This window comes from Aegilops tauschii, chromosome 5 (genome assembly GCF_002575655.3).
Source record: "Aegilops tauschii subsp. strangulata cultivar AL8/78 chromosome 5, Aet v6.0, whole genome shotgun sequence".
NCBI lineage: Eukaryota > Viridiplantae > Streptophyta > Magnoliopsida > Poales > Poaceae > Aegilops > Aegilops tauschii.
The window spans coordinates 503373002-503445090 of NC_053039.3; the positions used below are offsets into that span (position 1 = coordinate 503373002).

Below are 72089 nucleotides of genomic sequence, written 5' to 3' on the forward strand. Positions count from 1 at the left end.
TAGCCAATATAGATAAATTCACAATGTGTAAGACTTTAATACCTAACCCACCCTCATGCATAGCTTTACAAAATTTCTTCTAAGCTCTAAGGCATAGGGGCATTGAGAGATTATCTCTTTGAATCCCAGTCCACCAAAATTTGCGTATAATGGAAGTAAGCTTAGATATGGTTCTTTTGCTTAAAATGATAGAGGACATGTAATAAATAGGAATGGAAGCAAAGACATATTTAATTAAAGTTAACCTCCCAGCATGAGGAAGCCTATTAGCTTTGTGACTAGTAAGCTTGGCTTTAAATTTATCAATAATGAAGTTATAGGTTGCAGATCTATTGTTCCCAGTGAGGATGATAGGTCAAAACACTCATAGAACAACACATACAAGGGAGAGGAAGTATCAAAGATTATGCACTAGAGAGGATTGGTAAGAGAAACTCAAATATACTAGATGATACCCCGCACGTTGTTGCAGAAATACATGTGTAAATCTATAAAAAATTGTAGAAGTAAAAGTAAGAAATATATTGAGCAATAGAGTATAAGAGTTAAAAAGATAATCTCTCGCTAAGTACCTAGTGCTTTGCAGCAATGAATCCCATTTACAAATTTGACAGTCTGAAGTACAAATGTAACTAGTAGAATGCCCGTGCGTTGCCACGGGCTTTTGAAATGTCTTGCTGGCATTATATAAACATAGTGCATGTAAATTTTGCATGTAGAGAAAAGATAACACAGGCACAATCTGGTAATAACTGAAGTCCACTTCGCTTGCAATGTAAATTGGTAACAAAATGACAATTTTACGATGTATACATATAGATCAATTATCCAACTAAAAATATTTTACAAATTAAGATATAATTGATGCATTTAAGAAGTTCTCGCACAATATCAGGAATGTTGTCTTTAGGTTTCATTCGCGCGATATTTGAGCAAGTATAATAAAAACTTCTTCCTCAATTCATACACATCCTGCACAAGCAATATATGTAGTTAGCAAGAGTACTTCATGTCAGAGGTCTTAAAATATGGAACGGAGAATACTCATCATGCAAACCGGATGAACCAATTATTCACCATTCCACCAGAGCATAAAATAAAAAAACATATATCCAGATACATCCCTGCAATTTTCTAGATTAATATTATATTGAATATATTGATAGAAAAATAAATGCTTGTATTTTGAATGGTATGATAATGAAATATATAAATTTACGTCTATGCTCGTTTAAATACCAAGCAGAAATAAACATCGCCATCTAGATATATCTGAATTCTAGCCGGGAGAAATGAAAATAAAAAATCATTAGGGGCACAACATTATGCTCCTCATATATGCACTTTTAGCATAGGTCATTACAAACAACCGTACATAACGTACTATCAGAAGCTCTGCATATAGGATTCTTGCCACATCAAAAATAAGGTCCAAAAAACATCAGAATAGGGATATGAATTCTCCAACTACAAACTGACATAATACATGCTCGTTCAGACCAACAAGCATATCACCATCAAGTGCTCATCATTTTCTTACCATCCCTCATTTATCCTCTGTGTATCATCATCATATTCACAACAAGTAAAGCATCCATCTAAGTGCCATTGGTGACTCTCGAAATTATCGCCACAAAAGCAGTTCGGGATAAATATTGGCGAATCAGTGGAGACTTCGCAGACAACAGTAAAGCTCTTGTAGATGAGCAGGCCCTAAAAAGCAACTCCTGCACTACCATGTTGGTGCTATCATAGGCCCCAACATTTAGTTCCTCACCTAGGTACCAGCAAGGATGTGAGCCCCGGACATAGTTTAGATGCTCGCAATAATAACATTTACATAGAATTGATGCATGCAATAACTAAAACAATGGTAGACCTAAGATCTTTTAGTGCGGACATAAACTCAGAAAACCCGGAAGAAAGATAATTATCATATCAGGAATAGTCTCAATTCGGGATGCAGATGTAGACATGCCGATAACTTCATATGGTCATAACCAAAGCCGTAAGCTAGCTTCTTGATATACATTAGCCGGTAATAAGATTTTTAAGAACACAAGTGAGTTGAACACTACTGATACACCACAAGATGTTAACATTACTCCAAAATGGAAATGCACTGGTGGTATGACTCTGAAGTGTAAATCATAACAAACATAATGCAATTTTTAGTGCAATAGACAATCAAAGCAAAAAGGACAACCTCCACAATCAAGATAAAATTAATTACTATCTTCAAAACATTAGAGCTGTGCCATTTTTTTACCGCAATCCAAAGGCCCGTATCATAGTAGGTAGATTAGAGGATCTTTGTCCCACGTTAGCCCAAGTTGCTAGCTTAGCACTCTTTTTTATGAACAAAAGTAATTCAGAAATGGTATAGATGTCATCCATACCATTACAGTTGGTAGATTAGAGGATTTTTGACACACATTAGCTATCCTAAGTTGCTGTGTTATGAAGGAAATATGCCCTAGAGGCAATAATAAAGTGGTTATTTATATTTCCTTATATCATGATAAATGTTTATTATTCATGCTAGAATTGTATTAACCGGAAACTTAGTACATGTGTGAATATATAGACAAAAAGAGTGTCACTAGTATGCCTCTACTTGACTAGCTCATTGAATCAAAGATGGTTAAGTTTCCTAGCCATAGACATGAGTTGTCATTTGATTAACGGGATCACATCATTAGAGAATGATGTGATTAACTTGACCCATTCCGTTAGCTTAGCACTTGATCGTTTAGTATATTGCTATTGCTTTCTTCATGACTTATACATGTTCCTATGACTATGAGATTATGCAACTCCCGAATACGGGAGGAACACTTTGTGTGCTACCAAACATCACAACGTAACTGGGTGATTATAAAGGTGCTCTACAGGTGTCTCCGATGGTACTTGCTGAGTTGGCATAGATCGAGATTAGGATTTGTCACTCCGATTGTCGGAGAGGTATCTCTGGGCCCTCTCGGTAATGCACATCACTATAAGCCTTGCAAGCAATGTGACTAATAAGTTAGTTGCGGGATGATGCATTACAGTACGAGTAAAGAGACTTGCCGGTAACGAGATTGAACTAGGTATTGAGATACCGACGATCGAATCTCGGGCAAGTAACATACCGATGACAAAGGGAAGAACGTATGTTGTTACGCGGTTTGACCGATAAACATCTTCGTAGAATATGTGGGAGCCAATATGAACATCTAGGTTCCGCTATTGGTTATTGACCGAAGACGTGTCTTGGTCATGTCTACATAGTTCTCAAACCCGTAGGGTCCGCACGCTTAACGTTCGGTGACGATCGGTATTATGAGTTTATGTGTTTTGATGTACCGAAGATAGTTCGGAGTCCCGGATGTGATCACGGACATGACGAGGAGTCTCGAAATGGTCGAGACATAAAGATTGATATATTGGACGACTATATTCGGACACCGGATGAGTTCCGGGGGTCATAGGATATTTATCGGAGTGCCGGGGGGGTTATCGGAAACCCCGGGGGAACTAATGGGCCAACATGGGCCTTGTGAGAGAGAGAGGAGGGAGCCATGGGCTGGCCGCCCCCCCCCCTTGGGAGTCCGATTTGGACAAGGAGGGGGTGGCGCCGCCTCTTTCCTCCCTCTCTCCCTCTCCTCCCTTTCCCCTTCCTAGTTGGACTAGGAAAAGGGGAGTCCTACTCCTACTAGGAGGAGGACTCCCCCTCTCCTTGGCGCGCCCCAAGGCCGGCCGGCCTCCCCCTTGCTCCTTTATATACGGGGGCAGGGGGCACCCTAGAAGACACAAATTAATTGTTTCCAGCCGTGTCGGTGCCCCCTCCACCATAATCCACCTCGGTCATATCGTCGTAGTGCTTAGGCGAAGCCCTGCGCTGGTAGGTTCATCATCACCGTCATCACGCCGTCATGCTGACGAAGCTCTCCCTCGACACTCTGCTTGATCGTGAGTTCGTGGGACGTCACCGAGCTGAACGTGTGCAGATCGCGGAGGTGTCGTACGTTCGGTACTAGGATTGGTCGATCGTGAAGACGTACGACTACATCAACCACGTTGTCATAACGCTTCCGCTTACGGTCTACGAGGGTACATGGAAAACACTCTCCCCTCTTATTGCTTTGCATCACCATGATCTTGCGTGTGCGTAGGAAAATCATTGAAATTGCTACGTTCCACAACAATGGCATCCGAGCCAGGTTTATGCGTAGATGTTATATGCACGAGTAGAACACAAGTGAGTTGTGGGCGATAATAGTCATACTGCTTACCAGCATGTCATACTTTGATTCGGCGGTGTTGTTGGATGAAGCGGTCCGGACCGACATTATGCATACGCTTACGCGAGACCGGTTCTACCGACGTGCTTCGCACACAGGTGGCTGGCGGGTGTCAGTTTCTCCAACTTTAGTTGAATCGAGTGTGGCTACGCTGGGCCCTTGTTGAAGGTTAAAACAGCACATACTTGACGAAAAATCGTTGTGGTTTTGATGCGTAGGTAAGAAGGGTTCTTGCTCAGCCCATAGCAACCACGTAAAACATGCAACAACAAAGTAGAGGACGTCTAACTTGTTTTTACAGGGCATGTTGTGATGTGATATGGTCAAGACATGATGCTAAATTTTATTGTATGAGATGATCATGTTTTGTAACGAAGTTATCGGCAACTGGCAGGAGCCATATGGTTGTCGCTTTATTGTATGAAATGCAATCGCCATGTAATTGCTTTACTTATCACTAAGTGGTAGCGATAGTCGTAGAAGCAATAATTGGCGAGACGACAACGATGCTACGATGGAGATCAAGGTGTCGCGCCGGTGATGATGGTGATCATGACGGTGCTTTGGAGATGGAGATCAAAGGCACAAGATGATGATGGCCATATCATATCACTTATATTGATTGCATGTGATCTTTATCCTTTATGCATCTTATTTTGCTTAGTTCGACGGTAGCATTATAAGATGATCTCTCACTAAATTTCAAGGTACAAGTGTTCTCCCTGAGTATGCACCGTTGCGAAAGTTCGTCATGCCGAGACACCACGTGATGATCGGGTGTGATAAGCTCTACGTTCACATACAACGGGTGCAAGCCAGTTTTGCACACGCAGAATACTCGGGTTAAACTTGACGAGCCTAGCATATGAAGATATGGCCTTGAAACACTGAGACCGAAAGGACGAGCGTGAATCATATAGTAGATATGATCAACATAGTGATGTTCACCATTGAAAACTACTCCATCTCACGTGATGATCGGACATGATTTAGTTGATATGGATCACGTGATCACTTACATGATTAGAGGGATGTCTATCTAAGTGGGAGTTCTTAAGTAATATGATTAATTGAACTTTAATTTATCATGAACTTAGTCCTGATAGTATTAGCATATCTATGTTGCAGATCAATAGCTCGCGATGAAGCTCCCCGTTTATTTTTGATATGTTCCTAGAGAAAAACTATGTTGAAAGATGATGGTAGCAATGATGCGGACTAGGTCCGTGATCTGAGGATTATCCTCATTGCTGCACAGAAGAATTATGTCCATGATGCACCGCTAGGTGACGGACCTATTGCAGGAGCAGATGCACACGTTATGAACGTTTGACAAAGCTCGGTATGATGACTACTTAATAGTTTAGTGCACTATGCTTTACAGCTTAGAACCGGGACTTCAAAATCGTTTTGAACGCCATGGAGCATATAAGATGTTCTAAGAGTTGAAATTGGTATTTCATACTCATGCCCGTGTCGGGAGGTATGAGACCTCTCACAGTACTTTGCCTACAAGATGAAGGAGAATAGCTCAACCAGTGAGCATGTACTCAGATTGTCTGGGTACTACAATTGCTTGAATCAAGTGGGAGTTAATCTTCCAGATAAGATAGTAATTGACAAAGTTCTCTAGTCACTATCACTAAGTTACTAGAACTTAGTGATGAACTATAATATGCAAGGGATGATGAAAGAAATTCCCAATCACTTTGCGATGCTAAAATCGGCGAAGGTAGAAATCAAGAAATAGCATCAAGTGTTGATGGTTAACAAGACCACTAGTTTGAAGAAAAGGGCAAAGGGAAAGAAAGAGGAACTTCAAAGAAGAATAGCAAGCAAGTTGCTGCTCCCATGAAGAAGCCCAAAGCTAGACCCAAGCCTGGAACTGAGTGCTTCTACTGCAAAGGAAATGGTCACTGGAAGTGGAACTGCCCTAGATACTTGGCGTATAAGAAGGATGGCAAAGTGAACAAAAGTATATTTGATATACATGTTATTGATGTGTACTTTACTAGTGTTTATAGCAACCCCTCAGTATTTGATACTGGTTTATTTGCTAAGAGTAGTAACTCGAAACGGGAGTTGCAAAATAAACAGAGACTAGTTAAGGGCGAGGTGATGATGTGAGTTGGAAGTGATTCCAAGGTTGATAAGATCACCATCGCACACTCCCTTTACCTTCGGGATTAGTGTTGAACCTAAAATAAATGTTATTTGGTGTTTGCGTTGAGCATGAATATGATTGGATCATATTTATTGCAATACGATTATTCATTTAAGTCAAAGAATAATTGTTGTTCTATTTACATGAATAAAACCATCTATGGTCATACACTCAATATAAATGGTTTATTGAATCTCAATTGTAGTGATACACATATTCATATATTGAAGCCAAAAGATGCAAAGTTAATAATAATAGTGCAACTTATATGTGGCACTACCGTTTAGGTCATATTGGTGTAAAGCGCATGAAGAAATTCCATGCTGATGGGATTTTGGAATCACTTGATTATGGATCATTTGATGTTTGCGAACCATGCCTCATGGGCAAGATGACTAAGACTCCGTTCTCCGAAACAATGCAGCGAGCAACTAACTTATTGGAAATAATACATACGGATGTGTGCGGTCCAATGAGTGTTGAGACTCGCGGCGGGTATCGTTATTTTCTGACCTTCACAGATGATTTGAGAAGAATATGAGTATATTGATGACCCACAAGTATAGGGGATCTATCATAGTCCTTTCGATAAGTAAGAGTGTCGAACCCAATGAGGAGCAGAAGGAAATGATAAGCAGTTTTCAGTAAAGTATTCTCTATAAGCACTGAAATTATCGATAACAGATAGTTTTATGATAAGGTAATTCGTAACGGGTAACAAGTAACAAAAGTAAACAAGGTGCAGCAAGATGGCCCAATCCTTTTTGTTGCAAAGGACAAGCCTGGACAAATTCTTATATGATGGAAAACGCTCCCGAGGTCACATGGGAATTATCGTCAAACTAGTTTTCATCACGCTCATATGATTCGCGTTCGTTACTTTGATAATTTGGTATGTGGGTGGACCGGTGCTTGGGTGCTGTCCTTTCTTGGACAAGCATCCCACTTATGATTAACCCCTATTGCAAGCATCCGCAACTACGAAAGAAGTATTAAGGTAAACCTAACCATAGCATGAAACATATGGATCCAAATCAGCCCCTTACGAAGCAACTCATAAACTAGGGTTTAAGCTTCTGTCACTCTAGCAACCCATCATCTACTTATTACTTCCCAATGCCTTCCTCTAGGCCCAAACAATGGTGACGTGTCATGTAGTCGACGTTCACATAACACCACTAGAGGAAAGACAACATACATCTCATCAAAATATCGAACGAATACCAAATTCACATGACTACTTATAGCAAGACTTCTCCCATGTCCTCAGGAACAAACGTAACTACTCACAAATCATATTCATGTCATAATCAGAGGGGTATTAATGTGCATATAGGATCTGAACATATGATCTTCCACCAAATAAACCAACTAGCATCAACTACAAGGAGTAATCAACACTACTAGCAACCCACAGGTACCAATCTGAGGCTTTGGAACAAAGATTGGATACAAGAGATGAACTAGGGTTTTAGAGGAGATGGTGCTGGTGAAGATGTTGATGGAGATTGACCCCCTCCCGATGAGAGGATCGATGGTGATGACGATGGCGATGATTTCCCCCTCCCGGAGGGATGTTTCCCCGGCTGAACAGCTCCGCCGGAGCCCTAGATTGGTTCTGCCAAGGTTCCGCCTCGTGGCAGCGGAGTTTCTTCCCGAAAGCTTGCTTATGATTTTTTTCCAGGGTGAAAGACACCATATAGCCAAAGATGGGTACCGGAGGCCTGACAGGGGGCCCACGAGGCAGGGGGCACGCCCAAGGGGGTAGGGCGCACCCCCCACCCTCGTGGATGGTGGGTGGCCCCCCTCTGGTACTTTCTTCGCTCAGTATTATTTATAAATTCCAAAAATAACTTCCGTGAAGTTTCATGACTTTTGGAGCTGTGCAGAATAGGTCTCTAATATTTGCTCCTTTTCCAGCCCAGAATTCCAGCTGCCGGCATTCTCCCTCTTCATGTAAACCTTGTAAAATAAGAGAGAATAGGCATAAGTATTGTGACATAACGTGTAATAACAGCCCATAATGCAATAAATATCGATATAAAAGCATGATGCAAAATGGACGTATCAACTCCCCCAAGCTTAGACCTCGCTTGTCCTCAAGCGGAAGCCAATAACGATAAATATGTCCACATGTTTAGAGATAGAGGTGTCGATAAAATAAATACGGACATGGGGGCATCATGATCATTCTTATAACAGCAATATATATATATATATATATATATATATATATATATATATATATATATATTGTCATATGATTTCTTATGCTTAAGTAATAATCTATTCACAATGTCAAGTATGAATCAGAAACTTCATTGAGAACCAACAAACTATAATCTCGGTCATTGAAGCAATTGCAATTTATCATAACATCAGAAAGAGTCAATATAAGAGCTTTTCAGCAAGTCCACATACTCAACTATCATTTAGTCTTTCACAATTGCTAACACTCACGCAATACTTATGGTTATGGAGTTTTAATCGGACACAGAGAAAGATAGGGGCTTATAGTGTTGCCTCCCAACCTTTTACCTCAAGGGTAATGTCAACAATAATAGTTCATGCTAACTCACATCCAATTGGATATATATATCAGGATCTTTCCAACACAATGTGCTTGCCAAAGGATAAAATGTAAAAAGGAAAGGTGAAGATCACCATGACTCTTGTATAAGGTATAAGGCAAGAATAAAAGATAGGCCCTTCGCAGAGGGAAGCAGAGGTTGTGATGTGCTTTAAGGTTGGATGCACAAAATCTTAATGCGAAAGAACGTCACCTTATATTGCCACTTGTGATACAGACCTTTATTATGCAGTCCGTCACTTTTATTGCTTCCATATCACAAGATCGTATAAAGCTTATTTTCTCCACACTAATAAATCATACATATTTAAAGAGCAACTTTTATTGCTTGCACAATGATAACTTACTTGAAGGATCTTACTCAATCCATAGGTAGGTATGGTGGACTCTCATGGCAAAACTGGGTTTGAGGATATTTGGAAGCACAAGTAGTATCTCTACTTGGTGCAAAGAATTTGGCTAGCATGAGAGGGAAAGGCAAGCTCAACATGTTGGATGATCCATGACAATATACTTTATTTCGGATATAAGAAAACATAACCCATTACGTTATCTTCCTTGTCCAACATCAACTCTTTAGCATGTCATATTTTAATGAGTGCTCACAATCATAAAAGATGTCCAAGATAGTGTATTTATATGTGAAAACCTCTCTTTCTTTATTATTTCCTATTAATTGCAACGATGACCAAAACTATGTTTGTCAACTCTCAACAACTTTTATTCATCATACTCTTTATATGTGAAGTCATCACTCTCCATAAGGTCAATATGATCTCTCTACTTCTTTTTATTCTTTCTTTTAATTCTCAAGATCATGGTAAAATGGCAAAGCCCTTGACTCAACACTAATCTTTATTTTATATAGCTCACGGACTCAATTACATAGAAGGATCATAAAGCAAAACTCAAAACTAGATCATACTAAAACTTTATTCTACTAGATCAAGATATTACCAAAAGGATCGAACTAAGAAAAACGATAAAGATAGAGATGTGATGGTGATACGATACTGGGGCACCTCCCCCAAGCTTGGCAGTTGCCAAGGGGAGTGCCCATACCCGATACTCAGTTCTCCTTTGCTGGTGAAGAAGATGGTGGTGATGATGGATAGTCGCACATCGAGCGTAGGAGCTCCTCCAGTTTGCGGATAATGCCCTTGAGTGCGGTGATATGCTCCTTCAACAAAATAATTTCACGTGTGAGATACTTATTTTGTATGCGAGCTAACTCAATCATCTTGAAAGCTTCAATCTCCGTTGGGGGTAAGAAGATTGTGATGAGGTTGGAGGATGTCTTCATCTTCTGCCACCGGAACTTGGTTCACCATGGCCTTCTTGATCCCATCATCCTCGTTGATCTCCCCGTGCTCTTCTCTCTTCAGCTCTATCTTCATTAGCCAAGCATCGTTGTCACCATTGTTGGAGGAGGGGGACGACATGATGCCTGGCCTTGATAACTCTGGCAGAAAATAGCTCGAAATGAAAACATAGGATATTTGCGTGATACGGTGGTCAAAACCTTCAGGAGATTATATAATGAATTTTTACCGACCAAAAGAAGTATCGTGCAAGAAAATGGAGTCCGGAGAGCACACGAGGTGCCCACGAGGCAGGGGGCGCGCCATCCACCCTCGTGGATGCCTCGTGTCCTTCCCGGACTACTTCTTATTTTCCTATTGTCATGAATATTCCAAAACGGAGAAAAATTGCTGTTAGAACTGTTTTGGAGTCGGTTCACTTACCGTACCACGTACCTATTCCTTTTCGGAGTCTGAAACGTTCTGGAAAGTGTCCCTTATGTACTCATCCGGGGTTACGGTTTCAATAACATTAGTTTCAACATTTATGGGATTGCCTGAGATATAATGTTTGATTCTTTGACCGTTCACCACCTTCGGATTTGTGCCTTCGAAATTGTTGATTTTTATGGCACTGGAACGATAGACCTCCTCGATAATGTAAGGACCTTCCCATTTAGAAAGAAGTTTCCTGCAAAAAATCTTAAACGAGAGTTGAATAGCAACACATAATCTCCTACATTAAACTCCCTCTTTTGTATCCTTTTGTCATGCCATCTTTTAACTTTTTCTTTAAATAGTTTGGCATTCTCATAGGCTTGGGTTCTCCATTCATCAAGTGAGCTAATGTCAAATAGCCTCTTTTCACCAGCAAGTTTGAAATCATAATTGAGCTCTTTAATGGCCCAATATGCCTTATGTTCTAGTTCGAGAGGTAAGTGACATGCTTTTCCATAAACCATTTTATACGGAGACATACCCATAGGATTCTTATATGCAGTTCTATAGGCCCATAAAGCATCATCAAGTTTCTTGGACCAATTCTTTCTAGATCTGTTGACAGTCTTTTGCAAAATTAATTTGAGCTCTCTATTACTCAATTCTACTTGACCACTAGACTGTGGGTGATATGGAGACGCAATTCTATGATTAACATCATACTTAGCAAGCATTTTAGGAAAAGCACCATGAATAAAATGTGAACCACCATCAGTCATTAAATATCTAGGGACTCCAAACCTTGGAAAAATAACTTCTTTAAGCATCTTAATAGAGGTGTTATGATCAGCACTACTAGTTGGAATAGCTACCCACTTAGTAACGTAATCAACAGCAACTAAAATATGTGTATACCCGTTAGAGGAAGGAAACGGTCCCATATAATCAAAGCCCCAAACATCAAATGGTTCAATAACAAGTGAATAATTCATAGGCATTTCTTGGCGTCTGCTAATATTACCAATTCTTTGACATTCATCACAAGATAAGACAAACTTACGGGCATCTTTGAAGAGAGTAGGCCAATAAAAACCGGATTGCAATACCTTATGTGCAGTTCTATCTCCAGCGTGGTGTCCTCCATAAGCCTCGGAGTGACACTTGCGTAGGATCTGTTCCTGTTCATGCTCAGGTATACAACGTCTAATAACACCATCTACTCCTTCTTTATAAAGGTGTGGGTCATCCCAGAAGTAATGTCTTAAATCATAGAAAAACTTTTTCTTCTGCTGGTATGTGAAACTAGGTGGTATAAATTTAGTAACAGTGTAATTAGCATAATCAGCATACCATGGAGCAGTACGAGAAGCATTTATGGCAGCTAATTGTTCATCAGGAAAGCTATCATCAATAGGTAGTGGGTCATCAAGAATATTCTCTAACCTAGACAAGTTGTCTGCAACGGGGTTCTCAGCTCCCTTTCTATCAATAATATGCAAATCAAATTCTTGTAGCAAGAGAACCCATCTAATAAGTCTAGGTTTAGCATCTTTATTTTCCATAATGTATTTAATAGCAGCATGATCAGTGTGAACAGTTACTTTAGAATCAACAATATAAGGTATGAACTTATCACAAGCAAATACAACTGCTAAAAATTCTTTTTCAGTGGTAGCATAATTTCTCTGGGCACTGTCTAGAGTTTTACTAGCATATTGGATAACATTTAATTTCTTATCAACTCTTTGTCCTAGAACAGCACCTACAGCATAATCACTAGCATCACACATAATTTCAAAGGGTAAATTCCAATCAGGTGGCTGAACAATAGGTGCAAAAATCAAAGCTTTCTTAAGTATTTCAAATGCTTCTACACAATCATCATCAAAGATAAAAGGAATATCTTTTTGTAAGAGATTAGTTGGAGGCCTAGAAATTTTTGAGAAGTCTTTAATGAACCTCCTATAAAAACCGGCATGACCAAGGAAACTTCTTATACCTTTAATGTCCTTAGGACACGTCATCTTTTCAATAGCATCAACTTTAGCTTTATCAACTTCAATACCTCTTTCAGAAATTTTATGCCCCAAGACAATACCTTCATTAACCATAAAGTGGCACTTCTCCCAGTTCAAGACAAGATTAGTTTCTTCACATCTCTACAAAACTCGATCAAGGTTGCTTAAGCAATCATCAAAAGAAGATCCATAGACGGAGAAATCATCCATGAAAACCTGAACAATCTTTTCGCAGAAGTCAGAGAATATAGCCATCATGCATCTTTGAAAGGTAGCAGGTGCATTACATAAACCAAAAGGCATACGTCTATAAGCAAAATTACCAAAAGGGCAAGTAAAAGTGGTCTTTTCTTGATCCTCTTTTGACACAGGTATTTGAGAGAAACCGGAGTAACCATCTAGAAAGCAAAAATGTGTATGTTTGGATAGTCTTTCTAGCATTTGATCAATAAAAGGTAAAGGGTAATGATCCTTTTTAGTAGCTTTATTTAACTTACGGAAATCAATTACCATCCTATAACCTGTAACAATTCCTTGTGGGATCAATTCATCTTTATCATTAGGAACAACAGTAATACCTCCCTTCTTAGGGACACAATGGACAGGACTTACCCACTGACTATCAACAACAGGATAAATTATACCTGCCTCCAGAAGCTTTAGTATTTCTTTTCTTACCACTTCTTTCATCTTAGGATTTAACTGTCGTTGGTGATCAACAACCGGTTTAGCGTCTTTCTCCAATTTTATTTTGTGATTGCATAGAGTGGGACTAATGCCCTTAAGATCATCAAGAGTATATCCAATAGCAGCACAACGCTTCTTCAGAGTTTTCAATAATTTCTTTTCTTCATGCTTGAAAGGTTAGCACTAATAATAACAGGATATATCTTTTTCTCATCAAGATAAGCATATTTAAGAGTATCAGGTAATGGTTTAAGCTCAAACACGGGATCACCCTTGGGTGGAGGAGGATCCCCTAGGATTTCAACAGGCAAGTTGTGTTTCAAAATAGGCCCCTGATTAAAGAATACTTCATCTATTTCCCTTCTTTCATTCATAAACATATCATTCTCATGGTCTAGCAAATATTGTTCTAAAGGATCATTAGGAGGCACGGTAGTAGAAGCAAGACCAATAATTTCATCCTTACTAGGCATTTCTTTATCATGGGGTTGTCTACGAAATTTAGCAAAATTAAACTCATGAGACATATCCCCTAAACCGATAGTAACAACATCCTTTTTGCAATCTATCCTAGCATTAACAATATTCAAGAAGGGTCTACCAAATATAATAGGACAAAAGTCATCTTGTGGGGAGCCAAGAACAAGAAAATCAGCAGGATATTTAACTTTCCCACACAAGACTTCAACATCTCTAACAATCCCAATTGGTGAAATAGTATCTCTATTGGCAAGTTTAATAGTAACATCAATTTCCTCTATCTCAGCAGGTGCAATATCATGCATAATTTCTTTGTATAAGGAATGAGGTATTGCACTTGCACTAGAACTCATATCACATAAGCCATGATAACAATGATCTCCTATTTTAATAGAAATAACAGGCATGCCAACAACAGGTCTATGTTTACCCTTAGTATCGGGTCTAGCAATTCTAGCAGCTTCATCACAGAAGTAAATAACATGCCCATCAATATTATCAGCCAAGAGATCCTTAACCATAGCAATACTAGGTTCAACTTTAATTCGCTCAGGGGGTTTGGGTGTCTTAATATTACTTTTGTTAACCACAGTGGAAGCTTTAGCATGATCCTTTATTCTAACAGGGAAAGGTGGTTTCTCGATATAAGTAGTCGGAACAATAGGATCATTATAAGTGATAGTTTCTTCTACAACCTTGATAGGTTCAACTACTTTTACTTCGAAGGGAGGATGATATTTAAACCACTTCTCCTTAGGGAGATCAACATGAGTAGCAAATGATTCACAGAAAGCAGCTACTATCTCAGAGTCAAGTCCATATTTAGTGCTAAACCCATGGAAAACATCGGTATCCATAAAAGATTTAACACAATCAAACTTAGGTGTCATACCTGACTCCTTACCTTCATCGAGATCCCAATCTTCAGAGTTGCGTTTAATTCTTTCCAATAAATCCCATCTGAATTCAATAGTCTTCATCATAAAAGAACCAGTACAAGAAGTATCGAGCATGGAGCGATTGTTGTCAGAAAGCCGAGCATAAAATTTTTGAATAATTATTTCTCTTGAGAGCTCATGATTGGGGCATGAATATAAGATTGAATTAAGCCTCCCCCAAGCTTGAGCGATGCTTTCTCCTTTGTGAGGCCAAAAATTATATATATAATTACGATCACGATGAACAAGATGCATAGGATAAAACTTCTGATGAAATTCCAATTTCAATCGTTTGTAGTTCCATGATCCCATATCATCACATAGCCTATACCATGTCAATGCCTCACCCTTCAAAGATAAAGGGAAGACCTTCTTCTTCATAACATCCTCGAGCATACCTGCAAGCTTAAATAATCCACAAACTTCATCCACATAGATTAGGTGCAAATCGGGATGCAATGTTCCATCTCCTATAAAGGGATTAGCTAGCGGTTTCTCTATCATACCCGAAGGAATTTCAAAGTAAACATTTTCAGTAGGTTCAGTAGGTTGAGGAGCAACTCTTTTCTCTACTGGTCAGGGTGAAGATACCCCGAACAAGCCCCTCAAAGGATTACTTTCCATAGTAACAAGTGACCGTAAATTTCAGCACACTATATAAATCTTTCCTTACCAATTTCCACCTACCAAAGGCGCTTCACTCCCCGGCAACGGCGCCAGAAAAGAGTCTTGATGACCCACAAGTATAGGGGATCTATCGTAGTCCTTTCGATAAGTAAGAGTGTCGAACCCAACGAGGAGCAGAAGGAAATGATAAGCAGTTTTCAGTAAAGTATTCTCTGCAAGCACTGAAATTATTTGTAACAGATAGTTTTATGGTAAGGTAATTCGTAACGGGTAACAAGTAACAAAAGTAAACAAGGTGCAGCAAGATGCCCCAATCCTTTTGTAGCAAAGGACAAGCCTGGACAAATTCTTATATGAAGGAAAACGCTCCCGAGGACACATGGGAATTATCGTCAAGCTAGTTTTCATCACGCTCATATGATTCGCGTTCGTTACTTTGATAATTTGGTATGTGGGTGGACCGGTGCTTGGGTGCTATCCTTTTTTGGACAAGCATCCCACTTATGATTAAACCCTATTGCAAGCATCCGCAACTACAAAAGAAGTATTAAGGTAAACCTAACCATAGCATGAAACATATGGATCCAAATCAGTCCCTTACGAAGCAACTCATAAACTAGGGTTTAAGCTTCTGTCACTCTAGCAACCCATCATCTACTTATTACTTCCCAATGCCTTCCTCTAGGCCCAAACAATGGTGAAGTGTCATGTAGTCGACGTTCACATAACACCACCAGAGGAAAGACAACATACATCTCATCAAAATATCGAACGAATACCAAATTCACATGACTACTTATAGCAAGACTTCTCCCATGTCCTCAGGAACAAACGTAACTACTCACAAATCATATTCATGTTCATAATCAGAGGGGTATTAATGTGCATATAGGATCTGAACATATGATCTTCCACCAAATAAACCAACTAGCATCAACTACATGGAGTAATCAACACTACTAGCAACCCACAGGTACCAATCTGAGGCTTTGGAACAAAGATTGGATACAAGAGATGAACTAGGGTTTTAGAGGAGATGGTGCTGGTGAAGATGTTGATGGAGATTGACCCCCTCCCGATGAGAGGATCGATGGTGATGACGATGGCGATGATTTCCCCCTCCCGGAGGGATGTTTCCCCGGCAGAAAAGCTCCGCCGGAGCCCTAGATTGGTTCCGCCAAGGTTCCGCCTCGTGGCGGCGGAGTTTCTTCCCGAAAGCTTGCTTATGATTTTTTCCAGGGTGAAAGACACCATATAGCCAAAGATGGGTACCGGAGGCCTGACAGGGGGGCCACGAGGCAGGGGGCGCGCCCCCCACCCTCGTGGATGGTGGGTGGCCCCCCTCTGGTACTTTCTTCGCTCAGTATTTTTTATAAATTCCAAAAATAACTTTCGTGAAGTTTCAGGACTTTTGGAGCTGTGCAGAATAGGTCTCTAATATTTGCTCCTTTTCCAACCCAGAATTCCAGCTGTCGGCATTCTCCCTCTTCATGTAAACCTTGTAAAATAAGAGAGAATAGGCATAAGTATTGTGACATAACGTGTAATAACAGCCCATAATGCAATAAATATCGATATAAAAGCATGATGCAAAATGGCCGTATCATATATCTACTTGATGAAGCATAAGTCTGAAACATTTGAGAAGTTCAAAGAATTTTAGAGTGAAGTGGAAAATCATCGTAACAAGAAAATAAAGTTTCTACGATCTAATCGTGGAGGAGAATATTTGAGTTACGAGTTTGGTCTTCATTTGAAACAATGCGGAATAGTTTCGCAACTCACGCCACCCGGAATACCACAACGTAATGGTGTGTCCGAACTCGTAATCGTATTTTACTAGATATGGTGCGATCTATGACGTCTCTTACTGATTTATCGCTATCGTTTTGGGGTTATGCTTTAGAGACAGCTGCATTCACGTTAAATAGGGCACCATCAAAATCCGTTGAGACGACTCCTTATGAACTATGGTTTGGCAAGAAACCAAAGTTGTCGTTTCTTAAAGTTTGGGGCTGCGATGCTTATGTGAAAAAACTTCAACTTGATAAGCTCGAACCCAAATCGGAGAAATGTGTCTTCATAGGATACCCAAAGGAGACTGTTGGGTACACCTTCTATCACATATCCTAAGGCAAGACATTCGTTGCTAAGAATGGATCCTTTCTAGAGAAGGAGTTTCTCTCGAAAGAAGTGAGTGGGAGGAAAGTAGAACTTGATGAGGTAATTGTACCTTCTCCCTTATTGGAAAGTAGTTCATCATACAAATCTATTCCTGTGACTCCTACACCAATTAGTGAGGGGCTAATGATGATGATCATGTAACTTCAGATCAAGTTACTACCGAACCTCGTAGGTCAACCAGAGTAAGATCCGCACCAGAGTGGTACGGTAATCCTGTTCTGGAGGTCATGTTACTTAACCATGACGAACCTACAAACTATGAGGAAGCGATGATGAGCCCAGATTCTGCGAAATGGCTTGAGGCCATGAAATCTGAGATAGGATCCATGTATGAGAACAAAGTATGGACTTTGGTTGACTTGCCCGATGATCGGCAAGCCATCGAGAATAAATGGATCTTCAAGAAGAAGACTGACGCTGACGGTAATGTTACTGTCTACAAAGCTCGACTTGTTGCAAAAGGTTTTCGACAAGTTCAAGGAGTTGACTATGATGAGACCTTCTCACCCGTAGCGATGCTTAAGTCCGTCCGAATCATGTTAGCAATTGCCACATTTTTATGAAATCTGGCAAATGTATGTCAAAACTGCATTCCTTAATGGATTTCTTAAAGAAGAGTTGTATATGATGCAACCAGAAGGTTTTATCAATCCTAAAGGTGCTAACAAAGTGTGCAAGCTCCAGCGATCCATCTATGGACTGGTGCAAGCATCTCGGAGTTGGAATATACGCTCTGATTAGTTGATCAAAGCATAAAGATTTATACAGACTTGCAGTGAAGCCTGTATTTACAAGAAAGTGAGTGGGAGCACTACAGTTTTCTGATAAATATATGTGAAAGACATATTGTTGATCGGAAATGATGTAGAATTTTTCTGGAAAGCATAAAGGAGTGTTTGAAAGGAGTTTTTCAAAGAAAGACCTCGGTAAAGCTGCTTACATATTGAGCTTCAAGATCTATAGAGATAGATCAAAACGCTTGATAAGTTTTTTCAATGAGTACATACCTTGACAAGATTTTGAAGTAGTTCAAAATGGAACAGCCAAAGAAGGAGTTCTTGCCTGTGTTGCAAGGTATGAAGTTGAGTAAGACTCAAAACCCGACCACGGCAGAAAATAGAAAGAGAATGAAAGTCCTTCCCTATCCCTCAGTCATAGGTTCTATGAAGTATGCCATGCTGAATACCAAAACTACTGTGTACCTCACCATGAGTTTGGCAAAGGAGTACAATAGTGATCCAGGAGTAGATCACTGGACAGCGGTCAAAATTATCCTTAGAAGACTAAGGAAATAATTCTTGGTTATGGAGGTAACAAAGGGTTCATCGTAAAGAGTTACGTCGATGCAAGCTTTTACACCGATCCAGATGACTCCACATCTCAATTTGGATACATATTGAAAGTGGGAGCAATTAGCTAGAGTAGCTCCGTGCAGAGCATTGTAGACATAGAAATTTGCAAAATACTTACGGATCTGAATATGGCAGACCCGTAGACTAAAAACTTCTCTCACAAGCAAAACATGATCACACCTGAGTACTCTTTGGGTGTTAATCACATAGTGATGTGAACTAGATTATTGACTCTAGTAAACCCTTTTGGGTGTTGGTCACATGGTGATGTGAACTATGGGTGTTAATCACATGGTGATGTGAAATAGGTGTTAAATCACATGGCGATGTGAACTAGATTATTGACTCTAAGGAAATATGCCCTAGAGGCAATAATAAAGTTGTTATTTATATTTCCTTATATCATGATAAATGTTTATTATTCATGCTAGAATTGTATTAACCGGAAACTTAGTACATGTGTGAATATATAGACAAAAAGAGTGTCACTAGTATGCCTCTACTTGACTAGCTCGTTGAATCAAAGATGGTTAAGTTTCCTAGCCATAGACATGAGTTGTCATTTGATTAACAGGATCACATCATTAGAGAATGATGTGATTGACTTGACCCATTCCGTTAGCTTAGCACTTGATTGTTTAGTATATTGCTATTGCTTTCTTCATGACTTATACATGTTCCTATGACTATGAGATTATGCAACTCCCGAATACCGGAGGAACACTTTGTGTGCTACCAAACGTCACAACATAACTGGGTGATTATAAAGGTGCTCTACAGGTGTCTCCGATGGTACTTGTTGAGTTGGCATAGATCGAGATTAGGATTTGTCACTCCGATTGTCGGAGAGGTATCTCTGGGCCCTCTCGGTAATGCACATCACTATAAGCCTTGCAAACAATGTGACTAATAAGTTAGTTGCGGGATGATGCATTACGGTACGAGTAAAGAGACTTGCCGGTAACGAGATTGAACTAGGTATTGAGATACCGACGATCGAATCTCGGGCAAGCAACATACCGATGACAAAGGGAACAACGTATGTTGTTATGCGGTTTGACCGATAAAGATCTTCGTAGAATATGTGGGAGCCAATATGAACATCCAAGTTCCGCTATTGGTTATTGACCGGAGATGTGTCTCGGTCATGTCTACATAGTTCTTGAACCCGTAGGGTCCGCACGCTTAACGTTCGGTGACGATCAGTATTATGAGTTTATGTGTTTTGATGTACCGAAGATAGTTCGGAGTCCCGGATGTGATCACGGACATGACGAGGAGTCTCTAACTAAATGGTCGAGACATAAAGATTGATATATTTGACGACTATATTCGGACACCGGATGAGTTTCGGGGGTCACCAGATATTTATCGGAGTGCCGGGGGGGGTTATCGGAAACCCCGGGGGAACTAATGGGCCAACATGGGCCTTGTGAGAGAGAGAGGAGGGAGCCATGGGCTGCCCCCCCCTTGGGAGTCCGATTTGGACATGGAGGGGGGGCGGCGCCCCCTCTTTCCTCCCTCTCTCCCTCTCCTTCCTTTCCCCTTTCCCCTTCCTAGTTGGACTAGGAAAAGGGGAGTCCTACTCCTACTAGGAGGAGGACTCCCCCTCTCCTTGGCGCGCCCCAAGGCCGGCCGGCCTCCCCCCCTTGCTCCTTTATATACGGGGGTAGGGGTGCACCCTAGAAGACACAAGTTAATTGTTTCCAGCCGTGTGCGGTGCCCCCCTCCACCATAATTCACCTCGGTCATATCATCGTAGTGCTTAGGCGAAGCCCTGCGCCGGTAGCTTCATCATCACCGTCATCACGCCGTCGTGCTGACGAAGCTCTCCCTCGACACTCTGCTGGATCATGAGTTCGTGGGACTTCACTGAGCTGAACGTGTGCAGATCACGGAGGTGCCATACGTTCGGTACTAGGATCGGTTGATCGTGAAGACGTACGACTACATCAACAGCGTTGTCATAACGCTTCCGCTTACGGTCTATAAGGGTACGTGGACAACACTCTCCCCTCTCGTTGCTATGCATCACCATGATCTTGCGTGTGCATAGGAAAATCATTGAAATTGCTACGTTCAACAACATGTTAACACTCTCTTTCTGAACAAACATAATTCAGAATGGTATGGATGTCATCCATGTGGATGTTCTTGTAATCTGTAAGAAAACTCAAAGTTATGTTGAGTTTTGTAACTGATACGTACTAAGCAATAATTAACTTAGAATTGTACTGGTCAAAATGCAAAAGGGACGTTAATTTAGAATAAAATTAACCCTTGTTATAAATTTAATCGGTGCAGAATAAAAGCTAATGTCTGCTTCTTTTATTTTGTTCGTTCGCACAGGGTTACCTTCTGTTCTTGATAGGAATATTGAGAAATAAAATGAATCACTCTAAATCACATAAGGTGGCAAATTGCCTCCAATTAAGCATAATATACATGTTCATTATTCCGTGCCACTCAATCGCTAAATGATATTGGAACAATAGGAACACATAAATAGGATGTAGAAAAGTACGCAATTGCGTGTGCATGAACTGCTACTTACGGAAATAATCTGACACGTTGTAGCCATTAGCATAGTGACCATGGGAAGATGCAAACTGAAACATGGCACTTCCAGCCATCAGATAAGCAAGATTCAATCGGATATCTAGCATGCATGATTTACTGCTGCAAGATTAAAAAAAGATGAAAAAACAGAACGCATTAGATGGCAAAAGGCTAAACATAACCAAACCAGCTGGAAGACAAATACTAGATCCAGAATGAAATAAGATTAGTGAATGAGCAGGAAGAGGAATCCCGTGGTACTACGATGGATTGAAGCCCTTCTCGTTGCCAGTCTGTACCAGCCTAGAAGCAATAGGACTCACGGAATGAGGAAATTGCTTGTTCATTGTTCACTCAGCAAATAATTGGGAATAAAAAACAGGAGGAAGCAGGGCGATTTAGCGACATGGAGATTGTCGTACAGAATAAATAGGCGCCCTGTTGCTCCCTTGCCTTCCCGGAGATGGTGGCGTTCGATAGCAGAATAAATAGGCTGCCATCATACCTCATCACCGGTAGATTCGTAGTGATGGCAGGAGATGAAGGGGCAAAGTGGCATGCTGGAGGCCAAGTAAATGCTGGGCCGCGGGAAAGGAGTGGGAACTGCAGCTACCGTTACTGTAGCTAATCAAAGATAAAGATTGGTAGTATGTTGCTAAAAGATAAAAAAGAAAATGCTGACGTGACATACTGCATGGGCTGGAAAATAGACTTAGTGGGGATCATCATAGGTGATGAGGTGCATGTCAAGAGAAATCAAGTAGTGAGAATGAACTTCTTAGGTATATAGGATTAGTCTCCTATAATGTTGTCATTTAGACACCACCCAGACATACACAACATGATCTGAATAGAATGTATGCTCCTACAGGTTGAAGAAGTGTCCTATGAAGCTGGACAATGTTTCACAGACATCAAGTCTGGGCCTACACAAGAAAAGCATATCCTACTTACTAGTCTGGTGGGTTGTCTAAGACAATTTCTTCTGATGCCCTCCAATCTCAAAAAATCATCACCATTTCTTATACAAAAGCTCATACGTAATTGCCCACTACACTTATAACTCACTGTTTCACTCTATTCAGCATTGTGCAATCAACAAGGCTTTTGACTACTCCAGAGTTATATAGCTTGGGTTGGCTGAGTTAGTACTACCTCCGTCTTGGTGAATAAGTCATTCGCGTAGTTCTAGGTCGACGATTTAACTATCTAAATATATATTATATGTGACAAAAAATATATATTTAGAAACTACATCCGTGTAGAAATCTAGTGATATACTTTTCATGACATATAAAACATATTTAATTCTTCAAATAGATGACCTAGAACTACGCGAATGGCTTATTCATCTAGACCGAGGTAGTACTATGGGTTTAGACTAGCCACAATGGGTAGTAACATAGAGTAGTAACATGCCCATGTTACTACTCTATGTTACTACCTCAATAGTGGGTAGTAACATAAGTGTGGTAACATGCAAAGCTTCATTTATTACGTTATAGACTCATATTGCATTGAGACATGTGATGTTACAGTAACTAGCTAAGTTACTAGTACTACATCTCTCCTCATTAACTCATTGCCACATAAGCAAAATTGCTGAGTTGGACTCGATGTTACTACCGAAGTTACTCCCACTGTGGCTAGTCTTAGGAGGTGGGTGGGTCACGTGGGTGTGATTGAGCTTCCCAACAATACCATACTCTGAGATAGAGAGCAGGCGCAAGAAAAGTAATATAATACTGTGAAAAGAAGATACATGTACTACAAAGTATTTTCATGACAATAAAATTGGAAAAAATAGCAAAAGAATTTAAAACTTTGTGGGATTGATTATGACCAATTGTTTTAGGAGTTCGCAACATTTGGTGGTCAAAGGACATCCGTTGAGGTCCATTTTAAACCAATAATGAGGTGGCCAACTCGCATGGAGAAGGCTCTCCCGATTTCAGCCTTCGTTGGCCGTTGGATGCTGGTCAACAGGGTCGTCTGCGTGCTGCTTCCCGTTGGATCATCGCGTCTTGCATCACGTCTCGTTTTGACCGGCCGATGAAAACGATGAGGCGAATGACCTGTGGGCTCATGGCGAAGGGCGATAGGCTGGGTCAAACATGTCTGGGTGTTCGCGCGGCCTCTCCTCATGCGCCGCGTGCGTGCGTCGTGCGCTCCCGCTTTTGCCGTTCACTCCTTTGGCTGGTTGGCAGCCGCATATGCACCCGTTTCTGCACCCGCGGCTGTGCTGTACCGATGACGGGTGGGCCTGTGCTGCCCTTGGTCCCGCTGCTGCATGTCACACGGTGTGGTTTAGTTTCCGCGGGTTAACCACTTTTGGTGGGTCATTCCCCACGCCCTGCGCACGTCGTGCGTTGTGGCGATAGAGCCGAGGGGTCGGCCGGTGCGTGTACACCCGGCTTCTGCGCCTGCGGATTCTTTCCACCGTATGACTTGTGGGTCAGGTTCATCTATGGTCCTACACGTTGGCGAGTGGTGTTCAGTCGCTTCGTCCGGGTTGGAAGGAGTTGTTGCGCTGCACTGTGGGCTGCTTGGTGCCTAGCTGACTCCTGCGCTAGGTCCTGTCTCATCCTGTGGTGTACCATTGGCCATTGCCATTCTCTCTGGTCTTTCGTCACCTTTTTTTGCCGCACGCCGCTGCTCAAGGGCCCGTGTAGACGGACGGTCCCATTTGTCTGTTGGATGGGTGTATGCTGCGTGCGTCTGCCCCTCCCTCGCTGCCGGCGTACTGTGGCTGATGCACGAGTCGACCACACCGACGTGCGAGCGCCGCGGCATGGTCGCGCGCGATAGGGCCCAGGCGTGCGCGTCCACGATCCTGGTGACGGCTGGAGGGAAGCCCCGGGAGCAGCCGTTCGCGCTGCTGGCGGAGCGGTGGATGGTGTTGGCATTGGTGGGGGCCACCGCGGGATGGGGATGAACGCGGTGGGGGCGCCGCCGGGGGGGCGGATCGAGGCGGCGAGCGAGCGGGAGAACACACTGCTCTCCTTTGGCCGCTTGAATTTCCCATAATTAGTTCAGACACTATTAGTACAGACACCAATGAAGCTAGCCTCCGCTTGAATTTCCCATAATTAGTTCGCTTGATACGCTGCTAGCTTGTTTAAGCTTGGACTCTCGTCGGCTCGTCTCGCCTCCTTCGACTGTACTCTGCTGCGATCTATTGTGATGACCCTTGTTTGCTCGATGGGCGACGCTGGTTCAGGTTCGTCCTGCTCGTCTTCTTGTGTTTTTCACCTCACCTCTCTCTTTGCTTCGCCTACTAATCTCGCATGCTTGGGCTCGTTTCGTCCATGCGCAGTTTGTTTCGACTTGCCGTTGTCGCCTGCGTCGACGCGTGTGTCTTTCTGTCCTTCGCGTTCAGGTTTGTGCACGCCACTTCTGCTCGCCTATAACCTGTTCGATGAAATGCGTTTGTGCTAACATTTGTTCTTCGGTTTAGTCTGTTTTCTTCGTTTTCTTCCTTCCTAGCTCTGGTAAATAGGTTGTTCTTTTCCTTTTCTGAACCGCGAGTGTTTCTTGCTTGCATCTGCATCTTTGCATGACGTGGTTGTTTTCTGACCGGTTCTTTTCTATATTTCGTAGGTTGTACGATCTCGCCCGTTGCTGCGTCCACGTTCTGCTCGTTGCTTCATCTCTGTTTTACTCATCAAGGTTTGCTGATCTCCCCTCTGTCTACCTTCCTATTCTGCTTTCTTTATGTACTATCATGTTGGCTATCCTACTGGTTGTTTTTGTATGTACTATCATGTTACACTTCTGCTGCGGTAGACCCCTTAAACACATCGATGGCTCAAATTACTCCATACCTCTTCATAATAAAGGACGTGCCTCGCGGGCGCACGGGCGCCCGATCGCAGCCCCGAGCGCTCTCCCAGAAAAGGAAGGAGCCACCCGCGCGCGCGATCAGACAGTCAGAAACGGAAAATCAGCCACTCGCGCGCGAAAACAATCACACTCTGCTGTCCCCCGCGTGATTAGGAAGATGCTCTGCCACGTCAGTTCGCATGCATTAATTTGAGTTTCAAAAAATTTAAAAAGCCATAACTTTTGATTCGAGTATCGAAATTCAGATCCGTTTTCACCATTGGGTTTCTTGCGACGAGTTCTTCAAAACTAGATCCCATATGGATAGGTTTCGATGAACTTTTTTTTGAGCAACTCTGTGTGGTATATAGGCAACTTTAGTGTTATCAGTAAGCAACTCTTCTTGTTTGTCTAATATGTCTTCTTATCATCTTGGTTTGTGTAAAAACCAAGCAACTGACCTAACAAACCAAGCATCTGTCCTAGTAAACCAAGCAACTGTCATAACAAAAACAATCGATTGTCCTGATAAATCAAGCAACTGTCCTAACAAAACTAAGCAACTATCCTAACAAAACCAAGCAACTGTCCTGGCAAATCCATGCAACTACATTATCAAAACACACAATGCATAATGTCTAAGCAAACCAAGCAACTGACCTAACAAAACCAAGCAATCATCTTAACAAAAAACAAACAATTTCAATAACAAAACCAAGCAACTGTCCTGGCAAATCCATGCAACTATCCTATCAAAAAATATGTTGTCATCACCAAAGTTGGCTGCCGAAGATGCTTAGTTGCCCATATACGGTCAAAAATATTATTTGCCGTGATTTTCTAAGTGGTATATGACATACTTGCTTGATAAATTCATTAGTACATATAATTTAATAAAAGTTGCTTATGTTTAAAACTAAAGTTGCCTCGTTTAGGATCAAAGTTGCTTCTTTTTTTAAAATTATCAAAACGTGCTCATATGGGATCTAGTTTTGAAGATCTCGTCGCGAGAAACCTAACGGTGAAAACGGATCTTTGTTTCGACGCTCGGTTGAAAAGTTAGTACTTTTTTTTTAATGAAACGGAATAAAGAGTGTGTCAGCACATGCATGCGCGTTAGTATCTTTTCCGTAATTATGGGACGCGGTCCCCTTAGCTGTCGCTATCACCGCATCTGACGGCTGGAGCGTGTGCGCTCGCGCGAGCGAACGAGCGCAGTTGCACGAGTCAGACTTTAAGCATAATAAAGGGCAGGATGGTCTTTTCTTCAAAATACGTCGAGGGGCTCGTAGAGGCGAGAAGTAGTCGTTTTGTGCATGGGCGGCTCACCTGGGCTGGCCCATTTGCGTGCGCACCGCGTTCGCTGGGAGAAAAATCGCCAGAAAAAATGACGACGATGGGAATCGAACCAGCATCTTCAGGTCCACGTGCGTTCTGTACTAGCCACTTTGACTACTAATCTGTTGTGTTAGATTTCCAGCGCTAATCTTAAATAAAAAGAAATTAAATGTCGCGGCACTGGGAGAAAAAAAAGGATGGCAATGAGGGTCCAACCTGCAATTTGCAGTTTACGTGCGTGCTGTGCTAGCCACTGTGACTACCAATCAACAATGTTATATTTCCAGCGCGAACCATTAAGAAACTAAAGGTCGCAGCAAATTTTAAAACATGAGTTTGCAAAATTAAGATGTACCAAAGTGTCCAATAGATATCGAATCGAACCAGGGACATAGCACCAGCCAACCACGTCACGAGCCACTATACTAACTAAGATTTAGTGTCCAAAAAGATAGTCCAATCTATATGAACCATAAGCCGCGACATATTTTCTTTAATTTCGGACCTCATTTTCTTATTGCAAAAGGTAAATATTTTTAGAAACACAGTCATTTAGAAATGTGTGATATTTTTAAAAGAACTACAACAATTTGTGAAAATGTGAACTTTTTTGGGAATCATAAAAGAAAAAAATTGCAACTGATAACATTTTTTAAAATTGCTTACAATTTTTTGGAAAAGGCGAACATTTACAATTTTGAGGTTATAAAAACTAAAACATTTTGTGAAAATGCGATTTTTGGGAATCTCAACCATTTGTTTTACAAAGGAAAAGCATTGAAAAGGAGAACATTTTCTAAAAAACAGGAAATAAACTGAAAACACGAACATTTTTCAAAATTACAAATAATTGTTTCAAGGTGTGAACTCTTTTTTTGAAATTCCCCAAACATTTATTGAATTTGCGAACAACTATTAAAATCAAGAATATTTTCTGAATTTGCGAACAAATTTAGTAACCTCATCGTCCTGATTACACTGCTTGCCATCCGACTACGCTGACGTGATATTTAAAAGCAAGAAATGTATAAGGGTCAACTACTGTATCGATGGAAGAAAACCTGTGTTCGTTTACAATGCCTACAGTATACACACGCACACACGCCTGTTATCAAGAAACATATTTTCTCAAACATGATAAAAATAAACATATTTTATTTATCTTTTTCAACGAGAACTTTTACTGAATTTGTGAAAAACAAATTGTGAAAAAATGAAAAAAATGTGAAAAAGAAAAGAGTAAAAAGGAACAAGAAAAGAAAAAAAGAAAAAAGAAAAATAAGAACAATGAAAAACATAAATAAAACACGAGAAGAAAAAATAGTAAGAAAACCGATTCAGGATCCTTTTGAAACATTCCAAAAAACGGCTAGGAACCTTCCAGAAGGTTCTCAAAACCAAAGCATGTGCACGTTAGCTATTCGTAAAATGGTTCAGAGGCTTGCCCTTCCAGCCTACCCGAACGTATCAAGTTGTACACGGTGCAGTGGCGAAGCCAGCTTAGAGGCAGTGTAGTCAGTTGACTACACAGGTCTTTGGTAATACAAGCAAGAGTTACGCAAAACAAATTTAGAAAATATTACAAATACGTGTATTTGAGTACACAATTTTGTATTGACTACAAAGAGTTTAAATCATGGCTCTGCCACTGACACAGTGTGTTTGGTTGCAAGCATGAAACCCGTCATGCATGCTGGCCATGGTGATGCCAAGGTGTGGAAAAATTTTGGGTGCTTTCCAGAGGAGGTGAAAATAAAAGTGGTTCGAGACTTGCCCTTCCCGAACGTACCAGGTTGTACACGGTGTGTTTGGCTGCAAGCATGAAATGAGACCAATTTTTGCCAGTGGTCGGGCATGCCCAGGGTTGTACCCCACGTAAAATTTGAATAAATTCGGACACCGAACGCACGATGTGTCACGTACGACCTGTGTTTTAGGGTTTTTTCAATGGGAAAACATAGAAAATGCATAAAATATCAAAAACTAACGAAACTTGGCCTGCATGATGGCCATGTTGATGCCAAGGGGTGGGAAAAAATTGGAAGCGTTCGGAGGAGGTGAAAAAAAAAATTGTTCGAGACTTGCCCTTCCGGCCTACCCAAACGTAGCCAGTCGTACACGGTGTATTTGGTTGCAAGCACGAAATCACTGAAAAAAGTTCCATGTGCTGATGAACTTAAAAAATTACAAATTTGAAATAAAATCGCAAACACAAAAAAGTTCATGAAATTGAAATAAAACCACATACTAAAAAAATCATGAATTTGAAAAAAGGTCATGAATTTGGAAAGAGTTCATTTAAAAAATAAATCATAAATTTGAAATAGTTAACGAATTTTAGAAGTTCTACGAATTAAGAAAGAAAACAAAAAATAGAAACATATAAGGAAAAATGAAAAAAAAATCCAAAGAAAAAGGTCAAACTGGAAAAAAGGAAACGCATGTTTTTTTATTAGCGTTATATTTAGATAAGAAGGAGGATATTATGACATAGCAATTAAACTATCCCCGTGGTTAGCTGCTTCACTAGTACAGGACGATCGTGTGGGTTCGAATCCCACAACCCACAGCTACTTTTTGTAGTTTAATAAAAGAAAGAAATAAACGTAATTGGGCCAGGTCCGCCCAAGGTGCAAATAACACTGTATTGAGCCTAATACGAACGTACGCCCCTGTGTACGATATGTTAAATGTCCATATTACCCTTTATACGTTTTGTGAGGGGGTCTACCGAAGCGGGGCCCATCATGTTATCTTAGCCTACTAATCGTTTGAATATATTTAGCTATCTTTCTAACAATCCCATCAAGCTAGCAATATTTCATAAGCAACACTTATTATACTAGAGATTGACGAGTATGATATAAATAGTTTAATTAAATAGCTGTCGTGATATGGAAAATTCATGTATTTTCTGTTGCTGTTCAAGAGTATGCCTGTTAAGAGATTCAGTTGCCCTTTATACGTTTTGTGAGGGGGTCTACCGAAGCGGGGCCCATCATGTTATCTTAGCCTACTAATCGTTTGAATATATTTAGCTATCTTTCTAACAATCCCATCAAGCTAGCAATATTTCATAAGCAACACTTATTATACTAGAGATTGACGAGTATGATATAAATAGTTTAATTAAATAGCTGTCGTGATATGGAAAATTCATGTATTTTCTGTTGCTGTTCAAGAGTATGCTTGTTAAGAGATTCAGTTGCCATGGTTCCCTGGGCAAGATTCAGTTTTACATGGATTATTCTAGATAAATTCAAGTTATTTGCGTTGGGACACCTAAGCTAACCTTTATACCTTTCTATTTAGGAGATGGCAGCAGTATATACAAAATATGTCACTAATTATTTGTAGAGTTCATTCTTGATAGGAACAGAACTGTTATAGCTGATGTCAACACGTCAAGGTGAGTTTCACCCAATCCTTCTTCACTCCTCTCTCCCTCTCTCTCTAACTCTGCAACTCTGCAAGCTTATGTAGTGTGCTCTGCTCCAATGATTTTTAATTGTTGTAAATAAATTATCTCCTTTTCATTTCCTATGCTGAAAGGAATGGTAATGCATGCTTATGTTTTACTATTTGTAAAATTAACATATGCCAGTTGGCTTCTTCAGGTGGCTTATTGTTGATTTTATTTTCTTGCCCACCTCTATGAAATTTTTGAAGGACTTGTCAATCCAATGGATTATGATGCACGATGTTGAATTAGATATGGCTGCCAGTATGCAGGCCATCTTGAGTGTCTCATCTAGATCAATGGGAACAAGAAAGTACACATATTAGGAAACTGAAATGTGAAAACACTTATTTTCGTCTAGATGACTGCCAGTATGCACGATCTCGATTTTTTGTCAGAATAGCGTACGTAAACAGTTGGTTGTTCGTCTAGATTAAACACCCAGCTATAAGAATGGGTTGACAGCATTGATTGACTCTATTGGCACTTCAATGTTGTCCAGATTCATCATTTTTTTGCCATTGATTTTCCAGATGGTATTTCAGAGGCTTCTTATTAGTGACTTCCAACTTCCATACAGAGCATGAGTGAATTTCTTGTTTCAAATATTGATTTGTTGATTACGGACACTAATTGACACTGTGACCTTGATGCTTGATAGAATTGCATCAATGAATTTCTTCTTTTCTTGTTACTTGCTTTGCTCAATGTATATCTTGGTCTGTTATTGCGTGACTTTGCAAATGTAAAACTGAGGCTTTTCGGCCTTGGTAATTTTGATTCTTGTCATGTTCAGGATTCAGACGGTTTTGAAACCACATTTATAGTTTTTATTTAGGTTTGAGTTGCACAATAACAAAATCGATGATTGTTTACTTATGGATGGTAATATATTTACTTTCATTGGTTTTGAAGTTATAAGAAGGTCACCATAACAATTGATATTAAGGTTTAGTTGTTCTACTCATTTTTATTCTTTGAGATACTCCTCCAATGCAATTTATTTTCATCGGTTTTGAAGTTATAAGAAGGTAACCATGACAGCTGATATTAAGGTTTAGTAGTTCTACTCATTTTTATTCTTTGAGATACTCCAATGCAATTTCGATGCAACATTGGATATTTCCACAGCTTTAACCTTATGCCACAATTGCTATTGTCTTATTTCAGTGTGTTTATTGCCATCTTTATGTGCTCAGGACCAAAAGAATTGCTAATCTTGCAGTTTTAATAGACGTACATTCTACAACATGGTAAAAAATAAGGGGAGCTTTTAGACGGCCTCTAGGTTATCATATGAAATCCGGTTAAATTTTAGGAAGGTTTAGGAGTATCTCCCTTTTTTGTATAAATTTGGCTCCACAATTGCTTAAACAATAGCTAGGTTCTAGAACAAACCTGCTATGAATAATTGCATTGTTACTTCAGTGGAAAGTTCCCGGGCATTCTATGTGTTCCTCTGGACTTGGTTGAAAGTATTCCTTTTGTTATCCAGTTTATCACTAAGCATGTTACCTTTGTTGCTGAATTTTGCCTACAGTTTATGTATATTAGACTCACATGATTACTTGATGGTTGATGTGGATTCTACAACTTGGAAAACACATCTAGGATATTCAAGTTGTGTGTGGCACCCGGGAGAAAGCTTGCTAATCCATTCAACCACTTACATGAGAATCCAGTGCCGCAGGTGACTCATTCATGCAAGAACTGTTGTTAAGTTTTTCCTTTTCTCCTTTGATTCTACAAGCCGCAAAGGAGTGAAGGGTAGAAAATATTTCCATTCTCGTTGAATTGGTGGGATTGTCACCAAGCAAGTGCTCTAGATGTTTCTATTTTAGAGCAAGAAGCCAAATCCGCTTGTTCATTGTAAATCTTGGAAAACTTGTTGTTTATTGTCACTTCCATATCTGTCATAAACTTTTGTTGCTGGTGTGGTATTTTTCAATCTTGGTTTGCCCATCCATTGCAGCAATGTCCTTGTTTCTTCACTTGATTTCTTGTTTCATGTTTGCACCTCTATTACAGTAGAAAAACTTATCATAAACATTGTTTGACCAGTTCCCTTCAAAAAAAGAAGAGATGGCTAAGTGGCTCCATCGCTGAGAGATGACAAACGCTGTGCAAGGCATTGTTTGTTCAGCTACTTTAAAAAATAAAGGAATTACAGTGCATCAGACCTATAAAGGGGATGTGTAAGATAAAATGCTATGGTTCCAGACAAGTGAGAGGGGAGAGACAAAGCGTGACTTGGATTCCTAAGTTCCAGCAAATGTAGCAAAATTGTAGAGAATGCCCGCATTTTGAAAACTTGATCACATAGTTTGAGGCCATGTTTCTTTCAAATTTTGAGGACGGGGCGTCGACCCGTTGGCTGGCAGCAGAGATTGTTGTCAGCCCACCCGAGTTCAAGTCCTGACTTGGACGCGTGGTGCTCGCGGAGTTTCTCCTATAAAAAAATGCCAACGAGGGGTTGGTCTCATTTTTTTCTTTCAAATTTTATTATTAAGAGGATCCTTATTATTGTCAAATTGTCAAGCATTTTTTCTCAAATGACTCTTGGTTTGAAATGGGACCTTGCGCCATGCAACAAGTAATGTTATTTTTAGCATTATTACTAAACAAAACCAACAATAGAAACATTGAATAAACAAGAATAGACCTGAGTTAATGTGTCAGCATGCTAATCATATTTTCAACTAAAAAATGTTTCCTTAACTGGTCTATACATGTTACACAAATATGATTCTTTTTTCAACCTCATATTTCTCAGCATGATAAACATATTTTCAATATAGCATGATTTAACACATGGGCTTTCTACTACCAATATTGAATATGTCCTTGCAAAATAAAACTATTTTCATCAACAACATGTCTTTAGCGGGTCTTTGCGCCATTTGGCGCAACGGGTCAACTAGTAAAAATAAATAATAAAATTAATCCTGAAACTTTTGTGCACTGTTGAGCATAATCTTGTTTTGTTTGTTGGAGCTCATCGTATGTTATTTGGCCACCAAATTTGCAAGCACCTAAAACATTTAATCATCATCGAAGCCACAAAGTTTCAAGCTTATAATTTTCTTTTTTGCTATTTTCCCCGTTCAAGAATTCATCCGATTAACCAGTTAACTTGCTGATTAATCCCTACTCGTAGGGTCACCGAGTAGCCGATAAACTCAAAAATCGTCCGATTAATCGATTAAATGGCCGATTAACTTGCCGATTAGCCGATTAATCCCCTACTCGCCAGCCAACCGAGCAGCTACCAGTTAACGAGTTCCTCAACAATGGCTATTTTTGGATTTTACTATTCATCATCTGGTGCAATGCACAGGGTGTAGCCCCAACTTTCTCAAAGTCATGTGGTCATATGACTTTGTATACTCGTATACGTCAAATGAAGGAAATTATATAGTAAAATTTTACAATGACTTCTTAATGCCCCTAACGTAGAAAGATATAAAAAAAAAGGAAGGATAACAAACCTTCAACTTGTAGTCTACCTAAAGAAAACATTTCAGGTCTTCTTAGGACCAACTTATCTTTTAAGGTGTTATCCATATGTATAAAGGCATTTGAGATCACGCGACCAGGGTAATAGAAAAAGATGTTCTTATCCTATAGTGTCGTATTGTTCTACCCACGAGTCGTTCATCCCAACAAGTACGTGAACGCCTACGAAGACCACACCATGATAAGGATGAAGTAACGAGATGATTCTTGTTCCGAGCCTCACCGCATTTGCCATTCAAACATCGTCAGCAACAAAAAAATCTCTACTATTAAAGAAAGTATGTATGTCGTTGTTCGTTTCCATCGCTAGCACCTCCCCATAAATTAGGGCTAAAAAACTGGCTCGTCCCGTCACCACGGGTGTAGATTTTGGGTGAGGTAATAACACCAGCGGTGCCTAAACTTGTCATTAATATTCACTTTGGTGCTTAAACTTGAAAAATACACCGAACCGGTTCTACAACTTGGCGATATGGTTCAAATACGGTTCAAATCACGTCCAAATACGTATGTATTGTTGACTAGATATACCAGCATGGCACAGGGCCCACTTGCATTGCCGAGACAGGCTGACATGGAAAGAGTGCGTCTAAATGACCATCGGGTCCCACCTGTCAGTGCACAACATATACTTTAAATTTGAGTATTTACGTATTTTAATGACCATCGACAGGCTGATATGATAATGTAATTTTATAGAATATTTACGTATTTTAAATTTGAGTTTTATTCGAAAATATATCTTTTGAAAAACACATATACTTTATTAAAACACGTGAACACTTTTTACAACGGGAAACACATTTCCGAAAATAATAATCATTTCATATACTATCTGAATATTTTGTAATTTCTACAATAAGAAAAACAACTAACATGTGGAAAATGGGTGCACTAACTGCAGTCCGTTTAACTCCACGATTGTGTCGGATATATAAAACCTATATAAAATGTTACAGTGCGTTGTAGACAGCAAACGTACATGGGGCAATTGGTTGGCGCGTGTCATCTACGGCACGAAGGTCGCCGGTTCAAAACTCAGCCCTGCAACTTTTCTGTTTATTTTAGTTGTGCACTGACAGGTGGGACCCGACGGTCATTGAGACGCACACTCTTCATGTCAGCCTTTTCCGACACTGCAAGTGGGCCCTGCGCCACGCTGCCATATCTAGTCAGCAGTATATACATATCTAGACATGATTTGAACCGTATTTGAACCATACTGCCAAGTTATAGAACCAGTTCGGCGTATTTTTCAAGTTCAGGTACCAAAGTGAACATCGATGGCAAGTTTAGGCATCACTAGTGTTATTACCTCATTTTGGGTTCTCTCCTCCTGGTGCCAAATTACACGTTGGAGATGAGAGAACCAACCACAACACGATGGAAACAATTACTCCTCCAGCGGATGGGGGAATTGTCTAGTACATAAGGGCTTGTGGTAGGCCAGACGTGTTTATACTTATTGAAGTTCGAAAAAACCTAGAAAATTTGGGACATATACACAACTGAATATACGTTATCACAAGTGAAGTTCAAATTTGAAATACAACTTAATAACAGTGATGAATTTACTAGGAATAGTGATAACAGATTAAATTCAAAGCCCAACTCACATTAGGCATTGTTCAATGTCAAATATGTCCCTTTTTCCTTGACCTTTGCTATCGATTTTAATTTGAAAATTTATGACATGATTACAAGTACTATCTGTGTCATAATCCATTGTGTTTATTTTGTTTTGAAACCTTATATCAACTAGACTGGATGCATAACAAGTCACTTGCACTAGATATTCTCTATGTCGTCTGAGATTTTGAACCATAAAAACCTATGGTGATTTTTAAAGAAATACTACTATTAAAATATAAGACAATTATTAGTTAAGGGGTATATTTTGCAAAGTTTACCTCCAAACCCTTCTAGTGGCGGCAAGTTTGTTTATATCAGACTTGCACAGATGTTTATAGGAATGCATCAACCTGATGGTGGTTGATCAAAACAAAATCAGCATCTTGCAGGAAGCAATATCGAAGAGCATGCAAGGTTGTAAACTTATCGGTTGTTGCTTCTATTTTCATGACGGAAGGATGACGCCATGAACTGTCGCAAGGCCTCCTTGATCTCCCGAACAATAGGGTTGTATGAGCCCAAGAACGGTTGCACGAGGTTCCAAATCACGTGAAGGCAATCTTAAGCAATGCAGACACACCAGACACCCAAATCCATCGCGAGAGCGAGTGCCTCCCCGCACGCCATAGCCTCGAGCATTGCCGGATCGGAGCAACTCATGATGGCGATGGATGAGCACCCCATGAACGCGCCCTTGGTAAGTTAGTAATGACAGGTGGCGCAATGCATGGATAAGTAAGTGTTGTCGGACAAACCCGTCATGCATAATTTCGATTTTTTTTGAAAAAAACTAAACCTTTTTTGTTGTTGTTGAGAAACTAGAAATAAGAAACGTATTTTTTTTGAGGGGTAGAAATAAGAAAAGTTTTTTTTTTAGAATCGTATGAGTGTATTGGGCCAAACCCGTTGTACGCTCGGCCCAGCCTCACAAGAGCCCAGAAATATGAATGGTCCGCAAGGCGCCACGTCCACTATGCAACGGCTAACCTTCGTCCACCGCGAAACGCCCACCGCCGTGCCGCACTCCGTCAGATTCCCCAACCCCGATCGACAAGGACGCGCCGCCGGGAAGAATCCGACCATGAGCGCCGCCGCGGCCAACGTCGCCGTCATCGGAGCCGGAAGTAAGCGACCCAGATCGGCCGTTCCTCAACACAAAACTCTACCCGCAATACTCCTGAATTCCTGATCCGATCGTCCCCCACTCACTGTCCTTTTTCCCGGATCGCAGTGACGGGCGCCGTGTGCGCCTCGCTCCTGGCCGCGCGCGGGGTGGCGGTGACGCTCTTCGACTCCGGCCGCGGCCCCGGCGGCCGCATGGCGCAGCGGAGGTGCTCGCCCGATCTACTGTCGCGCTGTGACCCGGGGTGTCGCTTTTCGGCTCTGACTGGTGCTCTTTTTTGGAGGGACGGCGTGCGTTCAGAGAGGTGATGGACGACGGCACGGAGCTGCGGTTCGACCACGGCGCGCCCTACTTCACCGTCAGCAACGACGAGGTCGTCCGGGTCGTGGGCGGATGGGAGGCGCGGGGCCTCGTCGCCGAGTGGAAGGCCATGTTCGCCTGCTTCGATCGGGAGACCGGCAAATTCAGAGACTTCGATAAGGTTCTGAGCCTCAAAATCCTACCCCTGTTAGTTTCTAGCACATATGAAATTGGGAATGTAGCAGTCAGAACCTAGAATGCTCGACTAAATTTTGGCTGCCGATCCTGATCATTGCTGCACATAATATGCTACCTAGAAATTAAGTAGATGAATCAAACTTCCACTTTTTTCCCATAAAATTTGCATCCGAAATGTTTCTGACTGTTTCCTGCTCCTTATCGGGTAGATTAGTTGACGAGCAACAATTTCTGTCTGCTAACATTAGCTCTCTGGGAATGTATCCTTGTCAGGAGGGAACCATGAAGAAGTATGTTGGAGTTCCTGGCATGAACTCAATATGCAAATCTCTGTGTCAAGAGGATGGTCAGACTTTCTGCAGAGTATTTGATTCTCTGGTACCCGGAGGGAGGACACAATCTTGATGCACATCCTTGTTGTCTCTTGTGCTATAGGTGTGGTGTCCAAATTTGGTGTCACTATTGGAAAGATGGATTGGCTTCAAGATAGGAGCTCATGGTCGTTGGCTAGCTTGGATGGCAAAGATCTTGGCAGTTTTGATTTTGTTGTAGCAACAGATAAGAACATAGCATCACAAAAAGTTTCTGGGTTGACTGGAAAGCCACCACCTCTTGGTTTGTTCGATTCCATTCTCTTCATAATATGCTCTACTTACTATCACATGACAAGATTTCTGTTTTTAGTTTTCCTTTTTAAGAACATGCTTCTAATCTTCCGACAAGCTCTACAAATCAGGATGGTTATCACTACTCCCTCCGTTCACTTTTTAAAGATGTTTTAGATATTTTAGACAGCACCTAAAACAGTTCAATTTCAGCTGTCTTAAATGACTTACAAAAGTGAACAGAGGGAGTACTTTTAATTAGAGAAATTATCCTTTCTTACCCTAAGTGAATTGCTTTTCGTTTCTTTGATTTATGGCTAGCATTTATTTTCCGATGGAGTAATGGAGTGCTGCTGTACACATGCTGAACAGTCAAAATGTAAGTAAATAAGCTATATGCGCTATAAAGCCATGTCCTGTTCCTACTTCCTAGTAGGAATTTCCTACCCCAGGAAGTTCCAATCATGCCCCTCTGTCTACCATGCTTAGATAAAAATTGTTTAAGAAGGGTACAATTTTGGTCACCCGTTACCTTTAAAAGAAATTGTGTGTTTCAATAAATGGTTTGGTTTAGCTAGTTCACCATTTTGTAATATTGGATCATCACCTTTACTTTTTCGTGTTCTGTCAGATTTGTCAGTATTTCCACATTTGTCAGCCATGATTCAAGATATCCCAGTTCGCCCCTGTTTTGCTCTGATGTTAGCGTTCTCAGAGCCTCTTGCTATGGTATAAGCAGCCTCCAGTTTATTGATTTATACATCTATAAGCCACCATTGTTCATCTACCTTGTGGTGTTTTAATCAGGTACCTGTCCAAGGGTTCTCTTTCTACAATTCCGATTCTCTAAGCTGGGCCTTTTGCGATAGTAGTAAGCCAGGACGTCATGTACCTCCTAATAGGTATACACCTTTTTTTATATGCACTTGGCATTTGATGGAGTGATAGTCCAATTTCGTTAAATGCAATTCTTTGTATTCAGTCAATCGTGGGTGTTGCGTTCAACCACCGAGTATGCTTCTAAGGTAATAGACAGTATGGGTCCCCGGAAACCTTCAGCAGATGCCCTTGCTAAGGTTGCAGAGGAATTGTTCAGAGAATTTCAGGCTACAGGACTGAACATTCCACAGCCAATCTTTATGAAAGCTCATAGATGGTTAGTATTCTACATGAATTCTTCAGCTCCTCTAATTGAATCATATTTTATTTTTAATGTACTTATTTCATATTGGTATCTGTCCATAAACAAATTTGCAGGGGTGGTGCTTTCCCAGCAATTTCTATCGGCGGTGATGATAAGTGTGTCTGGGAGAAGAACATGAAATTGGCTATCTGTGGAGATTTCTGCGCTAGTCCAAGTGTCGAAGGGGCTGTCCTTAGTGGCATGAGTGGAGCTTCCAAAATCCTTGGATGTTTAAACTTACCATCAGGGTTGTGACTTGTGAGTTTTGACTGACATCAATTCTTCTTGATTCCTCTCTGGTTTGTATCTATGCGTGCATTTGTCGTTTAAAGAGATGCAATTTTTTTGTACAGAAATAATTGGCATGGCCCTATAGGGAGGATATTGTTTGTTGAATAGTATTACGTGAAATAAGAAATAATTGCTGATTTGGTGGCAAGAATTCCAGGTGTATCATTTGAAGATGTTTCTATTGTATTGCATTTTTTATCTGCTGCTTCACGGCTGGTCCTACAAGTCTCCGTTGCTCTGACACTAAGTGCCTGTTCGGTTTCTCTCCGCTCCTGCGACTCAGCTCCCGGAGCGGAGCAGGTTGCTGCAGCTTTTTACGGAGCAGCTCAAACCGAGCTCCGCGGAGTGGAGGGATTCCAAACAGGGCCTAACATGCAGTTTTGGTTTCCAGAAATAGTGAGCACATATGAACTCATGAAAGGCGATCTAGAGATAGGCAGAACACTGACCGAATTAATTCTCCAGTGACCTATCCTGGAGTGTCACCAAACCGCTTCTAGAACAATGTCCCTGGATGTGGATGCTGAAAATCTCTTTGGAATATTGAACTGGAAATCTGGAATTTAGGGTGTTAAACATGCGTGTGATGCAAGTGATCTAGGAGAATAGCCTTTTTAGCCTTTTGGTACATGCTTGCTGCACATTCAAGTTTGCCAGATGGTGGACAAGTATAACTGATGAAGCTTTATGCAGTCTGTTGGTCTCAAATCTCAGACTGGCATATATTTATACATCACAATAGCCTTTGTCTGATAATACATCCATATTTTATTCTTAAGTACATGGAAATGTTTGTAAACCCTTTTCTTTTATATTGGAGTGTACTTCATGAGAGATTCAGAGGGCTTGTTAAAGTAAGCGCAAGGTGAACTCATTTACATCGAGAAGAGATAAGCTTCAGAATTTGTTTGATTCACTATGGACACCTAATACCTGAAAGGTGCAGAATTTGAATGATGAATATATATGTTTATCAGTACCATATGTAGTCCACATCACTGAGGACGAAATTCTCTTGGTGTGGTATAATTCTCCAAATTATTGTTTGTCATTAAGAAAATGCCATCATTTGGCACCCTTTACGTCCATTGTCGGTGACCACCATCTTGAAACTGCCAGATTGAGATACTCCTTGGAGCTTATAAAATTTTCGCATGTCTCGTATTCTAGCAATGATATCAGATGCCGCCCGATAACCTAAGAGAATAAATATGGAATACACAGTTCAGGGACAAAGATTTGTCCAACCAAACTTCATAACTTTGCTCTCCTAATTTGTCCAGCAACACCTGTGATCAGTTCAGTTTGGTATTGTGTGCTGATATATCTAATACTATGCATACACACTACTTTCAGTTTGGTCCACTTTTTCTTTGAAGTAACAACACAATACATGTTCAGTGTAAAGAAGATTTTGTATGTTTTGTTCATGTGTAATCATGTAAACCATGAGTAGCATAGTGATATGCAAGTCTTCATCTGTCCATTTATTAGCTCCTTATGTTTTCTTTTTGTTGAAGGATTTAGGATACATAGACTGGAATTTGTCAGCCCCAGTCTGCAACTATGAAAAGTTTATGAAAATTGAAATGCAGAATGTTTCCCCGTATTATTATTTTCGGAAAGGCCGTCCAGTGCAAAAGCTGTGGCTTATGTACCTTCTTTTGTTGAAAAGAATGGGTTATGTACTTATGTTGTTTTTAGTTCCTAAAATCATAGTTCCTTTTCTTCTAGTTGAACAGTACCGGGTGAACAAGAAGCCTGCATATATTTTCTGCCATACTATGTTTTCTCTGACATCTATATCTATATCTATACCTCTATATCTATATCTATATCTATACCTCTATATCTATATCTATATCTATATCTATACCTCTATATCTATATCTATATCTATACCTCTATATCTATATCTATATCTATATCTATACCTACTAATAAAAAGGCTATTGCTTCTTACCACCGTAATTTCGTCCGTTTTTCGTCAGTCCACCTTACCATATTATATTTTTGATTTTTTGTCGCTCGGATATAAGGCCCAGCCCCGCTAGCCAATTCAGCAAGGTTGCCTTGCATGTTAATGGTAAGAAACTTATTGAATTTGAACGTTTATTCTCTCCAACACATGGGCTGAGCTGGGCCACTCCAAGGACACAGCCAACCAAACAGATGTATTTGTTACCGGCTAATTAGTCCCACCTCGCCTTTTTCAATTTAGATCCACTGATTTATATGGGCCTATGAGTTGTATGATAATCAACAAGGAGCCTCGAGGATTAACTAAGGAAAGATGAGATGTGGGTCGGCGTTGTGGCTGCATGGTACATGAAAATAGGTATGATAATCAATAAGGAGCCTCGAGGATTAACTAAGGAAAGATGAGATGTGGGTCGGCGTTGTGGCTGCATGGTACACGAAAATAGAGGGGCATGAGAAAAAAAGAAGAAGGAAGGAGAGTGCCTGCTGCTAATTGCATGAGAAATAAAGAATGAATGACAAAGGAAAGAGAGAGATTATATGAAGGAACGAGGAAGGAAATCTCATTAACGTAAAAACGTAACAATTTTGATCGGTGCATTTTTTGTTACTTTTGCACCCAGTCATCCATATATTTACAATGCATATGTGACTAAAGTTCGATAGTGCCCCAATGGACAAGGAGATCTAAATGACTTAAATGGCGGTGGATTTACTAACGCTACAGCATGATTGTGGCGAGCTCAATATGGCCGCCTTTTTGCTATATACTCCAGATCAACGAGGAGGACCTCACGATTCCCGCCACATATCGCCTTACGCCAGCCCGCCGCGCTAAACCCGCTGGCACCGATCACCAACACATGAGGAAGCAGACTCATTCTTCACCGTTTACTCTGTAGCTACGCACCCGCGTTGTGCCAAAGTATGATGAAAAGTACATCGTCCTGGGATTGATCACGTTCGTCATGAGTAGATGGACAATATGAGCCCCATTAGCGATGGCGATGAAAAGAAGAAATGGCAACAAAGTTAGATTGGTAGCTAGGAGCGTGCAAGGATTTTGTTTCTCCCGTTGCAACGCACGGGCACATTTCCTAGTACATTACATATTCACCTTGAGTTGTTACTTCAGAGCAGTTACAAATCAGTGCGCGGTTAAGACTGTTCTTCCCAACTATGTTACTGTCTACCATGCATTAACTTAAGACAGATGTTGGCATGGTCTGCATGCAAGTGAAGATTGGTTAACCACTTACCGTAGATAATGTAAGCCAATTATCTTAACCCTTCTGATCGTAATAACCTAAGCTGCTGCGAGTTCGATCCCACGAGTCAGCACGCGTGTTACTACTGTGCTGCGCACTGATGGTTTCTTTCAGGTGAGCAGCACTTATTCTAAAAGCTCCATGCAAAGTCCCCAACTGAATCGAACTCCGTAGCCAAGGAGAACAGCCACAAATATGCATGGTCCAGGCACGGTGCAGTTGTGCGGCCACCCAACTAACCCTGACAAGTAAGCAGTCATTTTCCATTCAGTTGGTTTAGAACTTTCATTTAGACCGTTTGTTTTAGCCTGGATGCAAACACTGACATACAGTTTTGGTTTCCAGACATAATAAGCACATAAGAACTCATGAAAGACTACCTAGAGATGAGCATTGTTCCTAACCAAACCTATTCTCCAGTGACCTATCCTGGAGTGTCAACAAACACTTCCCTGGACGTGGATGCTGAAAATCTCTTTGGAATATAGAGCTGGAAATCTGAATTTAAGGTGTTATCTGTTAAGGAACATGCGTTTCATGCAAGTGATCTAGGAGAGTAGCCTTTGCCTTTGGAACATGCTTGCTGAACATGCAAGTTTCCTAGATGAATGACAAGTATAACTGATGAAGCTTTATGCGCGGTCCGTTGGTCCCAAATCTCAGAATGGTATATATTTTACACAGCGCAATAGCCTTTGTTTGATAATCTATCTATATATTATCCTTAGGTACATGGATATATTTTGTTTTATATTGGAGTGTACTTCCTGAGAGAAATTCAGAGATCTATTCAACGTGAACACATGGTGAACCCATTTACATTCAGAAGGGACAAAAACCTCTCACCGTGGACACATAATAACTGAAAGCTGCAGAATTTGAATGATGAATATATGTTTATCAGTACCATATATAGTCCACATCACTGAGGACAATTTTTGTTGATGTGGTATAATTCTCCAAATTATTGTTTGTCATAATGAAAATACTATCATTTGGCACCCTTTACGTCCAACGTCAGTGACCACCACCTTGAAACTGCCAGATTGAGATACTCCATGGAGCTTATTTATGAATTTTCGATGTCCCGTATTCTAACAATGATTTCAGAGGCCTCCTAATAACCTAATATAATAAATGTAACTAAATATGCAGTTCAGGGACAAAGATTTCTCCAACCAAACTACATAATTATCTTTGCTCTTCATCTGATTTGTCCAGCAACACCTGTGATCAATTCAGTTTGGTATTGTGTGCTGATGTTCTAGTACTATACGTATGCGTACACTCTACACTCTACTTTAGTAAAGCCATAATATTTTTTTACCATTGTACTTGCTATTTTTCCTGCCTTATGTAAAAGAAGAAGAATGTTTATCTCTGGAATGGAACGTCTTAAGGTGGTTCCTGAAGCAATCATGTTATTGACTACAATATGCCTCCACCTTTTCTGTGAAGTAGTACGATGTTCAGTGTAAAAGAAGGCTTTGTATTTTATTTTTTCTTATGTAGTAACAATCATGTAAACCATGAGTAGGCATAGTGCTCTCCAAGTCTTCTTTCCCCCATATGCTGTTAGCTCTTTTCGTTTTTTGTTGTGGAAGGATTTAGGATACATGCACCGGAAATCTCCAAAGCCCCAGTCTGCAACCATGAAGAGTTTATGAAAAGTTAACTGCAGAATCATTCCTCGTCAATTTGAAAATAATGGCTTATACTGTATAGTTCCTTAAACCATAGTTCTTTTTCAACTAGTTGAACATGAAGCCTGCATATTTTCTTTCTTTTGCATGCATGAGATTGAGATCTTCACCTCGAGTTACTTCAGAATAGTTAGAAAGCAATGTGGTTGATCAAGACTGTTTTCTTCCTAACTTAAGCTATGTTGTTACTGTCAAGTACGTGCTAACTTAGACAAATATCAGCATGTTTTGATGCAGGTGAAGGGTCGTTAATCACTAGCCGTAGATGCTGTAACTCATGTAGTAATATTTTACCCCTTTCTATATTTTCGTTGTTGAATGAACGAAGCCCCTTCTGATCATAATAACCTGATTAAACCGCTGCAAGTTCGATCCCACGGGTCAGCGCGCACGCAGTGAGAAGTACTTTTTTCTTTCAGGTGAGCAGCACTTGTTCTGAAAGCTCCATCCAAAGGCCCCAGCTGAATCGAACTCCACAGCTAAGGAAAAGAGCCACAAGATATGCATGGTCCAGCATGGAGCACTTATGTGGACACCCAACTAACCCTGACAAGTAAGCAGTCATTTTCCACTCAGTATTGATTCAGAAAATTCAGTTTAGACCGTTTATTTTGGCCTGGATCCAAACCGTGCATGTGTATCTCATTTTCTTGCTTGTGTTTCTCGGAGTGTTTACCATTTATTGCCGGCAATTAGGATGTCCATTCCAAATTTCAGCCTCAAGAAAATCCCCCATCAAATAAATGATGAGTAGAGCCACTTGTATGGCTGAAAACATAGTAGATCTGGTCGAGAACCAGACCAGTACAAAACGGAAGAGAACAGCAAGTAGTCCAAGGCAAAGCAAGGACGTAAACAGTTCTTCTGTCATACTAGCTAAATTACACAGCATCATTGTCATAGGGATGCAGAACAGGATTCCTAGACAAAACACTGCAGGTCTAATCTGTGTCTACTCATAGCCTTAAGAAACCAAGAGGTGACTCCTCCATGACAAAACTACTGCAAATGTTAAAACATATAAATGTACTGTAGTCAAACTTGCATGCATGCATGTGGCTAAAGATCCTAGACCTCTAAACAACGCCTGACATCCAGGCTTAAACTATTGACAGCGATGGCCGTATCTGTAACGGCCTAACTAACCTTACTTACCCCTTGGAAGAACCAAGCAGTATTTTTCTTCTTCTGGTTAATAACATCTCTTTCCAAGAAGTTGCTCTGCAAAGTTTGCGATTAGATATTTAGATTAGCTTTTGCTGTGCAAAGGGAGTGAGATTAGATCAGGCCCTTGTGAGCTGCAAGTTGCTGCTCTACACCTGGCTGGCTCCATCCCTGGGCGCAGAGATTCTAGGCTACTTTGAGTATAGAAATGCAAGCACCATGGCAGCCAGATTTGCACAGTAAAGGTACACGTGTGGCCTATGTACCACCTACTTACGCATGCATGGAATCCAAAGCAGCGTGGGCGTTGCAGAGATGCAGAGCCCTCTTAACTGGAGTGGCCGCTGGTCGTCCGGTGAATGCTCTCCCTGGATGGCTGCATGGTCGTACTGAACTGAAGCGCATGACACCTGGTGCAGAGGCGCTGCAGGTTCCCGATCGAGCTCATGTCATGGCATGGCATGGCATCTTCCGGTGATCACAACGCCTGCCTGAACGGCTGTGATCAGTGTTCAGTCGTAGCCTATCTTCATCCTGTAGCATGCAGTGCATTAACTTGGATCTTCGGGGTTTCGTCATGGCATGGCCGAGTTCATCGGTGGCGTGGTAGGTGCAGTTGGTTTTCTATGCTCCCCGGTTCAGGCGCCGCCTGTCATGGGTGCTCGGTTACTATTGCCTGGAACCACTACTAGTTTTGCACCGCCAGCCAGCACTTAGTAGTAGCTTGGTAGCATGGAGGTTGTGACCTAGCTTAGCCCATGATGCTTTGTGGTTGCCTACTCACCTAGCTAGGGTAGCATGGTCCGTTGTGGCGGTTTAATTTAGGTGATGATTTTGTCTGGTAATGTTGTTAAACTACTCTATCTAGTGATCTAAAGAACTGCGCGTTAATTAAGGTGCAGGTCCAAACTATGTTCAAACCAGGTCCCTCCCTATGATTCTTTTTTACTTGATCTTTTCATCTTTGCCTTTAAAAACTGCGCGTTAAGAGCAACTCCAATGGGACGACCCATTTCGTCCGCCCGTGTTCGTTTGGGTCGGCGCGGACAAAAGTGTGTTGGAACCGCAGCCCTCTCCTCTCACTCAAACGAAGGTGGAAGGAGAAGAACAGTGGACACAAGATTTTTCGGCCGGTGCACGAACGCCGCCACGGGCGCACGAAACGCCCTAATCCTTTTCTTTCTTATAGTGGCTACATGGCTACAAACTAGAGGCGCACACACGCGCTACCGTAACAAGCTCAGCTAGGGGGTTTTATGCTTGGCCGATGCTTACACATCGCTCCCCACCTCCCCCGATCTGGCGCACGATCCTTCCGCGCAGCACGGACGCCCCTCACAACGATTTCAGGCGTAGGACTCGCTGCTCTCAACAGCCCCTACATGCATGCACGACTCAGCACGTAGCTACACACCTAACTAGCTTATCCATCGGATGCATGCACGCACTACACTGGTAACTAACCAATCTACATGCATGGCGCAGCTAACAAACTTATGCATGTCAAGATTATGTCTAACAAAGTGGCGGCCCAACGCGCCGACCCAAACGGACGCGCGTCCGTTTTTCGTCCGCGGGCGACCCATTCCAGGCCCAATTTTGAGCCGGATTTGCGTCGGCGCGGACACGAGACGGACGCGCGCGCCTACTCCTCTGTCCGGGCCCGCCGGTCGGTGGCAGCCACCAACATTCCCCTCATTTTCCCCAAAAACGCTCCCGCCCGCGCGCGCCCCCGCCCCCCAGCCAGCCATGGAGGACGCCATCGACCTCGACCTCGACGCCGCTGCCGGCCTTGCCTCCCTCGCCTCGTCCGGCGCCGTTGCCCTCTCCGGGAAAGGCAAGCCTCGTGCCCCGCGCAAGACCGCCGCCGCGACCAAGCCGAAGAAGGCGCTGACGCCCGAACAGCGGGCAAGGGAGTTGGCCAAGAGGAAGGGCCGGAGGCACGCCGCGGACGCGAGGGATGAGGCCGCCGCGCAGGCCGCCGCGGCAACGAGGGAGGCGCTCTACATGCTAGGGATAAACCCTAGCCAGCACAGCGTCCTCCAAGCCGCCGTCGCCGCGGCCAGCACCGGCTCGTCGGTGTTTCCTCGGATGGTGCTGCCCGACTCACCCCGCGCGTCGACTTGCAACCCGGTCCCCGGCTTCCACGTCTACCCGCAGGCCTCCCGCCTCTTCGGGGAGTGCTCACCCGACGTGAGCGTGGTTGCGCCTTCCATGCCCGCGCCCGCGCCCATCGACCTCAACGCCACCCCGGTGGTCGGTGGCTCGTCGTCCGGCGGCACGAGGAAACGCGCGCGACAGACGCCGGCTGGCGGGCTCCCGGACGCCCGTAACCTGTTCGAGGAAATGCCGTCCACCGTCGACGAGGACTACATGCAAAACCTCATCTTCGAGGGTGGTGCGCCAGGCGCTGGCTACGATCCCGACGAGACACAAAGCCAGGACGGCCGCGGGGCGTTCACGCCGGCCGCTGGCTATGATCCCGATCAGGCGGCCTTCATGCGTGATCAGGTCGGCATCGATCTGGACGGCTTCCCCCTCGACCACGAGTTCCCGGAGGACTATGGGCTAGAGGAAGAGGACGAGTGCGACATCGAAGTGGAGCCTTTGTTCGAGGACGAGCTCGCCAACCAAACCGCCGGTCCTAAGCCGAAGCGCAAGAGAAAGTGCACGAAGGCGTACACAGCTGCTGAGGACAAGCTTCTTTGCGAGTGTTGGCGAGACATTGGACAAGACCCAAAGACAGGCGCCGAGCAAAAGCATTCGACCTTTTGGACTCGTGTGCACCGCGAGTTTCATGAGCGCAAGAAGTTTCCACCTTACCAATTTGTGAGCACGCGCGGGTGGGTCTCCATTTCCAAGAGGTGGAGGGTGATCCAACAAGAGTGCAACAAGTTTTGCGCCCCCCTTGAGAGCGTCAAGGCCCGCCCTGTGAGCGGCATCGGCATGCAAGACATGGTATGATAGCAAGCAAGCCGCCCACTTTTGTGCCATCAAGATCATCCTTTTACGTCTTCATTTGCTATCACTTGCCCATATGCTTGCATGGAAACATTTTGTAGGCATTTCAAGCTTTGGAGGCATTCAAGGTTCAACACAATGGCAAGTGCTTCAACCTCTCCCATTGCTATCGGGTCATCAAGGATGAAGAGAAGTTCAAGGCACAATATGCCGCACTCAAGGCACGTGGGGGGAAGGGCGTCGTGGAGGATGTTGGGGAGGGCGAGCCGGCACGGCCGTGGGGGAAGACCAACTCCAAGAAGGAGGACAAGCGAGATGCGGCCACCAACGCCTTGATCGCAAGCGTGGACGGCATGATGAATAAAAAGGACTCAAGGGAGGAGGAGCGCCGGCGTTTTAAGGCGGAGCAAATGGATGCTTTCATGGAGATCCAAAGAAGGAGGCTTGATCTTGACGCCGAGAAGCAAGCCAAGATGTTCGAGCTCGAGGCGGAGAAGCAAGCCAAGATGCTAGAGATCGAGGCCGCCAACGCCAAGACAAAGGCGAAAGAAGTGGCTCTTGCAAGCATGATGACCAGGGTGGAGATCATGAAGGTGGATCTCAACGCCTTGTCACCAAGGAAGAGGCCGTGGTTCGAGAAGATGCAGGCCGACATGCTCAAGTTCGACGACGAGTGATCTATGGCGTCGAGGGCCATCTTTTTTGTATGCCGGCAAGACCACGGGAGCCGCGATGACGTGGTCGAACTCAAGTCCCACCATTTTTTGTGTGCTGGCATGTGTGCCGGCCGGCTGGTGAGTGCGCCAGCATGAACTGTGGTATTTTCTGAAGCCGGCATTGTATGTCGGCGCTGGCATGGTACCGGCATGAGACATGGCCGCTGGCATGATCGGCCGCGGGTCTTTTTTATTTAAAAGTTGAATGCGGACATGAAATGGGTCGGCGCGTTGGGCGCATTGCCGACCCAAATGCAAAACTGGGCGGACGCCGGGCGGGCGGCCGACCCAAACGGACAAAAACGGACAAATGCGCCGTTCGTTTGGGTCGCTCCATTGGAGTTGCTCTAAGATGCACTACAGATTTTTTTTTTAAACAACATGCATAATTGTGTGATGTTGCAGCCAATTCAGAGTAAATTATTCTGAATCCATTGACGGCCAAACTCTGGGTTACGATGAAAACAACTGTAAAAGACAGTATATATGGCGCCTATCTAATGCACTCGTCAACAGGACGTGCATGCACCTTAGTCAGGCTCTGGATCAGCTCGAGCTCTCGAGCCATAATAAAGCGCCTGTAAACAGAGGTCGATCCAGCTCTCCACAGGCTCCACGTCGCGGCGCTCACGTCGCGAGGGAGATCGCCGCCTATGTCCATGGACGGACACGCGCGCCTCGGGCGTCGTGTTAAAAGGGGAGAACAGGTTAATTAACTACTAGCACTCTGATCAGATGGTATCCCTCACGCCTACTATCTTACATTTACGACGGGCATTTAGCTGGTATACACTGTGCTTGTACACAGCGATCTGAAATTTTGTCGAATTTCAGTCAACTCTCTGTGAGCCCTGAGGCCTGACTAGCGATTTTTACAGTGAATCAGGTGGGCATTGTCTGCATATAACTCAATGCATGGTGACGAAGAAGTTGGGACTCGCAGCATGACAGCAGGAGACAGGAGTGGCAACCGGCGTCGGTGCGTGACACCTGAAATCCACATAGTGCACTGACTCCAAGCTCGGCAACGCATTCATTCATGCATAACGTACGAACTGGCACGAAAACTTTTGACAGCCGTACGTACGTACGTACGTGCGATGGATGGATGGATGGATGGATGTTGTGGTTTGACAAGACTAGATTCTCGTCCCGTTCTGAGCAAGCAGGTGGTGGAGAGCCACGTACAATTTTAAAGCCTCTTCTCGGCTCTTGATGTGTGAGCAACTACGCCTCCAAGCAAGCCCGCAACTGCACATCAGTGGTCTGGTGTTTGTACATAGGGAAGCCAATGAAGCGGCCCATCAGTGTGCAAAGCAAGCCACGGAAGAGAGGAGGAGATGTTTGTGGATAAATTATATGCCTCCTTTCTTAGCTAGTTTGTCAGCAGCCCGATCGTCAACATTGAAGATGAAGCTGATCAAGGAGAGGCCGGGAAGCGAGCAACTCAAGCACTGGGCCGGCAGGCCGGCCCATCCGCAGCAAGAGAATTCCCCAGTGGCTTGCAAGCCCAAACTGGGCCCGCTAAGCGGGTGTAACGGTAGAGAGGGTTTAAATACTTCCCATCGTCATCAGTAGAGGACAGGAAGGAACGGGAGGCTCCGGCCTGGCTCGTGCGTGAGTGCGTGATTGTAATTCGAATTGCTATGTGGGTGGTTGGGAGGACAGCTAAACCATATCCAAACCTAGATCTCGTTCATGGAGGAGGGAGGATCCTCACATCTGGTACTCAGAGCTTTCTGATCCCGGAGATCCCGAGCCACGTCCACGCTACGCGCTTCAAGCTCCAGCAGCGGAGCGCCGCCATGGACAAGCTGTCGTCCGAGGGGCGGCAGATCCAGGAGCTGTTTCGTGCGGACTTCGCCGAGGTGCTGGATCAACGCTTCAAGGCGCACGGCGAGGAGATCATCAAGTCTGTCGGCAAAATGCTCAAGGAGACGACGATGGCGCTCGATGGCCTCGTCACGGAGCGAATCGACGGCGCCAGGTCCGAGTTCAACCTCGACGTCGAGCAAATCCGTGCGGATCTCGAGCGCTGCGGCAAGGAGGAGGTCCCGTGCAAGCAGGCGAGCCCGCCGACCAGCAAGGAAGTTGGGGGCAGCCGCGATTCGACAGCGGCAGATCCCCTTGGCTTCGACAAGTTTCACCGGGGGAAGGCGCATCAGGTTTATGTGCCTCCTCCGGTCAGAGGTGCGCGCGATTCCGTTTCTCCCCGTGAAAATTTTTCCCCTCGAGATTTCGCTGCATCGGACGTCTCTGACATGTACCAATCTGCTCCCCGTGTGGAACTACCGTGTTTCGATGGCTCAAATCCGCGACTGTGGCAATCGCGCTGCGAGGACTGTTTCAAGCTATGGGGTACGCCAACAGCAAGGTGGATTTCCTACGCCACGTCTCAGTTTGACGGCGCAGCAGCTAGATGGCTCGAGGCAGTACAGCGCAGATCGCCGAACTTGTCCTGGGCAGAGTTCTGTCAGCTGTTGTTGAACAGATTCGGTCGCAGCCAACATCAGACCCTGGTGAGACAGATGTTCAGAATCGCTCAGGAATCGACAGTGTCAGATTACGTGGAACGATTTGCAGAACTGTATGACCAGCTTTCAGCTTATGAGGATGTGCCTGACAGTTTGTACTATACCACTTGTTTCATCGATGGCCTCAAGCCGGGTGTGAGGATGTCAGTTGCTCTGCAGAAACCCCAAGATCTGGATACAGCTTATGACATAGCTTTGCTCCATGAAGAATTAAGTGATACAAACTCCTCTCCGTTTCAGTTCAAGAAGACAATGACAACAGCTTCGACAGTTTAGAGAGCTCCAGTTGCTACTGACAGAAGGCCAGTTGAGAACAGCAAGGGTGTTCCTTCAGAGGATAAGTGGAGCACGTTGCGTACCTACAGGAAATCAAAAGGGTTATGTTTCACCTATGGAGAGAAATGGTCCAAGGACCACCAATGCAAATCTTTTGTTCAACTCCATATAGTGCAGGAGATGATTGAACATATCCAAAGCACAGCTTCATTCTATCAGGAGTCGTCTGATAGTGACTTTGATAACCTTATGCTTCTATCAGCAGCAGCCTGTTCAGCTGAGTCGTCCCCATTGACAATGAAACTTCAAGTTACTGTCTGTGGCCAGGTCCTCACATTTTTGGTGGACTCGGGCAGCACTCACTCCTTCCTCAATTCAACTTTAGCTGCCTTGTTGCAAGATGTACAAGAGGTCAAACCTATAACAGTAACAGTGGCAGGTGGTGCTAAGTTGTACTGCTCCCAGATAGTGAAGCAATGTAGTTGGTCTTGTCAGAATAATGAATTCAAATCAGACTTCAGATTTCTTCAGTTAGGCAACTATGATGGATTTTTGGGGCTTGATTGGCTAGCAAACTATAGTCCAATGGTGATAGATAGGGATCAAAAATGGTTTTCATTCCAGTCTCAAGGAAATTGGGTCACATTACAAGGTGTATTACCTGATGATTGCACTTTTACAGTTATGAGTGTGGAAATGGCTGACACAGATAACAAGGAACCCAGTTCTCACATTCCTGAAGTACAAGCATTGTTGGAAAAATTCTCTTCTGTGTTTGAGGAACCAAAAGGATTACCACCTAGGAGGCAGTATGACCATACAATACCACTTATACCAGGTGCTACACCAGTGGCTGCCAGACCTTATAGAGTGGCTCCCCACTTGAAAACAGAGATGGAAAAACAAGTAAAAGAGTTGCTGAAAAATGGTATGATCAGACTCAGTCAAAGCCCTTTTTCCTCTCCTGTGCTGATGGTCAAGAAGAAGGATGGTACCTGGCGCATGGTAGTGGACTACAGGCATTTAAATGCTATAACAGTGAAGGGAAAATATCCTATACCTGTGATAGATGAATTACTGGATGAATTGCATGGTGCTTGCTGGTTTACTAAACTGGATTTAAGAGCAGGTTATCACCAAATCAGAATGGCCCCTGGAGAAAAATTTAAAACTGCATTTCAAACTCATGAAGGTCATTATGAGTTCCTGGTCATGGGTTTTGGATTGTCTGAAGCTCCTGGTACATTCCAAGGTGCTATGAATTCTGATCTACCTGCACTCAGGGAATTTGTTCTGGTATTTTTTGATGATATTCTGATTTTCAGTAAAACCTTGAAGGAACATCTGTTGCATGTGGAAAAGGTCCTCAGCACCTTGCTAGAAAAGCAGTGGAAGGTCAAATTGAGAAAGTGTTCCTTTGCACAGCAGCAGATTGCTTATTTGGGTCATGTTATTAGTGACAAGGGAGTTTCTACTGACCCTTCCAAAATTCTAGCAGTGCAGAACTGGCCCACTCCTGTCAATGTAAAAGAGATTAGGGGTTTTTTGGGTCTCACTGGATACTACAGGAAATTCATAAGAAACTATGGTGTGATTAGTAAACCCTTGACTGAACTATTAAGGAAGGGACATTGTTTGTGTGGACTCCAGCTGCTGAAACTGCTTTTGTTACTCTCAAGGAAGCCTTAGTACAAGCACCTGTCCTGGCCTCCCTGATTTTTCCTTGCCATTTGTACTGGAGACTGATGCTTGTGATACTGGTATAGGAGCAGTACTTATGCAAAAAGGGCATCCCCTTGCATTTGTCAGCAGAGCTTTGGGTCCAAAGAACAGAGGACTATCTGTTTATGAAAAGGAATATCTAGCTATTCTTCTGGCAGTGGAATAGTGGAGGCCCTATTTGCAGTTTCAAGAGTTTGTGATCAAAACAGATCAGAAAAGCCTGACTCATTTATCTGATCAAAGATTGCATACACCCTGGCAGCAGAAAGTGTTCACTAAACTCCTGGGTCTCAATTATAAGATTTTGTACAAAAAGGGCACAGATAACTCTGCTGCAGATGCTTTATCTAGGAGACCTCATCCTACCTCCCAGGTCATGTCCATTTCTTCTTCTCAGCCCTCTTGGTTGCAGGAAATTGTGGACAGCTACCAACAAGATCCTAAAGCTCAAGAGTTGTTACAGCAATTGGCTGTGGACGCAGCGTCCAAACCTTCCTATACTTTGGTAAATGGATTAATCAGGTACAAAAACTGCATATGGATAGGAAATGATGTACAACTGCAAGCTAAGATTTGCAATGCTTTTCATGCTACTCCAGTTGGTGGGCATTCTGGTTTCCCTGTGACTTACAAAAGAATTCATGCCCTTTTCAAGTGGTATGGGATGAAAACTCTTATTAAGGACTTTGTGCAATCTTGTGTAACCTGCCAGAAAGCTAAGCCTGAGAGGATCAACTATCCTGGTTTGTTATCTCCTCTGCCTGTTCCAAGCAAGGCCTGGGAAACAGTTACCATGGATTTTATATCTGGCCTCCCTCCCTCTGATCATTTTGATTGCATAATGGTAGTCATTGATAAGTTTACTAAGTATGGTCACTTTATTCCAGTCAAACATCCTTACAATGCTCCTAGGATTGCTGAACTTTTCCTGGATAACATATACAAATTGCATGCCATGCCCCTGTTTGTTGTGTCAGATAGAGATCCTGTATTTACCAGTCAGTTCTGGCAAACCCTTACAAAAAGGACTGGAGTTACTCTCAATATGAGCACTGCCTACCACCCAGAAACAGATGGTCAAACTGAGAGAGTGAACCAACAAATTGAGTGTTTTCTCAGGTGTTTTATTTCTGCTCATCCCAAGAAATGGAGCAAGTGGTTGTCTCTCTGTGAGTTTTGGTACAATACAAATTGGCATTCTTCCTTGGGGAAATCTCCATTTGCAGTTCTGTATGGCCAAGAACCTAGGTACTTTGGTGTTACAGCTCAAGACACTATAGCTCCACAAGATGTCCAACAGTGGCTTGATTCCAGGGCAGTGGTACAAGCTTCTGTCAGACAACATTTGCTGCGTACTCAGCAGAGAATGAAGATGCAAGCTGATAAGAAGAGAACTGACCGAGTGTTTGCTGCGGGTGATATGGTCTTTCTGAAACTTCAACCATATGTGCAGCAAATCTGTGGCTTCCAGGACTAACCAGAAGTTATCCTTTCGATACTTTGGGCCATTTCAAGTGTTGGAACGTATTGGTGAAGTGGCATATCGCCTAGATCTTCCTCAAGACAGCAAGGTACATCTTGTGTTCCATGTTTCACAATTAAAGCAGTTTATCTCTCCTAAGTATACGGTCCAGAAAGTACTTCCTGCTCCTGAACATGCACTGCGAGTTCCTGTACGCGTACTGCAACAACGCATGTGGCGCAAGAACAACCGATCCATCGTCCAGATCTTGGTGGAATGGAGTGGTGAACCACAAACTGAGCCAACCTGGGAAGACAAGGATGTTCCGCGCCAGTTATTCCCGCGTGCGCCGGCTTGGGGACAAGCCAGATTTCAAGAACGGGGGGATGTCAGCAGCCCGATCGTCAACACTGAAGATGAAGCTGATCAAGGAGAGGCGCGGGAAGCGAGCAACTCAAGCACTGGGCCGGCATGCGGGCCCATCCACAGCAAGAGAATTCCCCAGTGGCTTGCAAGCCCAAACTAGGCCCGCTAAGCGGGTGTAACGGTAGAGAGGGTTTAAATACTTCCCATCGTCATCAGTAGAGGACAGGAAGGAACGGGAGGCTCCGGCCTGGCTCGTGCGTGAGTGCGTGATTGTAATTCGAATTGCTGTGTGGGTGGTTGGGAGGACAGCTAAACCATATCCAAACCTAGATCTCGTTCATGGAGGAGGGAGGATCCTCACATAGTTGTATTCAGCTCCCGTGTAATCCCCCCTAATTGAGTTATAAAGCTCTTGATTCGCAAAAAAAAGCAAGCCCACAACAGCTAGCTGCCTTGTGCTGAGCAACATATTGCCCGCAGAAATCTGGCTAGATTTTTTTTTCTCTTTCGGTTTTACTAATTTTGATGCAACTGGAAAATCATTTTGCATCAGTGATGGGACTTGGGAGAGTAGGCAAAGTCCGAGGCCGAGCCGGGGGCGCCGCGGTAAGCGGCGGCAAGGCCAAATCGTGACGTGAGCGGCCTGGAACCGAAGACGACGCAAAAGCAATGTTGTCGGTGGACGGGAGTCCCTGATCGGTGCAGGTGCGGAGGCCAGAGACTCGCTGAATACGAAATCAGGACGGGGGCGGCGGAAGCACGGCGGATGCGGCGGCTTGAGCAGGGCGACGCGTGCGGCGAACGTATGGAACGGGCAGGGATGAAATCGGCTGAAAGTAACCAAAAAAAATGAGCCGATGGTTGTGATAAGAGCATCTACAGCCGGGCGCCTCAAGCCTGTCTCATACGTCCGGGCGGGCCACTCAATCACTGGCCGATCACGATTTTTCGACCCAGACAGTCCTAAAAAAGCATCAAACGCCCGGACTGGCCGGCACCCCTCATATGCAGCCCAAAAATGGGGTGGATTTGGGGGCGCCCGCCACGTAGGACTGGCGAAGGGGTCTCAAGCGGACTCGCCCGGAAATCCGGCGGTCCGACAGAGGCCTCCTCCATCGCCGTGGTGTGAACACCGCGTTGTGCCGCTCCGGCTCGCCGCCCGAGACCAAATACGCCTATTTAACCCGGCCGACGTCCCGCAACCCTAGCCCATCCCCCTCCCCCTATCCCTCTCCGCGTCGCCAGTCCGAAACCATCCACCTCCTCCCTCTCCCGCTCCGGCGCTCTGTCCATGCTCCGGCGCTCCGCCATGGTCCAGAGCAAGATCACCTACTACGCAATGCTCACGCTCTACGGGATCCAGTAGGAGATCCGGGCAAGACAAGCCGCGAGCGCCACCCGCATCGTTGTCGGGCTGCCTCCGGACTCTCCGGAGGAGGAGGAGGAGGAGGAGGAGGAGGAGGAGGAGCAGCCCAGGGAAGAGGAGGAACAGGAGCTGGCTCCGATGGAGGTGGAGCAGCAGGAACATGAGCTGCTGGGCTTCAACATGGAGCAGGCGGAGGCGGAGGAGATGGCGAAGCAGCAGGCCATCCTAGAGTCCATCCAGGATGAGGTCTATGTGGAGGGCAACCGGGCGTTCCTCCGGCAGAAGCAGGCGTCCGACGCGCTCCTCACCGAACTCGACACAGAGATAGAGGCGAAGGAGGCCGGAGCAAAGCAGCCAGAGCTGCAGCTGCCGCCCATGCTGCCGGAGTCGGGCACGGAGATCGTCGACATCTCCGACGATGAGTAGCTAGGTGATCGACGTAGTACGTAGGTTTATTCCGTTTGCATGTCCTTGTATGGATTTAAGAATCTAGTATAAGATGTCCGGATGCAACTACTGAAATTTGAGACGTGTCCGGACATTGCCTGCGGACGTGCCCAGGCACGTCGGCGGGCTTTTGAGGGGCCATATTTGACATATTCGGCTGTAGATGCTCTAAGGGGTGTGTGTACACCCGGGAGCAGCCACACCTTTCCAAAAAAATTGCAAACAACTGTTGAATAGATGTCCATCATTTTTAGCAATAATTTTTTGTTAGATTTTAATTAATTTAAATTCCAGTTTAAGTAGGAGTACTAGATTATGCTGTTTCAATCTTTCATGTGCTCCACTAAACCAGCTAGTGGTGCTGGTGGAACATATTCTTATTTTATGACACATTTAGTCAACTCGATCGATCACCAGCCGCGCATTAGCATCCTAATAAAATCTGGTGGTGGGGAGCAGAGAGACATGCGTATCCTACGGATCACGGCACGCACCATGGTAGTACACTTTGTTAATCCTCATCCTCATTTACAAAACCCAGCTCCAGGCAAGGCAGCAGGCAACAGCAAACAGAAGAGGGGAAAAAAAGTACACTACCAGTGAACATGCGGCCGGAACGTTTCATTCGATCGGCACGTACAGCGGCACACGCCCTACAAGATGCTGGTGAACATCTGGCTGACCAGGTTCGAGTACGACGCCGGCGCGTTACTGTCGGCCGCGGACGCCGGCTGCTGCTTGACGACGGCGGGGGCGGCGGCGCCGACGCGGCGGTCGTGCTCCTTGACTAGCTCGTGCGCGAACCGCTCCAGCTTCTCCGCGTTGGTCTGCTCCGCGAGCTTCTTCCCGCGGAATAGCACCGACTCCACGTTCTTCTGCGACAGCATCTCCTCCGCCGCCACGCACCCCTTCGCCGCCGCCGCCGCGCATCGGCCGCCCCGCGGCGACCCCATCGCCTGGATGCGGGTGTAGTTGCTTGTCCTGTTATGTCCGAACGCCATGGCCACCGCTTGATCCACCTGCCGGAAAAAAGTCGGAGGAAGATTCGCAGTGAGCACGGAGAACAAGATGCATGCAGAATGGACCTCGCTTGCAAGCGAAGGTAGAGAATCCTAGTGCGTTGGTATTGTCGTCGTACCATGTCGGACACGCCCTCGGCGGCGATCCTGACGATCTCGGACGTCGAGGCGCCGCCGGTGCCGACGGCGGGGCGCTGCTCGCCCTCGCCGCTGCCGATGGAGATGACCAGCAGGTCCTCCACGCCGGAGGCCAGCGGGAACTCGCGCTTGTTGTTGAGCACGTGCGTGATGGCCGCCGCCGTGGGGTTGCCGAGCGCCACGCCGCCGCCCACGGCCACGATGCGGGTCGACCCGTCGCACGACCACACCTCCACCGCCGAGGACGAGCGGTCCGACCCGGCGCAGGTCGCCGCGCACACGTCGCGCAGGCGGAAGTCGTAGGCCGGCTTCTCGACGGCGTCGGCGCGGGAGAAGAGGAACGGCGCCCCCGTGGCGAGGTCGTAGCACGGGACGAGCACCGGCCGCGCCGTGTCACGGAGCGTCAGGTCGCCGAACACCTTGCAGAACGCGGCTCCGCCGGCCGGGCGACGGAGCAGCGCGCGGAGGCTCCCGGACGACGACGACCAGCCGCGGCGGAGGCTGCGCACGAGGAACGCGAGCGCGTCCTCGGCGGAGTAGAGCGGCCGCGCGTCGTCCTTGCCGCGCGCCACCAGCATGGCCGCCAGCACGCCGCCGGCGCCGGAGCCCGCGGCCACGTCGAAGAAGTCCGCCAGACGGGCCTTGGGGTCCCCAGTGCGCCGCCGCAGGGACGCCTCCAGCCTCACCAGCGCCGCGCCGGCCAGCAGCCCGTCGGCGGCGCGCCCACCGCCGTCGATCGACAGTATGCACACCTTACCGGCCTGCGCCCGCGGGGGCGTCGCCTTCCCAGACGCTGCCGGCGTATGCGGCGAGCCTCCGCCGAAGAGAAGCTTGGGGTCGTCGTAGCCGAACAGGAACTTGCTCTCGAGGATGGAGAAGATCTCGTAGGTGAGCTTGTCCACGTCCATGGCGGCGGCCGGCCCCACTGGAGCCGCTTCCATTCTCTGGTCTACGCCGGCCGGAGCGCGCGCACCAAGCTGAGAGGAGGCGTTCTGCGTTCTGCTGTGTGCGCACGGGGGGCGGGCGTGGAGAGCAGAGCACCGAGCAGTTGCCGGCATTTTATAGTGGCGGGAAGGGAGAAGGAGGCGTGGGTTCGTGGCGTTGACTCGTCCGGCCCACGGTGGCGCGAGCTGAGACCGGACTCCAGTTATTTATCCTTGCTTGCACAGTAACTAGTGTGACAAGGATCGTGACTGTCAGAACAAGTGTGAGGATTTGCTCAAAAATGAAAAAGTGTGAGGAGGATTGTGAATGGTGATTTTTTTCAAAAATGCTAAACCTACGGGTTTACTACGGCCTACTTTAGTGATCTAAACGCGCTCTTATATTCTTTTTTGAGGGAGTACTAAACTTCTCTCCTGAATTTTAAGGGGGGGGGGGGGGGGGGGGGGGAGGTCACTTTTCCAACTGATAGCCAACCACAAATTGCCACATGCACTGTTTCATGGTCAACTAATAATACCCTTGTAAAGCTCTGAGTTGTTTGATCGATGTCCAATGTGACGTGGAATGATCTCGAATGGCGATGGGTCGGGTTTCGAACGGGTCCAGCACTGCCACACTATATACCGGCCTCCATTTCCCATCGACCCTCATCAAGATGTTCATGGATATGAATTTATGTTTGTCATGTTGCGCACATACCCAATGGTTATCCACATCCATGAAGTACCCATCGGAAATAACCCATCTTTTTTTTTTGCGGAAAAGAAACTTTTCATTCATCAGCCATGGTGATTACATTTAGAGATGACGATGCTAGCTATTTCCATAGGGGAGTTTCGAAGCCTCGCTGTTGCGAGGGTCCCATACAAGCAAGGGTGTGACTTGCTACATTTGCCTGTCTGTTGATTTTATCTAGACTAATGTTCCTTTCACGAGCTAGAATCCATCTAATCCATTGACCTGGTTCGCATACCTCGAGCGCTCAACATCTTTAGATTGCACCATCTTCAACAACTCAGCGCAGTCCATCTTCACAACCAACAGCAAGTTAGACCAGTGAAGCGCAAGTCAAAGCCCTTTGTCCATGGACGTCATCTTCGCTTCCATAGGATCACCACAATTAGAGACCACCCGTGTCGCAACAAAGATGAATGCTCCTTCATGATCACGCAGGATCATCCCAGCCCCGGCTGTACCATACTCTTTCAAAATACACCATCTATATTCAACTTAGGATAATTCACATCAGGGGCCTTCCATTGTGGTGGTGTTGTTGTTGTTGTTGTTGTTGTTGTTGTTGTTGTTGTTGTTGTTGTTTCATGTGTGTACTTTGACATGCTTCCTAAGTAATCGATCACCTCCTTACCCTTCATCAGTGTCCTAGCGGATAGACTCGCTCGGAGGAACTTGCAGCATCCATAGTTTTGTGTTCTTTTTTATCAGGGAGATGAGAATGTTAGTCATCTACTTCTTGGATGCTCTTTCGCGTGCGAGATTTGGTACAATATGTTGTTGTAGTTTCGGTTGCATAGATAGGTTCACACCTGACGCCATTGTGACTATCAAGGAGTGGTGGCCGCCAGTGAGTTCGGCTATCCCGGATCGCAACTAGAAGAAATTTAATGCCCTCAAGTGATATAGTCTTTGCATGTTGTGGCTCGAGAGGTACAATGGAGTTTCGACAAGGTGGCAGTTATGCCATCTTCGGTCATCAAGTGAGCAAGGGAGGAGTTTTCTATGTGCAAGTTGGTTAGAACTTAAGGAGTAGTAGACACCATGAGTTAGCACTTTAAGTTGTGGGTGGTGGGGTGTGTACTTGTGTGTTTTCACCTCTTGTACATATCATAACTTTGTATGTTTGTTCTTCTCTCCTTAATACAAAAGATATGCCGCTAGGTGTTCATGAAAAAAAAACTCAAAAACAACATATACATGAGCTTACCAATTTGACAACCACAACATATTATGAAAAAAGAGATAGGATTTACAACTATATATGTGATACATCTATGATGACCACACGTAATATGAAATAAATAAGGAGGTTGATGGGAAACTCATGGGCGGGCGATTATACACACACCTGCGACATGACTAATCGGGTTTACATGAAGTGTTGTAACCACGGAGTCGGATACCCATGCATATCCAAGGCAACATTTTGCGTAGCCAGGTAGAGACATAATGAAGCAGGGCATTATTTACCGAATTGGGAATGGTCAGTCTACGAATATCGGGGCTGATAATTGGATCCCCAAAAGAGTCTTCTCGATGACCAATTGTATCTCTTGTTGTGGACCCACCTGTGAAGGCATCTGAGTTATTATCACCAACCACAACCTCGTGAAACGAAAATGTGGTCCGGAGTGTCTTGTTATCCATTGATGCTGATGAGATACTCAGTACCATAGTGTGCACTCGAGACACTGCCGATTTTTGGCATGGCATCCAGACAAGAAAGGCCGATTCACTGTTAGCTCGGCACACAAATTTATGATCAAGGCCAAAGTCCATAGAGCAAACTGGATTGAAGGGAGGAGTGGATCCTCTGATAATGCGAGAGAGGAGAAGTCATGGACTTCGCTATGGAATATCATCGTTTCGTTGAAGATTCGGGTGTTTTCGTGAAGACTAGCCCGACATTCCCTACCGACCACTGATGTTCTACACAATCGGGAAATGGCACAGGCTAACCAGTTCCCCCTATGTGGAGGGGAAGACTCATGGCAGCATACACTTCTTTCATGCACCATGGCCAGATGTACATGTGCAGTCTTAGATGCAGAACTAGTGGATTGGATGACAGATCACAAAGAAGCTGCATCAAAGAACTGGATGTTCGAACTTCATGAAATTATGTGTCATGACAGCTTCAGTAGGATGGCTGTGACCTTATGAACTATATGGTACGCAAGGCGAAAGGCTATTCATGAGTCAATCTTTGAAAGCCTGCATCAAACCTGTTCATTTGTCAACACCTACCTCAATGATCTGATGTCGCTACCAAAGCCAAAACCACAACTCAACATCGTGACGAGATAAGTGCTTATACTTCCGAACGCTGGCTACCATCACCAGAGGGTGTTATGAAAATAAATGTTGATGTAGCGGTCACCCGACAGTGTCAGGGAGGTGTCGCAGCCGCGATTTATCGTGATCATAATGTCCTATACTTAGGGATCATCTGTCATGGTCTTCAGTGGTGCTATGGATTCTATGGTACTTGAAGCTTATGTGTGTCATGAATCACTGGCATTGTACTGGCGGAGCTATGTGTATGGCTGGGGGCGGGGGGGGGGGGGCACTAGTAGAAAAACGGCCTAATGTGAAGCACATTAGTACCGGTTTGTAACAAAACCGGCACTAATGTGTCCATTAGTGCCGGTTCGAACGGCTAGGCGGCCGGAGCTAATTAGTACCGATTCGTTGCAAACCTTTAGTACCGGTTCGTGGCTCGAACCGGTACTAAAGAGGATGTGGCACGCCGTGGTCCGGCTGGGGCCCCACCAGCGCCTTTAGTACCGGTTCATACCACAAACCGGTACTAGAGGTTTACAGTTGCAGTTGTTTTTTAGTCCCACCTCGCTCGGCTAACACGGTTTTTACCACCTTAAATATGTTACTTCTCAATTTTCAACCCTTTCTGACATAATTTGCTATTTTTAATGCATTTACTGATTAGTTTTGAGCTAAATGGCCCTGAAATTGAAAAGCACTACAAATGAACTCTGAAAAGGTTGAAACTTGGCATGGTATCATCATTTCACCTGCATAGCATGTGCAAAAAAGTAGAGAGGGTCACGGCAAAAACTGGATGCACTTCATGTACAAACTGGACAATCTCTTTCGAAGTATGAGTGTTTCGGACGAAAACTCATCTGTTACACCGGCAATTCAAAATTTTAATAACTTATTACAACTCCGGACTTTTTTGTGTTCAGCAGGCGCCATTCGAAGCCACGTCATCAACTTTCAACCCTTTCTGACATAATTTGCTATTTTTAATGCATTTACTGATTTGTTTTGAGCTAAATGGCTCTGAAATTGAAAAGCACTACAAATGAACTCTGAAAAGGTTGAAACTTGGCATGGTATCATCATTTCACCCGCATAGCATGTGCAAAAAAGTAGAGAGGGTCACGACAAAAACTGGATGCACTTTGTGTACAAACTGGACAATCTCTTTCGAAGTATGAGGGTTTTAGACGAAAACTCATCTGTTACACCGGCAATTCAAAATTTTAATAACTTATTACAACTCCAGACTTTTTTTTGCGTTCAGCAGGCGCCATTCGAAGCCACGTCATCAACTTTCAACCCTTTCTGACATAATTTGCTATTTTTAATGCATTTACTGATTTGTTTTGAGCTAAATGGCTCTGAAATTGAAAAGCACTACAAATGAACTCTGAAAAGGTTGAAACTTGGCATGGTATCATTATTTCACCCGCATAGCATGTGCAAAAAAGTAGAGAGGGTCACGACAAAAACTGGATGCACTTTGTGTACAAACTGGACAATCTCTTTCGAAGTATGAGGGTTTTAGACGAAAACTCACCTGTTACACCCGCAATTCAAAATTTTAATAACTTATTACAACTCCGGACTTTTTTTTGCGTTCAGTAGGCGCCATTCAAAGCCACGCCATCAACTTTCAACCCTTTCTGACATAATTTACTATTTTTAATGCATTTACTGATTTGTTTTAAGCTAAATGGCCCTGAAATTGAAAAACACTACAAATGAACTCTGAAAAGGTTGAAACTTGGCACGGTATCATCATTTCAGCCGGATAGCATGTGCAAAAAAGTAGAGAGGGTCACGGCAAAAACTGGATGCACTTCATGTACAAACTGGACAATCTCTTTCGAAGCATGAGGGTTTCGGACGAAAACTCATCTCTTACACCGGCAATTCAAAATTTTAATAACTTAATACAACTCCAGAAAAGAAAAAAAACTATATAAAAAACTACTCAGAAATAAATAGAAAAAATAAATAAAGCAGAAAAGAAAAAAACTATATAAAAAACTACTTAGAAATAAATAGAAGAAAATAAATAATGCAGAAGAGAAAAAATATATAAAAAACTACTCAGAAATAAATAGAAGAAAATAAATAAAGCAGAAAAGAAAAAAAACTATATAAAAAATTACTCAGAAATAAATAGAAGAAAATAAATAAAGCAGAAAAGAAAAAACTATATAAAAAATCACTCAGAAATAAATAGAAGAAAAAAAATAATGCAGAAAAGAAAAAACTATATAAAAAATTGTTGGGATGCTGCCCAGTGGGACTACCAGACCTCGGGTGTGGAAATTCAGGCCCAGAAGGGCCAGCAGGCTCACAGGGCAGCGCGTCATAGTTAGGCCCAGAAGCCTGCTTTATAGAGGAGTTCGAAGGAGCAGCCGCGGCTGGTTTTATAAACCAGTGCTGCTGCCCTTCGCCTGGCGAGGTGGGACTAAACTTTGCGCCCCTCGCCTGGCAGTGCACCCCCTTTAGTACCGGGTCGTGGCTCCACCCGGTACTAAAGGTAGGGTCTTTAGTACCGGTTGGAGCCATCACCCGGTACTAAAAGGACTGCCCTTCCCGCTGCTTGGCCTGGCCAAAATTGACCTTTAGTACCGGTTGGTGGCTCCAACCGGTACTAAAGGCCCATCCTATATAAGCGTCACTTACAAATTTCGTCAGTTTTCATCTTATTCTTCTCCTCTGCCCCGTCGCCCGCCGCCCCCGTCGCCACCCCTCGTCGCCGCCCCGTCCCCGTCCCCGTCGTCGCCGCCCCGACCGTCGTCCGCGCCCCGTCCCCGGCCGTCCCCGTCATCGTCGCCGCCCCGTCCCCGTCGTCCCGGCCCGGCCACCCCGTCCCCGCTCGTCCCCGTCGTCTTCGCCGCCCCGTCCCCGTCGTCCCGTCATCCCCGCCCCGTCCCCGTCGTCCCGCCCCATCCCCGTCCCCGTCGTCACCGCTGGTGAGCTCCTGCCCCGGCCGCCATGTCCACACACACACACACACATTGTTAGTTATATAGAAATATTAGAAATGTTAGTTATAAAAATATTTATAGAAATATTAGAAATGTTAGAAATTTTAGAAATATTTATAGAAATGTTAGAATTTTTTTGTTTTTTAGTTATAGAAATATTAGAAATGTTATAGAAATGTTAGAAATTTTAGAAATGTTAGTTTTAGCTAGATGAATTAGATTAATGTCAAATTGTTAGACGATGATCGATCTTTTTTTTAGTTATCATAATCCAATCATTTAAAATTGTTATCACAATCCAATCATTTTAGTTATCACAATCCAATCATTTAAAAGATGTTACTTTTTGCGGGCATATAATATTTGTTGTCGACGATGCCCGGCCCGCATCCTCGCCGTCGACCTGTTCGCGACGACGTCCTACTTCACAGGACCCATGTCCGGGACTGGGCTCCGCCGGGCTGGCACTGGGAGGTGCTACCTTCAGGGGCGCGCCGCTTGGTGAGGAACCCGGCCCCGGGCCCCGTCGTCCACCCTGATCTCCTTTGGTGGCGTTCGCGTGGGCCACATTCGGTGCAGATGGAGCCGGCCCCGCCAGAGGGGGTGCGTCGCCGTGTCAGGGAGGAGGACGAGCACGTCCGCCGCTACATGGCTGCTATGGACGTCAGGTTCTCCAATACCTGGCAGGTTCTTTGGGCAGATGACCGGAGATATGATCCTGTGATGGTTCCTTCTCTTTGGGTGTCCACTGCCCGCGCCTTAGGAACCACGAGTGGCCTAGATTCTTCTGTAGTATTCGATCTTTATTAGCTACCTAGCCAGTGATGTATTCGATATATAATATTGAGACGATGTATTCGAGATTATAATTATTCGAGACGATGCATATTATGTACTATGATTCAGTTTTTCCTTATTGATTGCATCCATGCATTGTAATTTGAATACTAAATTGTTTTATATTTCTTCTGGATTAGTTAAAGAAAAGCTATGGCGGACAATACCGGCAGAGAGGGAGAAGAAGCCCTGTTCGAGATCATACGCAGCGAGGGAACATCATTCTCTGCCTTCCACTACAGCAATTCCAGTACGGTACCGAGCTTTGTGTTGCCATCTTTGCAATTGGGGTACAACCCTTTTTTGTGATCCTCTAACATGCGATCGAACTTCAGCTTCTCCTTTTGACTTTCACATTGCGTCCTTGCATCGACAATGACCCGGCGGAGATCATCATCATCGGGCACTGGTTCCTCTTGATCTTCAGCAGCTTCCCCCCTTGCAGCATCATTGGGCACATCGTCTGGTTTCTCTTGATCTTCAGCAGCTTCCCCCGTTGCAGCATCACCGTATTCAGGGGGCACATAGTTGTCATCGTCCTCTTCTTCTTCGCCGTCTTCCATCATAACCCCTATTTCTCCGTGCCTCGTCCAAACATTATAGTGTGGCATGAAACCCTTGTAAAGCAGGTGGGTGTGAAGGATTTTCCGGTCAGAGTAAGACTTCGTATTCCCACATGTAGGGCATGGACAACACATAAAACCATTCTGCTTGTTTGCCTCAGCCACTTCGAGAAAATCATGCACGCCCTTAATGTACTCGGAGGTGTGTCTGTCACCGTACATCCATTGCCGGTTCATCTGCGTGCATTATATATAATTAAGTGTGTTAAAAACCATTACAGAACATCATGAATAGATAATTAAGTGACCAAATTAATAGAAGTTCATCATCACATTAAAACCAAAGTACATACATAGTTCTTATCTAACAACATATAGCTCTCCAGAGCATCTAATTAATTAAACCATACATTGAAACTATGTAAAACATTTCAATGCGAAAACAAATGCGATCATAATCGCAACCAAGGTAACAATTGATCCAACGGCATAATGATACCAAGCCTCGGTATGAATGGCATATTTTCTAATCTTTCTAATCTTCAAGCGCATTGCATCCATCTTGATCTTGTGATCATCGACGACATCCGCAACATGCAACTCCAATATCATCTTCTCCTCCTCAATTTTTTTTATTTTTTCCTTCAAGTAATTGTTTTCTTCTTCAACTAAATTTAACCTCTCGACAATAGGGTCGGTTGGAATTTCCGGTTCAACCACCTCCTAGATAAATAAAATCTATGTCACGTTGGTCGGCATATTTGTCATAAACAATAAATGAACCAAATAGTTATAAAAAGATAATATATACCACATCCGAATCATAGACAGGACGAGGGCGGACGGCGGCGGATACCAAAACCATCGCACTATGTAATAAGAAGGAATAATAAAAGTAACAAAATTAGACAAGTATCTATCTAAAGTAAGAATTTTTTTCTTTCAGAAAGAAGATAAGAACAAGAGGCTCACCACGGTGGTGCTGGCGACGAGATCGGCGCGGGCGATCGACGGCGGTGAAGACGGGGACGGGACGTGACGGACCGCTAAACCTAGACAAATCTCGGGGATAATGGAGCTCGGAAGTCGAGTTTCGAGAGGGGAAAGATTAACTAGTGTGGCTCAGACATTTCATCGAACACCTCATGTGCATAGGAGGTGAGCTAGAGCATCCAAATGCCCCCCCCCCTCGCTGGCCAAAAAAAAAACATAGCACTGTGGAGTGCTCTGCTGTGACGATGGGGTATATATAGGCAACTCATTTGTCCCGGTTCGTGGTAGAAACCGGGACTAAAGCTCAGCCTTCTGTCCCGGTTCGAGCCACGAACCGGGACCAATGGTTGTGGGCCAGGAGCGAGGACCATTGATCCCGGTTCGTGCCTGGAACCGGGACCAATGCCCACGAGGCCCCGGCCGGCCCCCTGGGCTCACGAACCGGGACGAATGCCTCATGGATCCCGGTTCGTGACTGAACCGGGACTAATGGGCTTGCCATGCCCAAACGAAAATTCTGTTTTCTACTAGGGTAGGGGTACAAAGCGGAGAGTGGAGACAGAGGAGTGGCGTTATTATCACGGTATGCCAATCGGCGTGCTACATCATGGCACGTACACGCACGGCCCATGCAGGACCACCTCTACTGTACCTATGCTAATCGGAGTACTACAGTGCTAGACTAGCACCAGTAGTTAATTAATTATCACTAACATTACTAGCTAGGTGGTTGGCTTTTGCAACTTGCGCACTACTCTTCCATTCCAATTCGCCTGCACTGTGCTTACCTTTCGGTCGGCCGAACAAAGTACCGCGTCAATCGATCTCCGATACAGCCGCAGCTTTGCTGTGTACGTACCCTGATGCGTAGTGATGCTTAGCATGTGTGGAGTGGAGTGGAGAAACCTGCTCCCCTCGTTATCCAGAAAATCTCGATCCTACAAGAAGTGCACCCCCACACGCAGAGACAGAGATGCCAACTCAGCCCAATCTGCTCAAACTCAATCTTTAGGGCCGGACGGGCTAAAAGTGGCCCGTATGTGTATCTGCCGGGCCGGAAGCGTCACTAGATATCGTGGCCCCATCTGGGCCCCAGATCAACTTTATGCCCAAAGCATCGAGATCAAAGCAAGTTCCCCAGTTATAAAAAAAAATCAAGATCAAAGCAACCGATATGACATGATTGGCATTGTTAGGGCGTCAAATCTATGTCACTGTGCACTATAACGCAGCACTGAGGTACGTGCCTGCCTACCTCTCTAGCTCAACAATGGCGAGTCCAAGATTGCTAGCTAGATGAGGTGATATAGGGCCATCAACCAAGTACCATAATTATTCCTTGGGAAGGTCCTACTATCAAAATTCTCTTGTGCGTATTGACTATTAATAATCAGAAAATTGAGCTTATTTGGCACGTCTTCTTCAACCTGATTAAGGATTTTAGGCGCACGTATGCCATCTTTCGTGGGAGATTAATTAGAAGATGGTTGGTGTGTTGCACTCGCAGCAAAAACTCTAAAACTTGACCACTTTGCTTTGCATGTCAACATCGTCTATTCAGCTACGCGTGCATACGGGTGATTAATTTTGTTGATTCCATTCATGTCACATTGCCAGCTTTTTTGCGGGGGATATTGCCACTTTCCTTAACCTCTCTTTGCCATCAACTTTTTTTATGTGGAAAACGGAACCAGGATCCTAGTTAAACGTATGTGTGAGCATGTTGCTTCAAACAAGGTTATCTGTTGGTAATCTGTGACTGCAATGGACAACCATACCAATTTTTTGGGTCACTTAAATTGTGTTCTTTTATGTTACATCTAATCGACATGAGCTATCCATTTCAGTACAAATCAACCAAATACTACAACACAGTTCTTTTAGCATTTTTAGGCTTGGAACAAATCTTGCAACAACAAAGGGTATTACGGGAAGCGAAAGACGTGGAGTTGAGACTACGTACGAAGAATGAGAATAGTGAATGCAGCGAATCGTCAGATTAATTTCCTAACTAGACACCATCTCCACTAGTTGCGTCGGCAAGAGATAGGTTGGTTTCCTTACGGTAATGACATGGCAGACATCTCTTTCACACCCTTTGTCCTCCGTCCGGCTAAGGCCCTTCCATCCCTCGCCGTCCTTGCTTTGCCCGTAGACCTCCAGCGACAAGAGCGTACCGGTATATGAATCTGACAACATATGTTGTTAAGTAGAAGGAAGTTAATACACATTCACACATTCAAAGGAAACGAGAAGCCTCATCTACAAGATTGATTGGCTCAGATAGTTCATCCACCATGAATCAAAGAATCATGCTTGAAAGAACTGAATCAAACCAGTCATGCTTCAAGAATATAATGATTCAAGCTACAACCTTCTCTTAACGCCACAACTAACAGCAAGAAGATGCGCGGTTTCAATTATGTGGAATATCGACCAAGTTGCGGAAGGGAAATGACTGGCCACATATGCACATGAAGGCGAAGCAAAAAGTGGAGGAGGGCAATTGCGGCCAACAAGCACAAGGAAGGATGAATAAAAAGAACTCCAAACACCGATGTGAAAACTAGCCCTACTGATACGAACTAAAAATACCTAAATTGCTGTACAAATCAACTGTTATATTAAACTAACACTAGACATTGATTTAGTAGTGAGATGTACCATAAAAAAATCTCTTGTTTGGATGTTTTGCCAAATTACCGGTATGCATGCGCCCTATTGCACACTAGTTTAGTTTTCTTGCAAGAATTGGCCGGACCATGGACCAACAAAAACCTTCACCAAATATTTGGCTGGCTACACATCTCAGTCATTTGACTCAAACTGGAGGGAAACTGAATAAATATGGCCCATTTCTAAAATTTTAACACAAAATGAACCCAATCCAAAAAAACCATAAAATGGCCCGGGTGTCATGCTAGATGGCGTTAGCATGACGCCCCGGGCCGAGGCGTCATGCTATCTGGCATCTCCAGCTCCGCACCTCATGCTGAAGTGGGCCATTTTGTGAAATGCTTTTGGATTGGGTTCATTTTGTGTACAAGTTTCAGAAAAGGGCCACATTTGTCCACTTTCACCAAATTGGACACACCCTAATAAAATCGACATATGTACTTCGCAGTTAGCCTTTTGTGTATGTACTACAAATATATAGGCAGTTGGCTAGAAAAAAGCTTGATCTCTATGTATATGTGGAAATTTAAATCAGTGGTCCATGATGTTTGAATGGCCCATCAAAGGATTGCTAGATTCCATGATGCCTCTACAAACTGCTGCATGATTGGACAAGGATTTTTTTTTAAAGATTTAGTATATTCTTGATGCAATCATGCACAGGGAATAACTCTTTGAAGCAAAGGTTGCATGGTGCTGTGCACAATCATGGACGTTGATCATGTAATTTGATGACCAAGAGTAAGATGCGCGCAATTCATGGTTAGTGATTTTCGCTCTTACTTTATCGCCAAAAGAAAACATGCTTTAGTTCCATTTAGCTAGGCAGTAGACAAGAACACACCAACTAGTCTGGTGATCCTAACACTGTCACACCCTCGATCATCCAAAAATTAAAAACAATATTAAAATCACATCCTCAGGACAAAAGATTGAGCTCAACCAAATGTTGTGACTCCACGTATTGAGGATGACCGAAGGTGATAGACAACACGCAAGGGCACTCTCACTTCGGTTTGGGAGATAATATAATGTCCCTGCAACAAGACCTTTTGAGAAAGTTATGGGCTAAGATTTCTTATCCATTTTGCATCATGACCTGCATGACTTATGACTACTCGTTGCATGGAAAACTACTGCTCAAGAGTTGTTCCTGAGTCGATACATAAATTGATGTGGTAATTCAACCTAAGGCTCACAAGCACTAGTAGAAAACAAGGCATTGGTTCGGCCCTCGTAATACCATTAATCCTGGTTCGCTCATGAACCGGGACCAAAGGAGGCAACTGTCCCGGTTCGTGAGCCCAGGGGGCCGGCCAGGCCACGTGGGCCACTGGTCCCGGTTCGTCTCGACCTTTTGGTCCCGGTTCCACGCACGAACTGGGACCAATGCGCCTCGCCCCTGGCCCATGACCATTAGTCCCGGTTTGTGGCTAAAGGGTTGGTCCTCGTTGCGGTCAGAGTTTAGTCCCACCTCGCCAACCGAAGGGCGCTCACACCGGTTTATAAGCCTGTCCCTCTCTGCCTTGTTGAGCTCCTCTCAAAATGAAAATATATGCCCTTATACAGGGAATTTGACCTAAATTCAAAGTGAATTTCTCTGAAATTCATAGAAATTTATTATGAATTTAGGTTGAATTCTCTCTATAGGCGCATCTATGCTCATTTTTTTATGTTGGGGTTGGCGATCTTTACAGACTTTTTGTGTGTTGAATATGCACCATTCAAAATGAGTCTCTGCTTTGAATGGTTCATTTTGAACACACAAAAAGTCTGGAGTTCAAATAAGTTCAAGAAAATGAAATCCCTTTGTAACAGATGAGTTTTCGTCCGAAACCCTGATACTTCGAAAGATATTGTCCATTTTGTTCACGAAG

General features: G+C 43.8%; 2 protein-coding genes across 3 annotated transcripts; one reads left to right on the plus strand and one right to left on the minus strand.

Moving 5' to 3' along the window:
• Positions 1-36364: 36364 nt before the first annotated feature.
• On the plus strand, positions 36365-39243 carry LOC109759141 (uncharacterized). 2 transcript variants are annotated; one of them, XM_040390990.2, is made up of 10 exons: positions 36376-36516; positions 36624-36723; positions 36816-36996; positions 37287-37359; positions 37449-37628; positions 38250-38347; positions 38426-38520; positions 38601-38774; positions 38876-39059; positions 39155-39243. In XM_040390990.2, the coding sequence occupies exons 1-9, from the start codon at positions 36474-36476 to the stop codon at positions 39054-39056; spliced, it is 1125 nt and encodes a 374-aa protein (XP_040246924.1). In that variant the 5' UTR covers positions 36376-36473; the 3' UTR covers positions 39057-39059; positions 39155-39243. The 2 variants fall into 2 exon arrangements, with proteins under 2 accessions (XP_020173563.2, XP_040246924.1); XM_020317974.2 differs by having other exon boundaries at positions 36365-36516; positions 38876-39243.
• An 18286-nt stretch (positions 39244-57529) lies between these two features.
• LOC109759146 (patatin-like protein 3) lies at positions 57530-59294 on the minus strand. Its single transcript, XM_020317979.4, has 2 exons — positions 58196-59294; positions 57530-58076 (listed from the first exon to the last, which is right to left on the minus strand). The coding sequence occupies exons 1-2, from the start codon at positions 59270-59272 to the stop codon at positions 57711-57713; spliced, it is 1443 nt and encodes a 480-aa protein (XP_020173568.1). The 5' UTR covers positions 59273-59294; the 3' UTR covers positions 57530-57710.
• Between the last annotated feature and the right edge of the window lie 12795 nt (positions 59295-72089).

Coding starts and splice junctions, on each gene's coding strand:
- LOC109759141 (XM_020317974.2), top strand. CDS start 36,366: ATGCAACGGCTAACCTTCGTCCACCGCGAAACGCCCACCGCCGTGCCG. Junction 37,629..38,249: donor TGGAAAGCCACCACCTCTTG/GTTTGTTCGATT, acceptor GTGTTCTGTCAG/ATTTGTCAGTATTTCCACAT. Junction 38,775..38,875: donor TTTATGAAAGCTCATAGATG/GTTAGTATTCTA, acceptor ACAAATTTGCAG/GGGTGGTGCTTTCCCAGCAA.
- LOC109759146 (XM_020317979.4), bottom strand. CDS start 59,272: ATGCCGGCAACTGCTCGGTGCTCTGCTCTCCACGCCCGCCCCCCGTGC. Junction 58,077..58,195: donor CCGAGGGCGTGTCCGACATG/GTACGACGACAA, acceptor TTTTTCCGGCAG/GTGGATCAAGCGGTGGCCAT.